The sequence below is a fragment of the Melanerpes formicivorus genome, unplaced genomic scaffold (genome assembly GCF_026170545.1).
Source record: "Melanerpes formicivorus ecotype bairdi unplaced genomic scaffold, bMelFor1.0.p_v2 SCAF_71, whole genome shotgun sequence".
NCBI lineage: Eukaryota > Metazoa > Chordata > Aves > Piciformes > Picidae > Melanerpes > Melanerpes formicivorus.
In genome coordinates this window covers 1,099,299-1,168,587 of record NW_027142423.1, presented here as the reverse complement: position 1 = coordinate 1,168,587, position 69,289 = coordinate 1,099,299, and the positions used below count along the sequence as shown (strand labels likewise).

Genomic DNA, 69,289 nt, shown 5'->3' with positions numbered 1-69,289 from the left:
ACAAGAAGGCTTCCTGGAGCCTCCTCCTCTCCAGGTTGAACAATTCCAATTTGCTCAGCCTGTCCTCGCAGCAGAGGGCTTCCAGCCCTTGCATCAGTTATGTGGCCTCCTTTGGCCCTGCTCCAACAGGTCCAGATCTCTCCTGTCCTGAGGACTCCAAAGCTGAATCTAGTACTCTAGGTGAGGTCTCACCTGTGAAGAGCAGAGGGGTAGAATCACTTCCCTTGACCTGCTGGTCACAAGCTACTTTGTGTGGGCATGCAGCAAAATATTCCTGCTTTGTGTGGTCAGGGGGTTAACTCAAATGTGTCTTCCCCTTTTATACTCAAAAAGATCTTAAGAAAGGATGTATGATGCATAGGCAAAGACACTTCAGATGACTTAAAGAGGATGTGAAAGTGTGTGGAGAGGAACCCACTGGTCTGTCTCCCTACAAGAACTACTGGGTTAGGAGGAGCCAGATTGGACAGAAACCACAAGAGCTTCATGCTGCAAGTGAAGCTCTCCAAGAGCACACTGGAGATGCCAGATATTTAAATGGATTCAAGGGAGACTCCATTCAGTATCCAGAGGGAAGATCCCTTGAGGGTTACTAAAGGAACAAATCACATCAGTGTTAAGAATCTGAGCCTGAAGTTCTTTGGGTGCAGAAGAGTCACTGGGGCCAAATTTCACACACCTAGGAGGCTGCCTACTGGGCTTGACAGACCCTTCATACAGACCAACAGCAGCAGTTTTATGCTCCTCTGGATATTTCTAGGGGTGACTGATAGGCCTCTTGTGCTTCTTTTGCAGCTTTCTCCCTTACCTGCTTCACGTGCAAAGATGCAACTTCCAACATCCACTGCCTGAATCCCACCACGTGTGGTGAGAACGAGAAGTACTGCCTCACAAGCTATTCCACCACAGGATATGGTAAGTGTGAAGCTTTCCTAAAGCTCTGATGACACAATGGCGTTTGGGTTAGGCTGACTGCAGAGCCTACTCACACCGTGAGGTGTGGTGGAAGAATTAATGAGGATCATAACACGCAGAGAGCAAAGCTTGCAGCAGGTGGGAACTCACCACCACCCCTCTCTGTTGCAATATGTTGGGACAATACTGCTAATTAAAGACACTCAGGGAAGGGAGGCATTTGGAGAGGGAATATTTCTCTGCACAAATCCCTTGTCTCATCTCCAAGCTCTTGTATATCCTCACGAGGTGGAAAGGGCTGGTATTCTGCAAAGAGCAATGTCAACACATAGTGACAGTGATGTCTTGCAGATCTTGCACTGTATGAATCACAGAATCACGGGATCCCAGAATAGTGGGGGTTGGAGGGCACCTCTAGAGATCTTCTAGTCCAACCCTCCTGCTAAAGCAGGGCTGCCCACAGCAAGGTTCACAGGAATGTGTCCAAATTCCCTGGAATCTCTCAAAAGAAGGAGACTCTACAACCTCTCTGATCAGCCTGCTCCAGGGCACCATCATTCTCACAGCAAATAAGATTATTTTTATGTTCACCTGGAACCTCTTGGGTTCCCCCTTGTGCCCATTGCCCCTTGTCCTGTTGCTGGGCACCACTAAAAAGGGTCTGGCCCCATCCTCTTGACCCCTGCCCTTTAGCTGTTGCTGAGCATTGATCAGATCTCCCCTCAGGCTGCTCTTCTCTAGGCTAAACAGCCCCAGAGCTCTCAGCCTTTCCTCCTCAGAGATGCTCAGCAGCTTTGAAGCCTCCACTGGATGACCTCTAGCAGTTCCCTGTCTCTCTTGAACTGGGGAGCCCAGAACTGGACCCAGGACTCTAGATATGGCCTCACTAGGGCAGGGTAGAGGAGAAGGAAAACCTCACTCAACCTGTGGTCACACGCTTTTTCATGCACCCCTAGAGAACATTTGCCTTCTTGGCCATGAGGACACATTGCTGGCTCCTGCTGAACTTGTCCACCAGCAATCCCAGGTTCTTCTACACCCAGATGCTTTCTAGCTCTTCTCATCTGTGCTAGCACAGAGGGTTATTCCTCCTTGGGTGCAAGACTCTACATTTACCCTTGTTAACTTCAATGCCTTAGATGCCACAATTCCTGCCCTAGGTTGCACTCAGCTGGTCCAGAAAACAGTAGAGGAGTTGTAAGGCCTGGAGATGGTTTCCATAGGTCACATACAGAATCAAAGAATTGACTAGGTTGGAAGGGACCTTTAAAGGTCATCTAGTCCAACCTCCCTGCAGTCAGCAAGGGACCTCTGCCACTAGATCAGATTGCTCAGAGCCCCAAAGAACCAGGCCTTGATTGTCTCCAGGGACAGGGCACCTACCACCTCTCTGGACAACCTGTTCCAATGTTCCACCACCTTCATGTAGAAAAGTAATGATGCAATCTAATGAATCCCAAGGGAAAAACCAACAGTACAAACCAATGTATTCCACACTGAATATTGCACAGCCAGTCCATCATTGAAGTCTGTAAAAAGGGCTTGAGAGCAGCCCTGAAGAAAAGGACTTGGGGGTGCTGGTGGATGGGAAGCTCAACATGAGCCAGCAGTGTGCACTTGCAACCCAGAAAGCAAGTCACACCCTGGGCTGCATCAGGAGAAGTGTGGCCAGCAGGTCCAGGGAGGTGACTCTCCTCCTCTACTCTGCTCTGGTGAGACCCCACCTGGAGCACTGTGTCCAGTTCTGGAGCCCCTATTACAGGAAGGATTTGGAGGTGCTGGAATGTCTCCAGAGAAGGACCACAAGGATGATCAGAGGGCTGGAGCTCCTCTCTTATGAGAACAGACTGAAGGAGTTGGGGCTGTTCAGTCTGGAGAAGAGAAGGCTCTCAGGAGACCTAATTGTGGCCTTCCAGTGTCTGAAGGGGGCTACAGGAATGCTGGGGAGGGACTTTTTAGGGTGTCAGGGAGTGATAGGACTAGGGGGAATATAACAAAAATAGAAATGGGTAGATTCAGATTGGATGTTAGGAAGAAGTTCTTCCCCATGAGGGCGGTGAGACACTGGAAGGGGTTGCCCAGGGAAGTGATGGAAGCTTCATCGCTGGAGGTTTTTAAGGCCAGGCTGGATGTGGCTCTGAGCAACCTGATCTAGTGTGAGGTGTCCCTGCCCATGGGAGGGGGGTTGGATCTAGATGATACTTCCAACCCTAACAAGTCTATGATTCTATGATTTTGTGTAAGATACAGAACTTGACCTTTTTTCCCCTCCTTTTTTTCCCCTCTCCCACTGCAGGCAACAACCACAACCAGCGCATTACCAAGAAATGCTCTGCCTATTGCCCAACAATTGACCTGAACATTGGCATAGCTGGAATTGCTACCAGCTGCTGTGAGAGCAACTTGTGCAACATCAGCGGTGCCACCAGCGTGAAGACCAGCTACACCGTGATAGCTCTGGGGGTCTTGGCCAGCCTCGCCTGCATCTTCCGAATGGGTTTTTAAAGGGTGCTGGGTGGCAAGGAGCTGCTTGACCTTGTCTTGCAAGGGATCAAGCTCCCCTCTGTACAGTCTGATTGCTGCCCTGTTTCTCCTACCTTGGCAGGTCACATCCCATCAGCAAATATTTTGGCTCTTCCCATGCCCAAGAGCGTAGCCCTACCTCAAAAGGGTTTTTGGAAGAGGAAGGTATGCTGTGGAGACCTGCACATGCAGAAGGGCCCCATGTAGTCACCACCTCTCCTAATACCGGCCTCAATAACTCCATGCACTTTTGTGCCCCTTGGTTTTAGCCCTGTAATCTTCCCCCTCATATCATTTTCTGCCCTGTATCATTTTTGCTCTGAGAAAGCCTCTAATATTAGAGTTATTAAGCAGAAGCCAGGCACAATAAAAGTGTTGTTTTATTCAGTGGTGTGACTGTGTGCTGCAGGACGCTGGGTGTGGTGGCCAGATGCATCTAAGGTAGCAGCCACAAAAGCAGAGGAGTTCAGTCTCTAAGCCAGATTGAAATAACAACACTGGATATTTGTAATTGCTTTGCATTCGCTTCACAGACTGGTGGGGGTTACAAGGGACCTCTGGAAATCATCCAGTCCAACTCTCCTGCTAAAGCAGGGTCACCCACAGCAGGGTGCCCAGGATCACAATGTTCAGGTGGGTTTGGAATCTACCATCTCTCTGGGCAACCTGCCCCAGGGCTCCAGCACCCCCATGGCAAAAGTTTTTCCTTATATTTAGGTGGAACCTCCTGAGTTCCAGTTTGTGCCCATTGCCTCTTGTTTTCTCACTGGGCACCACTGACAAGAGGCTTGCCCCATCCTCTTGACTCTCACCCTTTCACTCTTGCTGAGCATTGAGAAGATCCCCTCTCAGGCTCTCTTCTCCAGCATAAACAGTCCCAGGTCTCAGCCTTTCCTCCTGTCAGAGATGCTCCAAGCCCCTCAGCATCTTGATAGCCTCTGGACTCTTCCCCATAGTTTCCTGTCTCTCTTGATCTGGGCTTCCCAGATCAAGACCCAGCACTCAAGATGTGGCATTACTGGGGCAAAGTAGGGGGAGAGAAGAACCTCCCTTGACCTGCTGGTCACACTTTTAATACACCCCAGGAGACCACTGGCCTTGTCAGCCACAAGATCACATTGTAGGCTCGTGGTGAATTTGCTGTTGACTTGCACTCCAAGGTCCTTCTTTGGGAAGCTTCTCCCTCCACTTAATTTTTGTTATGGATTTCCAGAAGTGTGACTCCATTTCAGAATAAACTCTCTCCTCTTCAACTAGCTTTTAATTTCTCTCCTGGGTTGGTTGCCTGATAGCAAATGGCTGTTAAGCTCTCTAGGAGCAAACAGAGGGGACAAGGCAAGAGCCAACGTGAAGGGATCTTGAGCATTAAGTTTTCTTTAAGCTGATTTAAGGCCTTCCAGTGGAAATTGTTTTAGAAGCATTATGGATTATTTTGAAAGGGGAGAAGAGTATCTTGCTTAAAGGAAAACCACCAGAAAAGTCAGGGAGGTTCTACCGTGTGTCGGCTGGAGTTTGGAAATTTCAGCTCCCTCTCTGAGAAAATGTTGGCTTCACAAAGAAATATTTATGCTTGCTACTCAAGCATTGCACCAGGGACATACTGAAAGGAATCATTCCCCAGCACTGACCTTCCTTGAGGATTATCTTAGCTGGGAGGGAGACATTTGCTCACTCATACCCTTCCCCGGTATCACAGTATCACCAAGGTTGGAAGAAACCTCAAAGATCATCGAGTCCAACCTGTCGCCACAGACCTCATGACTAGACCATGGCACCAAGTGCCACATCCAATCCCCTCTTGAACACCTCCAGGGATGGTGACTCCACCACCTCCCTGGGCAGCACATTCCAATGGCGAATGACTCTCTCGGTGAGGAACTTTCTCCTCACCTCCAGCCTAAACTTTCCCTGGTGCAGCTTGAGACTGTGTCCTCTCGTTCTGGTGCTGGTTGCCTGAGAGAAGAGACTAACTCCCTCCTGGCTACAACCCCCCTTCAGGTAGCTGTAGACAGCAATGAGGTCTCCCCTGACCCTCCTCCTCTCCAGGCTAAACAATCCCAGCTCACTCAGCCTCTCCTCGTAGGGCTTGTGCTCAAGGCCCCTCCCCAGCCTCATTGCTCACAGGAGGCTGAAATGCTTTCTCCTGAGCTGCAGAAGCTTTCCACCAGGATGACTCCAGTGAAGATCTCCCAGGGTAATTAGCTGGGTGCAGCTCACTCAGCTGGTTTTCTCTCCAGAGTCCCATTGCACAAGGAGAGCAGCTCCACGCTTTGCTCACCCTGTTGGGTATTTGCTGGGAGCAAAAGAACACCACCACCTGGAAACAACCAGATCTTTATAACAGGTTTGCAAAGAGAATGTGGTCTTATTGTTCCAGCTCAACCCCACCTGCTTTCATCTCTTCTTTTCCAGCCTTTTTCCTATTCACATTCTACACTTCACTGGTTGATTCCTCTGCCAGACTTCCTTGTCATAATGTGGGATTTACCTCCACTCTCTATTTTCTTGATAGATCCTCAGCTCCTTGAAGTAAATGAAATTTTGGCCAAGGATACACCATCTTTAGCCAGGAGACTCTTTGTTGTCCTCATGCTTTCTATTATACTGCCTTACCCTAGATCAAAGAATCAAAGTATCATAGAATTATTTTGGTTGGAAGAGACCGTTAAGGTCATTGAGTACAACTCTCAACCCAGCACTGCCAAGCCACCATTAAACCATGTCCTTCAGCACCACATCTAAAGGTCTTTTAAATACCTCCATGGACAATGACTCTGCCAATGTCCTGGGTAGCCTGGTCTGGGGCTTGACAACCCTCTTGGTGAAGAAATTTTTCCAGTGTTCAACCTAAATCTCCCCTGACACCACCTGAGGTCATTTCTTCTTGTCCTATTGCTTGTCACTAGGGAGAAGAGACCAACCTCCACCTGGCTTTGACTCCTTTCAGGGAGTTGTAGAGAGCCAGAAGGTCTCCCCTCAGCCTCCTTTTCTCCCGGCTGAACAACCCTAGTTCCCTCAGCTGCTCCTCACAAGACTTGTGCTCTATATGTGCTGGCTCCATTCCTCTGTTCAATCTCCCCTCCTCATCTTTCTTCTCCTGCCAAATTCAGAGGTATTCAAGTGACACACATGTGAACACCTTGAATGAGCCAGGAACTCTTCTGTGGTCTTGGATGACCATTCTCTGTCCCACACCCAGATCACAGGGTGGTAAAAATTGCCCTATTTGAAGTAGTCTTCAACATTTTCTATTGACAGGTTTAGGATTCCTTAGGGATGATGCTGGAAGGCACAGACAAATGTCAAGCTGGGGCTAGTACTGCCCCAGGTCTTATCCTGCTGAGCTTGTGAATACAGAACTACTCTTGGCAGCCAGATTTAATATAATAGTCCTGTCTTGTGCTACCTGAACTTGGCAGGTGCCACAGTTTTGGGCTGGGAGGGAACGTGGCTATATGTGGGCAAAGAGGGCGAAGGCACATGGTAGAGTCTGCCTCTGCCCTGGAGAGTTTCGTGGTCTGCTTATGGCTGTTGCATGGAGAAGTTATGAACAGCACTGGGAAGCCAGGAGTCCCATCCCTAAGGGAGCAGCTCCATCCATTGGCTTCACTTTGCTTCCCTCTTTCCTGGTTTCTCTCTGATCCCATAGTTTTTGCATTCCCTACTGCCCATCAACATGTGAGCCAAACATTGTCTCCTATCTCAAGTTGCATAAAAAGGTCCTCATCTGGAGGTGAGAGCAGCAACTCCTCTAAGGCACAGGACGTCCTAAAACCATGAAAGCTCCTTTAGTGAACTCTGCTCTGGCAAGCAGTGTTGTGTAAGAGGAGGCTCTTATCTGCTAGACTCCCTGAGAAATCATGATACGACATCTCCCACGAAGATATTGCTGCCTAATTCCACATCTCTCCACCCAGGCTTTATTACTTCTTGGCTCTCATGGCTTCATACTCCTTGGATTAGAGTGGTGAGCTGCCCTGCAGAGACATCTGGGATGCCTGGAGGGCTCTTAGGAAGATGAGTGTCTCACTCAAACTGCTGGGATTGCTCCTGTGGGTAGCTGGCTCTCAATGCCTGGATTATCTAAGAGCTCATTTTTTTGGTGCTCTGAGTCACTGCACCAGGACCTGAATCAGCCAAGGGGGCCCTGCCCTGCCTAAATAGGCAGCTGGAGGAGGTGGTTTAACTTTGACCCTTCTTTTCCCTCACTCAAAGCTCTATCACCACGGATTCTGAAGGATCTATGTTGCTTTGTGCTCACCTCAAATAGTTTGTTTTTTCCCTGGCATGACATTTCTTGCCTTTCTCTCTGCTTATTGCCCAGATGTGATTAACTCCCAGTGAACAAATGACAAAGCGAGAGATAAGATGTAGGCAAAAGGTCGAAGCAAGGTTTTCATGGGGTCTAAAAAGCTTCTGGAAGTCTTGGGAAGTGACCAAAGCATGCCTTCTTCAAAATGAACTGCTGCTCTTTTGTCTTATAGCCAACTCCAGGCTTCGTTTTCATAGAATCATCAATGTTTGGGGTTGGAAGGGACCTTTAAAGGTCATCTAGTCCAACCCCAATTTTAAGGTCCATTCTGGGTTTTGTGAGCAGGAGATATTACTCTACAGAAGTGACTCAACTTCCTGGCATTTTTCCTGCAGTCTTCCTCAATCATACTTCCCACTTGGTGTCCCTGGCTTACCTGTTCCAGGCTCGCCTCTAGGCTGAAGGTTATGATGCTGGGCAGCAGGAAACACCCTCCCCACACTGGCTGCTGAAGTCTTTGCCTATGATCCCACTGAGTTTCATAATCTGTCCTCTTGAGGAAGAAGGAATCACTGCAATCCAGTCACTGTGCTGCAAAATTCCTGTTCTCCACACACTGAGAAGAGGACATGTTCCAGCACCACAGTATAACAAAGAGGTCAGTGTTCCGGTGACAGCTCCTAGATAACTGCTTGATGCAGGAGAGCTTGTTTCCTGCTCAAATTCTCCTTCTTACTACAGGTTTGTTGGCAGTCCTGGGGATGTTTCAGCTTCACCACTCTCTTCCAAAGCTTGCATGAAGCCAGCATCTTGAGAGTGAGAGCACACCTTCAGTTGTGGAGGAAGGGAAAAAAAGGAATGTATAAAATCAGAGAAACACAGAATCATAGAACAGTTTCAGTTGGAAAAATCCTCTAAGGTCATCTAGTCCAACCATCAGCCTAACATCACCTTGGTCATTAAACCATGTCCTGAAGCACCGTGTCCTGAAGCACCATGTCTAGACATTTTTTTTACCACCTCCAGGGACAACAACCCAAACACCTCCCTGGGCAGCCTGTTCCAACGCCTGACCACCCTTTCAGTAAAGAAATTGTTCCTAATATCCAATAGAAACCTCTCCTGAAGTCAATGAGATAATTAATAGCATCAAAAAAAAAAAAAGAGAGGAAAAAATTAGTGACTCCTTTTACCCTCATTGCAAAACACCACTGAGAGGATCCACCCACTAATTACTGTTTATAACACACTTGGGCGGTAAACAAAATTGCCCTCTGCAAAGCGGAAGGTTTGATTTGATCATCACCAGCATGTCCCCTGCTGACCTCGTGAACAGCAGCAAGGATGTCTGTTCTGACACTGGGGTTGAACAACTCTGGAATTCACCACCTGATGATGTCATGCTAGGAGCAGCTTGAGGAGGGTCAGAAGAGGCATCAGAAACTCATGTGGATAAGGAAATCGTCCAGTGTGGGAATGATTCATATTAGAAATGGCCAAAACCACCTTACTGATAGCTACTTCGAGCTAACCACCTCTTAATCACAGAATCCCAGCATGGTGGGGGTTGGAAGGGACCTCTGGAGGTCATTCAGTCCACTCCCTTACTAAAGCAAGGTCACCCACAGCAGGTTGTTGAGGATCACAATGTCCAGGTGGGTTCAGAAGCTCCCCAGAGAAGGAGACTTACAACCTCTCTGGGTGGACTGGTCCAGTGCTCTGGCACCCTCACAGGAAAGAAGTTCTTTATTACATTTAGGTAGAATTTCCCGGGTTCCAGTTTGTGCCAGTTTCCCTTTGTGCTGTCACTGGGCACCACTGAAAAGAGTCTGCCCTCATTCTCTTGTCCCATGCCCTTTAGCTACTGATTCATATTGAGAAGATTCCTTCTCAGGCTGCTTTTCTCCAGGCTAAACAGCCCCAGGGCTCTTAGCCTTTCCTCCTCACAGAGATGCTCCAGGCCCCTCAGTATCTTCATAGCCTCATTGGACTCTCTCCAGTAGTTCCTCTTTCCCATTTAACTGGAAAATCTAGAACTGGACACAGCATTCCAGCTGTGTCCTCACTAGGGCAGAGTAGAGGGGGAGAACTTCCTTTGACCTGCTTGTCACACTATTCTTAATGCACTCCAGGAGACCACTGGCCTTCTTGGCCACAAGAGCACATTTCTGGCTCAAGGTGAACTTCTTGTCCACCAGCACTCCCAGGTCTTTCCCCAGAAAGCTACTTTCCAGCAGGTCACCCCTCACCTGTCCAGGTCTCACTGAATGGCAGCACAACCTGATGGGGTGTCAGCCACTCCTCCCAGTCCTGTATCACTATAAAACCTGCTGAAGGTACACTCTGTTCCTTCATCCTGGTCATTGATGAAGGTGTTGAACAAGAATGAATGCAGCACTGACTCCTGAGGAACAATATGATATAGAGGCCTTCAACTTGCCCCTGTGCTACTGGAACAGATTGGTTCCAGAACTGCCAGCAAAAGCAGGGTTTGGCTATTTTTCCCTTCTGCCTATTCTGCTGCCTGGTGTCCAGGACTAATCTTCATTCTGGAAGAAGCTCTGCTGAGATGGCAGCTTGAGCTCTTCCAAGATGCATCTTGTATTGGTGTCTATTCCCCCAAATGTCAGAAAGAGATTTAAAGAAATCTGGAGAAGAGCAACACAGAGGAATAGAAGAAAAAGGATTGATTGAAGAGGAGAGATTGAAAAAGAGACAGTTTGAGAGAGGACTTGTTTCAAAGTAGAGCAGCAATTCCAGGATGTCAGTTTGTGGTGGTGTGAAAGGAGGTCTGATTTCCAGATACTGTTGGGTATGGAGAAAAGCAGACCCTCAAAAAAACCCTGAAAGAGAAGCAAAACTTGTTGAAATAAAATGTGCATAAAGTATTTGAGGATAATAGAACAGAACCACAGAGTCATTAAGTTTGGAAAAGACCTCTAAGGTCACCAAGCTTAACCATCAACTCAATACCACCATGCCCACTAAACCATGTCCTGAAGTCACAGTCAAGAGAGGAGAGGATTAACTACAGGTAATAGAAAACTGATAGAGACATAAAGGCTGACATGAAAATCTGAGGGAAATTAGTTTAATTAATAATTAGCTAATTTAATTTAGTGCAAAATACACTGATGATTTTTTTTTTTTCTCTTTAGATAACCCAGTGTAGGGTAGTTGAGAATCTGACCTTCTGCTTCTATGGAGCAGTTAAAGAAAATGAATGATATGAACCATGCCTGACTATCCAAAGGGATCAAACGCTCTGCTGCGAGCATCTCCTCATGCCTCCAGGCTCTGCCATTTCATCAGTTCAGCTGCTCCTTCTGCTAGGAGGAAGGAAAGGAAGAAGCTTAGAGCAGATGAGAGCAGGTCCTCCTTCCCCATCACTCATATGACCGGAAGAGCAAGAAGTGTGTTGCTAAAAGGACTTTCCCCCCAGGTGCCAGCCCGTTCCTTGGGCTCCAGCAATGGAGAACTCCCACATGTACATTACACACCCTTGGGTTGCTTTCATGTCCACCCGCGAGCCAGCTGGAACCTGTAAAACTGCTGTCACACAAAAGGTATATAACCTGTCCTGCAAACATCTCCCCAGTCCAGTGGAGAGCACCTGGAGGAGATGAAGACTACCCTTGTCACCTTGTTGGCTGCTGTTCTTTGTGTGGAGCAAGGTGAGCCTCTAATGTTGCTAAGTAGTTATGATAAGGCTTATAGAGGAGAGGAGGAAAACTTGTCTTGTGGACAAGATTTCCAAGGCTGTCCCCAGTTTTGCAGGATTCCAACGCTGCAGCTGTGCTGCAACCAACTTCCTTTTGCACCTTGATTAAGGATTTGATGCTGAAATCAGAGCCTGATAAATAGATTCTTCTTGCCCGGGGCAGTACTGAGTGACAGAGCTCTAACTCTATGGTGACCAATGTCAGGTTAATTCCATGCAGTGGTCTATGGAATTGCCTCCAGTAAGGCAAGTTGGAAGTGCCAGAAAGTGTAACAAAATGTGGGTGTGTGTTATGTTACAGACTTTTCTGTACTCCTGCTTCCTCCATTGTAGCAAGCCACGTGCTTCCACAGTCACAGAATGGTGGGGGTTGGAAGGAACCTCTTGAGATCACCCAGTCCAACCTTCCTGCTAAAGCAGGTTCACCTAGAACAGGTTGCATAGGAACATGGTTTGGAATCTCTCCAGAGAAGGAGACTCCACGATCTCTCTGGGAAACCTGTTCAAAGGCTCCAGCACCCTCAAAGTCAAGGTGTTTTCCTTAAGCGATACCTCCTGTGTTCTAGTCTGTGCTTGTTGTCCCTTTTCCTGCAGCCACACACCACTGAAAAGAGCCCAGCTTCATCCTCATGGCCTCTACCCTTTAGATATTTATATGCATTGATCAGATCCCCTCTCAGGCTGTTGTTCTCAGGTTAAACAGCCCCAAGGCTCTCAGCCTTTCCTCTTTACAGAGATGCTCCAGGCCTCTCAGCTGATTTGTAGCCTCTGCTGAATTCTCTCCAGTAGCTCCCTGCCTTTCTTGAACTGGAGAGCCCAGAACTGGATTCAGATGTGGCCTCACTAGGGCACAGTGGAAGGGCAGGAGAACCTTCCTCCATCTGCTGGCCACATTCTTTTTCACACACCCCACGAGACCATTTGCCTTCTTGGCCATGAAGGCACATTGCTGGCTCATGGGCAACTTGCTCCCCACCAGCACTCCCAGGTCCTTCTCTACAGAGCTGCTTTCCAGCAGGTCACCCCCTCACCTGCACTGGTGCTGGGGGTTATTCTCTTCCCATGTGTCCTCCTTCCTAGGAGATGCAGTAAGGAGAATTCCTGTAGATGAAATTGGAGGCAAAGTGAAAGAGCTTTTCTGTGCACATGTCATGCTAAAGGCATCCTTCTCCCAAGGGGAAGTCTGAAGGATGTGTGTCCTCCTTCTGGGGCTGATACGTGTGTGTTACCCCATCGCTATTTGCTCGTAGTAGTAATGACCAGATTGCCAATATTTCCCCCACACCTGGTGGTTTCCCAGAAACTATGATACTTATCTAGAGGGGTTGAGAAAGAGGCATGTGATTAATTTGTGCTCTCTGATTTATCAACCCCTGACTTTGGTGTTTGTTGGGCAGATGGCTCTGCAGCACTGCCGGAAGGTCAGAAGCTTCAGCAAGTTTTGGGGTGGGGTAAGGGCCCTTCAAAGGCAGCAACACAACCCAGATAGAGGAGAGCAATTCCCAAAGACAACATGCTCAGTGTTACCTGGGATGAAGAGGAAAGCTGATAGAGATCCAAGATTCTGGAAGTACACATTCATGGTGGGATAATTTATTGTCATGGTAGGCTGATGACATTTTATGTTGGGTTCAGTTTCCAAATGGGCTTAAGGACAAGTTTTTATGCAGCGCCTTTGAAGGCCCTAATGAGCAACTTCTGATCAAGCTGTTGATCTCTTAGCCCACTGAAGAGGGTCTTGCTGCCACTTGCATCCCTGCACTCACCATTACAGATATATTATCTCCCAAACAAATCTTAAAAGGTCATGATCCATTTCCCTGATCCAATATTGGACCAAACCAGACAGATGTTCATCTAATATGTCCTTCAAAGTTTTCAACAGAGAAGATCCCACAGCCTGGAACTGCTCAGATGCTCATACTTGTACAAAGTCAGTCTTAATATCCCTTAACACCTCTTTTTGTGCAGTTCTCCTGTGGTTTTGCCATAGGATGTGTACAGACCAGTTTATTAATTTCTTCTCTGCAACTCCTTCTTGCTTCTACAAAGAAGATTTCTGTGCCTTTCCTCATCACTTTTAATAAACAACCTTGATGCTTCCAACCTTTTTTTCACAAGGTCATATATATTTTCAAGACCTCTGACCATTTCTCCTCCACCTCCTCTGGTCTCTCTCCAAATGCTTTGCATACTTTTTGAAGTGCCGCATACAGATTTGATCATCAGTGTTCCAGCTGAGGTCTTGCCAGAGTGGAAAGGCCACTTAGCATATCTTGCACATGACATTGCTGCCTGTGCTCCCTTGGGTGACGTTTGTTTCCATCGCTGCCATGTGACACGGTTGACTCCTGCTGCTAACACTGTGCTCCTTCACTGAAACTCGACCACTTCTTCCTCACCCCATGTTTTACAGAATCCCAGCATGGTGAGGGTTCAGAGGGACCTCTGGAGATCATCTGGTCCAATCCTTCTGCTAAAGTAGGGCCATCAAGAGCAGGTTGCCCAGGGTTATAATGTCCAGATGGGCTTTTCTTTATATTCAGGTAGAACCTCCTGGGTTCTAGCATGTGCCCATTGCTCTTTGTGCTGCCACTGGGCACTGAAAAGAGTCTGGCCCTATACTCTTGACCCTCATCTTTTAGATACTGATCAGCACTGAGATCTCAGTCTTTTCCAGGCTAAAGTGCCTGGAAGAGAGGAGGTTCCATCTGAATATGAGGAAAAATTTCTTTGCTGTGAAGGTGCTGGAGCCCTGCAGCAGGCTGCCCAGAGAGGTTGTGGAGCCTCCTTCTGTGCAGAGATTCCAGACCCACCTGGACATTGCAACCCCAGGCACCCTGCTGTGAGTAACCCTGCTTTAGCAGGGGGATTGGACTGGATGATCCCTAGAGGCCTCTTCCAACCTCCATCACACTGTTTTCCTTCCCTTCCTCTTCTATCAGGATCTTCTCATGTAATGGTCTCTCTGACCTACAACTGCCCTTCTGCTTTCTTGCTGCCAGCTTCTTATCAGGAAAACCTGCAGTCACATGCCCATGTGGTCTGGTTGCCTTCAGCACTTTCCACACTAACAGACTGTCCTCAGGACAGCAACTTAGGAAGTGTTCTGCACTCTGTTTGCTTCCCTCTCCAAAACTGTTTTTAAAGCAACTCCTCTCCCTCTTACACACAAACTCACATTCTCTGGCTGATTTCACAAGCTCAGAACAAAACCACCACCATAAAACCTAGAAATCAATTAATCTGCCTTGCTGGGGAATGTTCTGATGAGGTTTTGGTGTGGTTTCTCATCCAGATTGTGTTTTGGCCCTTCTTCATTTTCATCATCACTTTAAATAGGGTCTTCAGGGGTTTGTCCTAACAGTTTCTGGATTTGAGGTCAAGCATGTCCATTTCTGACAGATAAGACAGCTCATCACAGGTTGTCCTTCCTGCTAGTCACCTTTGTCTGTCTTACACATATCCCAACAAACCTCCACTCATCACTTAAAACATACTTTTGGTTAAGACTTCTCATTTATTCTCTGCCTTACAGTAGAATGCAGAAGTTCAACAGAACATCTGACTACTCTTGCCAGACTTCCTAGGACTGAGGTTAGGTCAGTTCAGTTATTTGCATTTGACCACATGAAAGGATATGTGACAGCAGTTGCTGAGCCAGATGAAAGACAAGTAGGACACTGAGCATTGTCCACCTCCTCAAAATGCTCCAGGCATCCTCAAGTTCTCCCTGGGAAGCCTTGCTTGGGTTTCGCCGGGAGAAACAACTGAGCAGTAATTGGCAGTTCATGTGGCAGAGCTCTCAGGACAGAGAAGCTATTGCTCAGTAATAATCTCCATCATAAAAGACCCCAAATCCTTGCATTCCACTCACATCTCCTGCTGCTGGAGATTGCAAACAGATCAATAACACTTTGCTGTCTGAGATGCAGAAGACAGAGAAGGATTTACCATCGCTGCCATGGGTCAAGGGATAGAGAATGTCACTGGTCATTCACACACAAGCATTCACCAGGCTGCAGCTAAGAAGAAGACACCTGGACTGTAGATATCATGGCTCCCAAACCATATGGGTCACAACAACCCCATGAATGCTCCAGGCTGGGAAAACAGTGGCTGAAAAGTTGCCTGCTAGAAAAGGACCTGGGGGCACTGGTTGACAGCCAGTTTAACATGAGCCAGAAATGTACCCAGGTGGCCAAGAGGGCCAACAGCATCCTGGCCTGGATCAGGAATGCTGTGGCCAGGAGGATTAGAGAAGTGATTATTTCCCTCTACTGGGCACTGGTGAGGCCACATATTGAATATTGTTTTCAGTTTTGGGTGCTCACTATAAGAAAGGCACTCAGGTGCTGCAGTGTGTCCAGAGACGGGCAAAGAAGCTGGTAAAGGGTCTGGTGAGGAGCAGCTGTGGGAACTGGGGTTGTTTAGTCTGAAGAAAAGGAGGCTGAGGACAGACCTCATTGTTCTGCACAACTCCTTGAAAGGAGGTTGTAGTGAAGTGGAGATGGTCTCTTCTTCCTAGGAGAGGAAATGTTCTCAAGTTGCACCAGGGGAGGTTTAGGTTGGATATAAGGAAAAATTTCTTAACTGAAAGAGTGGTCAGGCATTGGAACAGGCTGCCCAGGGAGGTAATAGAGTCACTGTCCCTGCAGGTGTTCAAGAAATGTGTGGACATGGCACTTTGGGTCATTATTTAATGGCCATGGGAGTCTTAGGCTGATGGTTGGACTCAATGATCTTAGAGGTCTCTTCCAAATGAAACGATTCCATGATTCTGTATAATGTACTTTTCTTTTTTTCCCCTCCAGCTTACCCATTTATGTGCTATGTGTGCCAAGAAGAAGAGTCCAACAAGGACTGTTTGACCATTTCCATGTGTGAAAAGGAAGACAAATACTGTATGACCATTCTCAAGCACATCGAAACAAGTACGTTTGGGAACATCACCTCAATTCTGCTGCAGAAGAGCAGGCCCCAGGACTGGGCTTTCATCCCAGATGTGACCACCCATGGCAAAATTAATCCCCCATCACCAGCTGTGAGGAGCCACTGACCTTGTGGTTGTAGGATCATAGAATCATGGAATGGTTTGGGTTGGAAAGGGCCTTTAAAGGGTCATCTAGTCCAACCCCTCCTTGCAGTATGCAGAGACGTCCCCCAATAGATCAGGTTTCTCAGAGCCCCATCAAGCCTGATCTGGAATGTCTCCAGCCATGGGGCCTCTACCACCTCCCTAGGCAGCCTGTTCCAGTGTCTCACCACCCCCACAGTAAAGAACTTCCTCCTAATGTCCAATCTAAATCTAGTCTGCTCTCGTTTAAAACCATTGTCCCTTGTCTAAGTGCTACCTGTCCTTGTAAACAGTCCCTCTCCAGCTTTCTTGTAGGCCCCTTTCAGGTACTGGTAGGCTGCTATAAGATCTTCCCAGAGCCTTCTCTTCTCCAGGCTGAACAACCCTAACGCTCTCAGCCTGTCCTCCTGAGAGAGGTGCTTCAGCCTTCTGACCATTTTTGTGTCCCTCCTCTGGACCATCTCCATCAAGTCCATGTCTTTCTTGTTTTGAGGACTCTAGAGCTGGACACATTATTCCAGGTGAGGTCTCACCAGAGCAGCGTAGAGGATGGAAATCACCTTTCTTAACCTGCTGACCATGCCTCTTTAGATGCAGCCCAGGATCAGATTGGCCTTTTGGGCTGCAAGTGCATATTGTTGGCTCATGTCCAGCTTTTCATCCACCAGTACCCCCAGGTCCTTATCCACAGGGGCTGCTCTCTATCATCTCCCAGCCTATACTGACAATGAAGATTGCCCCAACTCAGGATCTTGGAGTCCCAGATCATTATCACTACTAGGATTCGGGGAACTGCTCAAGGTACATAAGGGACTGAAAGAAAGTGACCTCAAGCCTGGTGCTGTGTGCATGGCTTCATGAGAAGTTCCCCTCACCTTTCTGCTGACCACTCCACCCAGTTCCTGCTATGGAAATATTCACTTCCAAAGTTGCTTTCAAAAATATTTGTCCACAATTGCCCCATGAGCTGACTCCCTCTTGTCCTTGGGGCTCTGCAACCTCAAGCACTTCCATGGGAGTCCTTACAGAAGCCTTCCAGTACTTCAAGAGGGCCTACATGAAAGTTGGAGAGGGACTCTTGATCAGGGAGTACAGTGATAAGACAAGGGGTGATGGCTTTAAACTGAAAGAGGGAAGATTTAGGTTAGATATTAGGAAGACATTCTTCACTGTGACCACCCTTCCCAAGTTTGCCTGGAGAAGCTGGGGATGCCCTGTCATTGGAAGTGTTCAAAGCTAGGTTAGATGGGGCTTTGAGCAACCTGTTCTACTGGAAGGTTTCCCTGTATATGACAGCAGGGTTAGACTAGATGACCTTTAAGATCCCTTCTGACCCAAACCATCCTACATTTCTGTGTGCTCTCAGACCAAATCTGAGGTTATACAACACATCCTCCCTGGTTTTATGCTGTAGGGAAACCACCCTGGTGGGCATTGACTCAACCTGAGCGTAACTTCAGGCAGCTTGCGCTGAAAGGCACCCATACATGCTAAGTCCACTTTAGGGACAGATAAAACATGAAGGCCAGAGAAGATCAGCACCATATTCTGCTAGTGTAGGCATGCCCAAAGTGTTGCCAGTCATGAGCAGAAAACATATTTGTGCTGAGAAGTACTACCTGGCCTTCTTTTATTCACTGGTGCAGATTCAGCCATGGGAACATTTTAACAATGATTCTTACATTCTACTCTTTTTTCTTTCCCCCTCCCACTTCTGCTTTAGAACCCAACAAGACTAAATATGTCATTTCTAAGATGTGTTCTCCAACATGTCCAGCAAAAAATCAGCAACAAAACCAAACCTACCCGAGGGTTTCATGCTGTGAGAAGCCATTATGCAATGTGAATGGAGTCAGCAGCAAGCAAAGCAGCTATGGAGTGCCATTCCTGGGTGTCCTAGCCAGTATCTCTTACATCTTTGCATGTGGACTCTGATGGGTTAGGAAAAGCTCCCCGTGTTGGCATTGTTGGTTGAAATAAAAGGGTGTTGCTCTGGGATAATTGCTGCTTTCAAAGAGTCATGCTTTGTGGCTGAGCTTCTCCTGAGAATTTCAAGAGAGTCTAAATAAGTTAGGTGCTGAACTCTCATCGATTTCCTAAGCCTACTTGAATCCTAAGTGTCCCCAGACATTCAAGTCACCTAAGAAAACACATAAAAGAAAACCCTTCTGATATGTTCAGGCTTCAGCTCATTACAACTCTGAAGAGATCCTTGAAGACATAGTTTTGTCTGAGAGTTTCAAAGTGTTGTGAGAAATAACAAGCCACCCTGCCTGAAGCACAGGTAGCAGCTCCATAGTTAGGTCAGCACGGAGGAGAATCTTCAGTGTCTTCTGTTCACAGCAAATTAGTTAGCACACATAAGCCATAAACATGTAGGCAGAGGCAAAGCTAATTTTGAGCAGTATTTTGGATGTTCCTCCTGCCTCAGTGAGGAAAAACTTCTGATCAACCCTCTACTACATTTGTTGGCCAGATGGTTCTGCAGCACCACTGGAAGATCAGAAGCTTCAGCAAGCTTTGGGGTGGGAAAAGGGATCTTCAACTGCTATTCAAAGGATTTTTGTGCCCATAAATCCTGAATGCAGTGACACAACACCGACAGAGGAGGGCAATTCTCAAAGGCAACATCCTCAGTGTGCACCTGGGATGAAGAGAAAAGCTGACACAGATCCAAGATTCTGGAAGTACACATTCATGGTGAGGTAACTTATTGTTGCAGTAGGCTGATGGCATGTTATGTTGGCTGCAGCTTTCAAGTGGACTTAAAGACGATCTTTTATGCAGCACCTTTCAAGACCCTAATGAGCAGCATTTGATCAAACCATTGATCTCCCAACCCACCAACGAGGGGGTTGCCATTTGCATCCCTAAACTCACTGTTACAGATGTGTTGTGTCCCAAACAAATCTTAAAAGGCCATGATCAAATTTCCTGCTCCAGTATTGCTTCAGTGTTGCACCAAACCAGACAGATTTGTGTCTAATACACCCCTCCGGTGAGGGGTTTGGAACACAAGCCCTATGAGGAAAGACTGAGGGAGCTGGGATTGCTCAGCCTGGAAAAGAGGAGACTCAGGGGTGACCTTATCACTCTCTACAACTACCTGAAGGGAGGTTGTAGACAGGCAGATGTTGGTCTCTTCTCCCAGGCAGCCAGTACCAGAACAAGAGGACACAGTCTCAGGCTGCACCAGGGGAGGTTCAGGTTGGATGTTAGGAAGAAGTTCTATACAGAAAGAGTGATTGCCCATTGGAATGGGCTGCCCAAGGAGGTGGTGAAGTCGCCATCATTGGAGGTGTTCAGGAGGAGACTTGATGGGGTGCTTGGTGCCATGGGTTAGCTGTTTGGGTGGGTTGGATTGGTTGATGGGTTGGACACGATGATCTTGAAGGTCTCTTCCAACCTGGTTTGGTTTATTCTAAATAAAGGTTTATTCTCTGGCTCTTTGAATACCACATTTTGAAATGAACATCCTTGCCCAGAGAAGCTGTGGATACTCCATCACTGGAAGTGTTCAAAGCCAGGTGGGATGGGGCTTTGAACATCATAGTCCAGTGGAAGATGTCTCTGCCCACGGCAGGAAGTGTGGAACTAGATGGTGTTTAAGGTCCCTTCCAACTGAAACCATTCCATGACTATTGCCCAGCTCTGGCTGAGCTTGGGGAAAAGGTGTCATCTTCAAATGCCTTTTCTAAACCCAAGTGATTCTATGATTCCAGACTATGAAAAGGAAGAGAGGAGCAAGTATGGCTGAGAGAGGAAAGGCAGCAGCAGGGAAGCACTGGGGAGACATCAAGGAGAAGGCAAGAGGGGACAGCATGGTGAGTACTGTGCTAGGAATTGCCCACACATTACCTCCTCATGGACCTGGTCCAGCTGGAAAAGATGTCCTCATATCTATTTCCCCCTTTTCTCTCTCTTTTTTTTTTCTTTTTCTTCCCAGGACCCACATAGCTGCTGCCAACCCCAGTCACTTAGAGATTGTGAGATGGCTTCTACAAAACCACCTCCTTGGCAAAGAAACGATGGATTGTGCTGAGCTTTGCTTGGCTTTGCACTCCAAGCTCTCTGCTCGCTCCTCTCCCCACAAGAGCTGCAGCTGAGGGGGGACAGAAAAGCTCTGTAGGAGGCTTGGGGTTGTCTACACAGAGGAAGAAAGCCAGGCAGCCAGAGACAAACACAAACAGCCCCAAGCTTCTTGGTCACAGCCCCTGAAAAAATAGAAAGGAAGAGTTGGCAGCATCACCAGCTCAGCTGTGTTCTGAGGGAAACCAGAGCTCATCCAAACAATTCAAGGGTTGTTGAGCTCTTGGTTTGTTTCGTTAATTCTTTTTGTTGTTGTTGCTGTTGTTGGATGAGATGTTGTATTTGATGGCCCAATGAAATCTTCAGTTTGTCTGAAGCATTGCCCTGGAAGTGTTTGCTGTGTTTTGTTTGCACATGTGGAAGGATGAATGCTTTTGAGATGTTTTACTCTGCCTGGATCACAAAGTGACCGGTTTCCAAAGAAGACAATCAGTCAAAGATGACTCACCAGCTTCAGATATTTTACTGTGAACTCTGAAGCCCAGTGTCTGGCTTTAAACATTTTAAACAGTAGAGATAAGAAGAGGCTGATACTCATTGATCTAAGTATACTGGCAAGCTATGCCCAAGGCTGACTGATGTTTCCAGGGATGGGGTATCTACTGCCTCTCTGGGCACCCTGGGCCAATGTCTCATCACCCTCAGTGTCAAAATGTTCCCCCTTCTCTCTAGTTTAAATCTCCTTCTACTAGTTTCAAACAATCACCCCTTTGTCCTGTCACAGCATGTGACACAACATAAAAAGCCTATCCTTGTCTCTCCTATGGACCCCCTTAAGTAGTAAAAGGCCATCAGAAGGTCTCCTTGGAGCCTTCTCTTCTCCAGGCTGAAAAACACAACCTCTCTCAGCCTGACCTCCCAGCAGAGGGCTTCCAGCCCTCCCAGCATTGTTGTGGCCTCCTCTGGCCTCACTTCAGCAGGTCTATGTCTCCGCTGTGCAGAGACTCCAGAGCTGGCCCCAGCACTGCAGGTGAGGTCTCAGCAGAGTGCAACAGAAGGGCAGAATCCCCTCCCTCCACCTACTGCCCACACTGCTGGGGATCAGCCCAGGACAGGGCTGGCTCTGGGCTGGCAGCACATAGTGCTGGTTCATGTCCAGCTTTTCACCCACCGTCAGTCCCAGGTCCTTCTCCACAGGGCTGCTCTCCAGCCCTTCATCTGCAGCCTGTGTTGATACTGGAGGTTGCCCCAACCCAACCTTGCACTTGGCCTTCACTAAGCTCATGAAGTTCATGTGGGCTCACTTCTCATCTTGTCCAGGTCTCTCTGGATGGATCCTACTCCCCTGATGTGTGAACCACACCACATGCTGCTTGGTGTTCTCTGCAAACTTGCTGAAGGTGCACTCATTCTCACTATCTATAACACTGAGGAAGATATCAAAGAACATATTGATTAAGATATTAAACAGCACACACTGTTAGTTTTGTCTCTCCAAAGGCAAGCACAAGGAAGAAAAACCATGATGGAGGAGAAGGGAAACATTTTTAAACCAAGGGAAAGGAAAAGACCTTCCAGCTGCTAAAGGCAGGGGCTGGCAGCATCAGTCAGGTCTGGGGTGGGTGTGCTGCATCCTGCTTTTCTGAACACATGCTCCATGAATACCCTGCACAGAAGGAAGACAATTCATTGAGTGCTTTCAAACAACTCCAGGACAGTTGGGCTGCAGGAAAAACCTATCACTATCCTTACCACCAGGCAAGCTGGCACAAGAAGTGAAGGAAGGAGTAATTTATCAGTTTCACTGAATGTGAGAGGGCAAAAACCTGGTAGCTGAGACAAGCTATCAGAGAGAAAACAAGTCAAGGGTTGGGACAAGCTGAGGCTGGTGGCATGGAGGGGATGGCAATGGGTAGAGCGAAGGAGGGAGAGTAACTCTCATCCAGATCTTATTTCAGAGCAGTAGAGCTGCCCCTCTTGGTTGGGGTGAAAATAAGTTATCTGTCAGTCTGCTCATTGGGCCCCTCACTCCAAGAAGGACATTGAGGTGCTGGTGTGTGTCCAGAAAAGAGCAGTAAAGTTAGTCAAAGGTCTGGAGAGAAAGCCTTGTGAGGAGCAGCTGAGGAAATTGGGGTTGTTCAGCCTTGTGAAAAGTAGGCTGAAGGGAGACCAGTTTTCTCTCTACAACTACCTGAAAGGAGGTGGTAGTGAGGTGGGGACTGGTCTCTTCTCCCAAGGAACAAGTGATATGGTGAGAAGAAATGGCCTCAAGTTGTCATAGGGGAGGTTTAGGTTGGATATTAGGAAAACTTTCTTCAATGAAAGAGTGGTCAGGCATTGGAGCAGGCTGCCCAAGGAGACAGTGGAGTCACCATCACTGGAGGTGTTTAAAAAGTACGTAGACAGTTCAAGACATGGTTTAGTGGGCATGGTGGTGTTGGGTTGATGGCTGGAACTGATGATCTTAGAGGTCTTTTCCAACCTCAAGGATTCCAAGATTCTGTAAGGTCATATCTCTCTTTCCACACTGGTACCTGTCTTTCCTGGGCTGGAGGAAGAAGATCAGGGCTCCTGTAGTCCAGGAATTTAGGCACAGACAGCCGAGTCTTCTCTCCTCCACCATGGGAAGAATCAGTCACTTTTGCCTTTTCAAATGAAGCTTCAGTGTGACATTGGATGATGGTGCTCTCCAGGCTTAGCTGTGCTCGCTGGGAGAAGACATCCAGGTGATGCTTAGAGGTGCCACTTCAGTGCAGAGGTTGTTTTATAAATCTTATTGTGGGCAATGACTTTGAGTTCCACATCCAGAGTCAGGAGGTGTGGTTTTGCTCCCATCCTGCAGTATGTGGAGAGTCAAAGGGAAGGTGGGTGTGGAGACACTAACCACATCTAACACAAGGGTAAAGGAGCCAGTTTGCTGTTGCTGCAGATGTTCATGAGATTATCACAGATTTGGCAATTTACACATCAAAAGCAAGAACATTAAAATGAAGCAGGACACAGGTCCAAGGTGATGTTTTGATTATGGATATGCACATCAGTGAGGGACATCATCTGGTCGCCAGGCTCAGAGGAACTTGTGAAAGAAATCTTTGGCATCCATCCCAGCTACCAAACTCAGTCTGTTTCACCTGTTCCTGTTTCTTCACAATAGGATATTTCAGAAGACTGGATACCACCAACTGCAGCCTCCATCATCATGAAGGGGATGGAGAAGACTGTGGGGACATACAGAGCAGTCAACCTAGACTCCAGTCTTGAGGGGCAAAAAAGAAGAAATAAACCATAGAATCATTTAGGTTGGAAAAGACCTTTAAGATCATTAAGTCCAACTATTAACCAAGCACTGCCAAGTCCACCACTAAAACATATCTCTCAGCACCATAGCTACATGGCTTTGAAACTCCTCCAGGGATGGGGACTTCACCACTGCCCTGGACAGCTTATTCCAGGGCTTGACAACCCTGTTGGGCATGAAACTGTTCCTGATTTCAAACCTAAATCTCCACTGGTGCACCTTGCAACCATTTCCTCTTGTCATAGAATTACAGAATGGTTTGGGTTGGAAGGGACTTGAAAGATCATCTACTTCCCCCCCCCCCCCCCCCCCCTGCCACATGCAGGCACACCTTCCAGGTTGCTCAAGGCCCCATCCAACCTGGCCATCCTGTCTCTTGTTACCTGGGAGAAGAGATCGTCCCTCACCCCTCTCCAACCTCCTTTCAAGGAACTGTAAAGCGATAGGTCTTCCCTCAACCTCCTTTTCTCTGGGCTGAACAATCCCAGTTCCCCCAGCTGCTCCCCACCAGACTTGTTCTCTAGACCCTTCCCCAGCTTCATTGCTCTGCTTTGGACACACTCCAGCACCCCAATGTCCTTCCTGGAGTGAGAGGCCCAAACCTGAACCCAGGATGCCAGGTGTGACCTCACCAATGTCCTTCTTGTAGTCATCAAACAATTTGTAGGGGCTATCACGGAGATGAGGATGAAGAGCAAGAGCTTTGTAATCAGTAGGTGCTATTTCCACCTGTGACAAGGAGGGAAAATCTGCAGTTAGGGTAAAAGTGGCAGCTGTCACATAGCTGTGTGTTAATGACATTTTTGACACTGTGTCACAGTCAGTCTCATAAGCAAAAGCAAGAAAACACAGTCTAGCTAAAAGCACGAGCAGGTAACTGTCACCAGTTTGCTGTCAAACTGGAATGATCTATTAAACAGGGTCCTCTGTGGTTTTCCTGGCTCTGGGATGATGCAGTGTGATAATTACTGGTTTGAAGGACAGATTAGAGAAGTTGCTCATTGAGCTTGCAGGTGACACACTGAAAGAACCTGCAAATAGGAGAACTCTGGATGACTGATAAATCAAAGCCATAGTCTGAGAAAGAGGTTGTCATTTAGGAAGGTCAACCACAAAGCTCTACAATTGGAGTGGACTCATTATCTGCACAAATCTCCCTTGCAACAGTCTGGTAGAAAACAGAAGCTGTGGTGGGATCTTCTAACACGTGTCAAACCGAGAGTAAAAGTCATAGAAAAGAAGGAGGCCTTGTTGGATCTTCACAATCCGTTGGCAAGTTTTGCAAGTTGCACTGGAAAGCATAAAATGGCGTGTGATGGGATGAGATCCAGTCATCTCTTCCCCAAAACAAAGGCTGCTCACTATTTGCTTTAAGTGAGAGCAGCAAAGGAGCTTTTATGTAGGGTTAGGAAGGTTTCTTAGCATCTACTGTCTAGTGGTGAGGTGGAGAACTGCCTCCAGCATCACCAGCTTGAGCATCACAATCAAGATGCATGAAAGCATGAGAGAAAAATATTGTCTTTAGTATCTCATTGGTGTCTCCATAGGGCTGAAGAATGAACTCAGTTGCCTCTCCTGACTCTCTCCATCTGCTCTCTGTCATTCCCATGTACTTGTTGAGAGTGCTGGTTTGCTTCAGTAAAGCAGAGTTGTTGTGGTCAGGCTTGACTGGAGGTGTTGGACTAGATCACCTTTAAAGATCCCTTCCAACCCAAAATATTCTATGAATTTATGACTTTGCTTTATCACAGAATCAAATGATGGTTTGGCTTGGAAGGGAGGACCTTAATAAAGATCAATTACTTTCAACACTCCTGTCATGGGCAGAAAAACCTTCTACTAGGCCAAGTTGCTCCAAGACAAATATATAACAATGTCTAGCAGCAAAGGTGCCCTTCCACTGACACCATGTAGGAACTTTATCCAATGAATGTTCAACCCCTAGAACACTTCCAGAGTTCCCAGGATCTCAGTCAACAGTAAAAGGAATAGAACTGCTGAGGCTGTGGGTGGAAAGAAAGCTCTGTGTAACATGGATGACGTGTGGTCAGGCATTGGAACAGGCTGCCCAGGGCAAGTGGTGGAGTCACCATCCCTGGAGATGTTAAAAAACCATGTAGACATGGTATTTTGGGACATGGCTCAGTGGGCATGGTGGTGTTTGCCATGGTAATTTGGGAGATGGTTTAGTGGACACGGTGATCCTGGACTAATGGTTGTACTTGATGATCTTAGAGGTCTTTCCCAACCTTAATGATTCTATTATTTTCTCCTTTTTCAGGTGATTTCTCACCTAGGCAAATCCCTAAGCACCACAGAATGTGTTGTCATCATGCATGGGGGATGACAGGACTTCATTCTCCCTTGACTGGGAAACAGGGCACTGGCTGTGTGCCCAATATTCACAACAGCTCACCTGGGATCTGCCTCCAGCTCCAGGGCCTGCTCCAGCTTTAGATGTTAATCAGCAATTAGATAACGTGCAGACATTGCTCCTGGGAACAAGAAAATCCCTTCTACAGGAAATTAGTGTAGTAAAACTTACTGCAACATCTTCGGGGAGAAGAAAGCAATTTTACCATACCAAATCTCTAACAAAGTTGATTTTTGCCCTCTCCTGCTTGTCCTGACAAATTTAGCGTGATCCGTGTCTCACAGGCCCCAGATGATCTAGCCAACAGATCACAGGGTCGTTTCAGTTGCAAAAGACCTCGAAGACCATCAAGTCCAACCATCAATCCAACATCACCGTGGCCATTAAACCTAGTCCCAAAGTGCCATATCCTCAAGCTTTTTGAACACCTCCAGGTGACTCCAGCACCTCCCTGGGCAGCCTGTTACAATACCTGAACAGTCTTTCAGGAAAGAACCATTTGCTACTATCCAACCAAAACCTCCCCAGATGTAACTTGTATTTCTATGCCACAGGTAGCCAAGAGCTGAAAGGTATGCACTTCTCATGCCTCCAACACTCTTGGCAGAGCACAACGAAACTGTTTTGGACTTGCCTTTTACAACCTTCAGAGAGAAGATGCTGCTTTGGTTCCCGTTCTCTTTCATGTCACCCCTCTGTGGGGAAATTCCTGCATCTCTAGGTTCTTTTCTTTCCTTTATCTGTGTTTTTAATGGCTCCCACCCTGTTCTTTGTTCTCTGGAGACTCTTATCTAGGGTCACTTTGTTCCTTGACTTCATTTGAATGGAGTCAGACACAGGGTGCTCTAGAGCAGGCAACACATGCCTTTCCTCTTAACTCTTGCTCTGCTATTTCTTCCAGGTGCCCTCACACACTTGCACGTTCCCACTTATGTATCTTTTATATCGAGCTTAACATTCCTACTGCATATCTCCACAAGCCCAGAACCTTGTCTATAGCTTCCGCACACTTTCTGCAGCCTCCCTGGAGCCTGGTGAGTTCCTTGTTTACAGAGAAACACATTTTTGGTGGAAGGAATGGGGAAGAGCCTGAAAAGTTTCTTCCCTGTCCAAAACAATCAGACAATGAAGTTTCTGCTGTGGGAAAGGAGATGGACCCAATCACAGAAACTTTGCAGGACGCTGAAGAACCCCTTTGATGCTTTCCAAGAGACCAGGACTGGAAACAAGGCTAAAATGTGGGTCAAAAGTTCAACCAGGAGATGGAGATAGGATACATAGGTATGAGAACGTGGGTTTCTCCAATATCCACTGAGCATGTGTCATCCAAACAGTGACCTTCACCTTTATGGGACTGGGACAGAAGGGAACGGAAACGATGACACCACCCAGAAATGAAAGTTCATCTATCTGGCAGTGTGAATGTGGCAGAAGGTTGTGCCTTAACTAAGAAGATCAAAGTCCTGTTCCAGCAACAAAAGTAGGCCAAAGATGCACTGGGTTATGCAGGCAGAGTTTCACAAACCTCAGTAGCCAGCAAGGTTTGTTAGGATGAGAGGAAACCGTCTCAAGTTGCACCAGGGGAGGTTTAGGCTGGATATTAGGAAGAATTTCTTTGCTGAGAGAGTGGTCAGGCAGTGGAACAGGCTGCCCATGGAGGCAGTGGAGTCACTGCTCCTGAAGGTGTTCAGAAATCCTGCAGACATGGCACTTCAGGACATGGTTTTAATGGGCATGGTGGTATTGAAAATAAAGACATTTGTCACCTTCCTGTGGCATCTATGCAAGGTGGTTTTAGCAGGTTTGAACAGGTTTTTGCAGTTTGAACATGTCCAGAGAAGGGCAACAAGGCTGGTGAGAGGCCTTGAGCACAAGCCCTACAAGGAGAGGCTGAGGGAGCTGGGGCTGCTTAGCCTGCAGAAGAGGAGGCTCAGGGGAGACCTTATTGGTCTCTACAACTACCTGAAGGGATGTTGTGGCCAGGAGGGGGTTAGTCTCTTCTCCCAGGCAACCAGCACCAGAGCAAGAGGACACAGTCTCAAGCTGTGCCAGGGGAAGTTTAGGCTGGGGCTGAGGAGAAAGTTCTTTACTAAGAGAGTCGTTTGCCATTGGAATGTGCTGTCCAGGGAGGTGGTGGAGTCACTATCCCTGGAGGTGTTCAAGAGGGGATTGGATGTGGCACTTGGTGCCATGGTTTAGTGAGCATGGAGTCTTGAGTGACAGGCTGGACTTGATGGTCTTTGAGGTCATTTCCAACATTATTGATTCTATGACTCTATGCTCTGCAAAACAATTCTGTTCTACTAACTGGGGAAAAAAACAAAACTGATTTACAAATTCAGCTGGGGTTTGGTGCCTCACTGAGACCCGTGTGCACTGCCCCATCCAGGCTCAGGAAGTCTCACTCAAGCCATGAAACAAAGATGTTGCAGTGAAGGAAACTTTCTGCATGCCACCTGGCTCCACTGAAGCTGAGCAAGCTTTTAGTGGGCTCACACTTAATGCTCAAGCTTTTTAAGTGCAGGTTGTGCTATGTGGAGCCAGGAGTTGGCCTTGATCCTCATAGGTCCATTTCAGCTCAGGACATTCTCCAGCCAGCCATTAGACAGCCCTGCCATTAGAGTCCCTGTGTTGAGCTTTCCAGTCACAGAATCACGGGATGACAGAATGGTGGGGGTTGGAAAGGATACCTAAGGATCATCTAATTCAATTTCCCTGCTAAAGCAGGTTGTCATAAAAACAGGTTGCTCAGGATTGTGTCCAGGCAGGTTTGGAATCTCTCCAGAGAAGGAGACTCCACAGCCTCTCTGGGAAGCCTGCTCCAGGGCTCCAGCATGCTCAAAGCTGTTCTATATGTTTAGGTAAAGCTGTTTTTATGTTTAGGTGGAACTTCTCGTGTTCCAGTTTGTGCCTGTCCAGTCACTGGCCACCACTGAAAAGCGCACAGCCCCATCTTCTCAATCCCTACCCATTAGATACTGATAAGATCCCCTGTCAGGCTGCTCATCACTAGACAAAACCCCACCAGGTTTCTCAGCCTTTCCTCCTCACAGAGGTGCTCCAGGCCCTTCAGCATATTTGAGGTGACCACTGGACTCTCTGCAGTTGTTCCCTGTTTCTCTTGAACTGGGAGTCCCAGAACTGGATGCAATACTCCAAGTGTGGCCTCATCAGGGCAGAGTAGAGGGGTGGAAGAATCTCCCTCATCCTGCCAACCACACTCTTCTTAATGCACCCCAGGCCTTCTTGACTACCAGAGCATACTGCTGGCTCTTGTGAACTTGTTCTGGAATCTGCTGTCCCACACTGTAACCCTAGTAAAGAAGTGGGAGACACAGGTTTACACCAGGAACTTTTCAGAGGGGCTTCCTTATCTAGTGGGTGTTCCACCATAGCAAATTGGTCCTCTGTTGCTCTGCCCACCTCTTCTGTTTGCATCACACTGTAATTAGAGCTCTCTCCACCCTGCCATTGCAGCAGTATTGGGATGAGTCCAGATCCGGTGATAAGTTGTGTCCTGAGTGATTCTTAGGTCCTCTCTCTTCCCCTCCAGCAGCAGACGTCCTCTACAGGAAACTAAGGAGCTGAGAAAACTAGGAAGCTGTTGGCTCTTATGTACTTCTTGTGGGGATGAAGGAAGTGCACAAGACGTTGAATCATAGACTAATTCTGGTCGGAAAAGTTATCTAAGATCATCAAGTCCAACTGTCAACACCACTGTGCCCACTAAACCATGTCCCAAAATGCCATGTCTGGTGTTTTTTTTAACATCTCCTGCTACTGTGCCTCCACCACCTACCTCCCTGGGCAGCTTGCTACCATGCCTGACCACTCTTTGAATAAAGAAATCTTTCCTAATATCCAACCTAAACTATCCTTGCTACAACTTGAGGCTGTTTCCTCACTTCAGGTAGCCATGAAAGCCAACAGCATCCTGTTACTTGAGAGAAGAGACCAAACCCCACCTCACTACAACCTTCACTCAGGGTAGAAGGTGAGAAGTCCTCCCCTCAGCCTCCTTTTCTCCAGAATGAACAACTCAAATTTCCTCATCTGCTCCTCATGAGACTCATTCTCTAGACCCTTCACCAGCTTTGTTGCCTTTTTCTGGACATGCTCCAGCACCTCAATGTCCTTGAGGGAGTGAGGGGCTGAAACCCGAACTCAGGATTCAAGGTGTGGTCTCACCACTGCACACAACAGGGAGACTATATGTGGTGGTTTAGGCTGGGTGCTGGCCCGGATGCCACTGCATAGACCACACCTGGGAGGTCCCAAGGTGTGGGCCCAGCCCAGGGGGTGGTCACAGGCAGGTATTTCAATCCCATAATGCCCTGCTCCCCTATAAAATGCCCATGCAGGGTCTTCACTTCCTCTTTCGTCCCCAGCTGCTGCCTAGGTAAAATGGCGTGAGCCGCCTCCCTTGAGCCTGCCCAGGCCCAAGGTTGGGTTGGGGGTGGGGAGGAAAGAGTCCTGGGGGTTTGGGTGTACCCCCAGGTGGGGATGGGATGTTCTTGGGTATGTTCTGGGATCTCTCTGTCATGGTGCTTGTGGTTCTCTGTAAAGCTTTCATTGGTGTTTGTTTCTAAATTGTTTTTCTATTTAAACTTTCCATCACTTTAGCAATCTGTTTGTCTGAGTCGTTGTTTCTGCCTGTGGTGGGGAGGGGGCTTGCCCCAACCCATTACACTATAATTTCCCTTCTCCTGCTGGCCACACTTGCTGATCCAAGCCAGGATGCTTTTGGCCTCCTTGGCTGCCTGGGCAGATACTGGCCTATGCTCAGCCAGCTGTCAACCAGCAGACCCCAGGTCCTTCTGCTTTGCAACTTTCTACCCACGCATCCCCAAGCCTGTGGCATCCCCTGCCTGTGGCATTGCATGAGAAGGAACAGGAGAGCCGAAGGAACATGCCTTCACGGTACCAAGAGTTTAGAATCTCAGTTGTTGCACCTCATAGCTGAGGTGAGCTTTGAGATTGCTCACATGTCGGCTACAAAAAGTCAGACCAACTCTTACAGAACCTGAACTCGGTGTGTGTGAGCCAGGAGTTTTGTGAGTGAGCTCAGGCCACCGCAAAGCTGGAAGTTCCCATTTTATTTTAGTGCTTGCTTTGTAAAGCAGCGAATGCAACAGCCCCAGCAGCCCTTCCCAGAGCAGGCTCTCAGACCGCAGACATGTACCGCTCACTGTCAGCTCCTGCTAGAATAACTGGCAATGATAAACAAAAACGAGCCCCAGGAGACAAAGAGGAAGTGGGGGGTTTGCAGGCATAGGTTTGTTTTCCAAAGAGAGGACTCTGCAGTTTGACAAGATAGGAACGGGAATTTCTTCTGACAGATGCACTTGCCAGAAAATGCTGATTCTGCAGAATTAAACTCATCTCTGGCATACAGAATGTGTCAGAACTGATTTTTTTCTTGCTGGTTCACAGCCTCCCTCACTTCCAGGCATCCTTGACAGCCAGCTTCAAAGGGTCCCTCCCCTAGTGCCCTCCTTGAAGCTGGTTTCTCAGCTAAAATTATTTCTGTGGGACATACTGAATCTGTGCCACTATAACAAACCTTTCTGGTGGACCTGACTCGGCTCTCAAGACCCAGCCAAGCGGCCCAAGCTGTCCTGTGTCACCCCAGCTGCTGGGCCCTCCTACTTTCAAGCTTCTCCACCTTTTGTATCTAGTCCCACTTAGGCTCTGGTAAACGGTTTAGGAAACTGTTTCTTATGTGCTTGCTTGTGTGGGTCTCTCATGGGGGCTGTGAATGCATAACAGTACTATATATAGAGAGGGTGCCATGCATGCAGGGGGCATTACATTCATGGGGTGTTGCATGCAGGAGATCTATGCACGAAGGGTGTCAGGGTTTTGCAGGTGCAGGGCATATGTGTATAGGGGGTGGCTGTGAACATCTTGGGGGGAGCACGAGTCCTCAGGGGATCTGTGGGTGAAGATGTAGAGAAGGGGAGAGAGAGGCATAAACAGCAGATCCTCGAGGTTGCACTTGAAAAGGGTTGCGCATGAGCGGCGTCCGGCTTGCAGGGAGTCATACGATCATGGAACCGTTTCAGCTGGCAAAGACCTTTCAGATCATCGACTCCAACCGTTATCTAACTCCCAAGTCTGACGCTAAACCTCCTCCTCCTCACTCTTCCCTCAAAGAAATGGAAAGGGCTCGCGAAGGGGAAGGAAAAACCCACGGGGCAGTGGCAGGGGAGAGTTGCTGTGCTGGGCTCTAACCCCACCTCCCCGCTAATCGCAAACCGAAAGGCCATGAGGTGACTATCGCTCCTTTACCCCGAACGCGGCTCCGGCCCGGGGAAACGAAACAGGGCGGAGAGGGCGTCGGGGGAGGCGGTGCGGGGCTGTCCCGCTGGGCGGAGCCGGTGGCCTCTCCCCACCCCCGGCACCCGGCCCAGCCGCCAGCCCTGCGCGCCGCCAGCCTCTTTTGCGCATCTCGCTTGGACCCCGCCGCCGCGCCGCACCATGAAGGTTCTTCTGTTCGCTGTGCTGGCTGCCGTGCTGTGCGTGGAGAGAGGTAAGGGGAAAGGAGGGGGGAGATGCAAGCATCACCCATCCACACCACCTCTCCCCAAGGTCTCCCAGCCCTGGATTTAGGAGCAAATTGGGGGGGGGGGGGGAATGATGGAGGGATGGGGGGGGGGGGGCTATGCTGAATCTTGCAGAGTGGGCTCTGGAAGTTGGAGGTTTGCCGGCGTAAGGGGGTCAGGGATGCAAAGCAGCTAGCGGGGGGGACGACACAGAGATGAGCTGTGCCGGGTGGGTGGAGGGGTGTCTTTCCGAGCCTTGCTTCGCAGCAGTGTCCCCTCTTGAAGCAGGAACTTCAGGGTTTCCTTGCGTCTATGTAGAGGTGTGCATCTCCAGCTGTTCCTGGAGCTCTTCCCAGTTGCAGCTCGAACAAAGCCCAGGGCAGGCTCCAGTCCCCCTTTTTGGGTGCAACGATCCGGGATAACGGCGCTGAAATGGACTGAGATGCAGCCAAGGGAAAGGGGAAGGGGGGAGGGGGAAGGGGGAGATATGGAGCCTAGCTCTGGCAATGGATGATGGAGCAAAGTGTGGGCAGAACCACTCGTGATTCTGGCTTCTGCTACCCCCACTCCCATCAGCATCCCTTGGGGATCCGACCTGTCATGGCCAATGTGTGAGGCAGTGACCCCCCAAGGGATCATGTCCTTGTAGAGCGTATCATGGGGCTGGCACTGAAGGTGCAGAAAATGTGTTTCTTGTTGCTGGGCGTTAAACTGCAAGTTGTCCAAGTGGCAGGGTCTGCAATCTCCGCCTTCCCATCGACTCCATTTCTGCCTATCCAAAAAAACTCCACGGAGCAAAACCCCATATTGTTTCCATATGTCAGTGCTTGGAGAAGCCAAACAAAGAGCAAACGGGAGTTCTGGGCTCTCTGAGCCCCTGCTCAGGAAACAAGGACTCTTCTTGTCTCTTGAAGATACCGCTGAGGAGAAACTAGTTATTCGCTGCCCATCCCGTGCCCCCCCACCCAGTGAGATCGGGTAGGAATTGGCAATTCAAGTGCTGAGTTTCCCGTCAGAGCCCAGTTGGCATCTGTTCAATTCCAGCTGGGAGGATGGGCAGTCCAGGCCAAGGGGTTTCATTCCAACCCTGCCTCCCCCCAAAAAAACAAGAACAACAAACAGAACACATTCAGCTTTAAAGTAAGTTCTTAGTCAGGCAGAAGGGTCTGTTGCAGGTAGCTTTATCCCCGAATGCTTCAAGCACATCCAGGGAATCTGCAGAAAAGCTTTACCAAGTGCCCTGAGGATCGTCTTAAGAGCAATGGAAAAGGAAAGAGCGTTCGGTGTGGGAACAGAATGGAAAAGCTGCTGAAGCAACAGCATTTTTCACCATTTTTCACCACTGAAGTAAGCTTTTAGAGGCATTCTTTTTTTCCCCCTCTTGCTCTTTGCAAGAATGGATTCAATCTCTTATCTTAGGAATTCCCCCCAAATGATCTACTCTGTTCTGGGAGCTCTTTGTTCCTCCAAGGAGCTAAGCAGCAAACAAATAAACACATAAATTCTTCTGCTGTGTTTCCCCCCTGCATTGTTCAGGGTTTCTTGTTTCAGTCTTTTTTCCCCCCTCATTTTATTTCTTTCATAGCTTTCAGCTTCAACTCTTTGCTGTGTCTCCAGCCCCATGAAATAATTCTGCCACCCTTCTTGTGCCTATTGTCTAAGACATTCAGCCTCCTTGTTCTCTTAACTCTGCAGTTATTTAGTGATTCTATGATTTAGAATCTAGTGATCTAGTGATCTAGATCTAGTGATTCTATGATTTAGAATCATAGAATCATTTAAGGTTGCAAAAGACCTCTAAGATCATGAAGTCCAACCATCAACCCAGTACCACTATGCCCACAGAACCATTTTCTGGGGCACAAAGTGGCACCTACCTCTCTGTACATTTTCTGCCTTAAACTACATTGAGACCTTTCCTGGAAAGATTTTGGTCTATATTAAAGAACAGGGGTACTAGGTAGGTGTGACACATTAGAAACATGGGGACAGGTAGGAGATGCTGTGGTAGGAGCATAGATGTTGTCACATGGTGAAGAATTTCATACCTAAAGGCATTTTGATGTGCATGGATAAATATTTTTGGATGTGTTTGTATCTGGAGCCTCTAAGGCTTAAAGACCAGCACTGCACCACTCAACTCATGCATTCAGTGTTGTGAGCCAAATACATATGGGGACATACGGTCCTGCCATAATACCCACAGGAATCCTGTAATCCTCTTCATTCCTGGTGCCTGTGAAATGGGATGAGTCAATTTTCCTCCTCAGTTTGCCCTCAGAGTGTTTGCAAGGTGAAGAAAGGTTTGGTACAGGTCGCCTGAGACTTGATGATTGGACTTGATGATCCTAGAGGCCTTTTCCAACCTTAATGATTCTGTGATTGAGAGCAGAAACATGCTGGGGACAAGGGAACAGGAAGGAAGTTGCCTTCACTGTCAGGTGTCCCAGAATCACAGAATGGTAGGGGTTGGAAGGGACCTCTGGAGATCACTGAGTTCAACACCCTTGATAAGGCAGGTTCACCTAAAGAAGGTCACACAGGAACATGTCCAGGTGGATTTTGAATGTCTCCAGAGGTGGACACTCCACTACCATTCTGGGCAGCCTTTTCCATTGTTCTGTCACCCTTAAATTGAAGAAGTTAGGTGGAACTTCAAGTTTGTGCCTATTACCCCTTGTCCAGTCACTAGGCACCACTGAAAAAAGTCTGGTCCCATCCCCAAGACAGTTTTGGCCAATGAGATCCAAAACACCACTCATGAAAATGCTCAGCACGGGACAATGATGGCCTTAGAGTCAATAGCTGGCTTTGTCCTCCCCCTCTCCTAGATCCTGAGGCAAGGTCCACCTAGGAATCTCTCCTGGGGCCTTTGACTCAACTGGTGGGCCTGTAATCCTGGGTTCTGGGTGTAGGTTGTGACTACATGCTGGGGTAACACAGTTTTGGTGCAAGGATCATTGGCAAAGTGATTGTTGTTGGGAGGATGTATGAGTCAGTCTGGGAAATTCTTGCTTAGGGGGCTGTGGGGTTTGCTTTGTCTCCAGAGCACAGTCCTTTGGTTGCCCTCGTGTGACATTCCAGTTCTCCCACTAACCCACTTTAATCTGTTTCACTGAGATTTATGTTCTTATTTTCTTTTGACTGCCTTGACCGTGGCTGCTCAAAAGGCATCCCTCCCAGAACAATTGTTACTTTTTTGCCATTTTTTTTTTTTCATTTTTAATAAAAACCTTTCCTTGAGAGAAACAGAACTGGGAAGAGCCTCAAGAGGTCATGCAGTCCCATGGCAGAGCGGAACAGCTGCTGACTGCGATTTGTCCATCTTATCATAGAATGGTTTGGCTTGGAAAGGAATTTTAAAGGTCATCTAGTCCAACCACCCCGCTGTCAGCAGGGACATCTGCAACTAGAGCAGGTTGCTCAGAGCCCCAAACCACCTGACCTGGAATGGCTTCAGGGTTGGGGCTTCTACAGCTCCTCTGGGCAACCCGGGCCGGGGTCTCACCACCTTCAGCATGAAAAAAAATCTTCTTTATCTCTCATCTAAATCCCCTCTTTTAGTTTCAAACCATTGCCCCTTGTCCTGTCACAACAGGCCCTGCTCAAAAGTCTGTCCCCATCTTTCTGATAGGCCCCCTTTAAATACTGAAAGTTTACAGGGATGTCTCCCCAGAGTCTTCTCCTCTCTGAGCTGAAAAAAACCTCATCTCTCTCAGCCTGTCCTCACAGCAGATCATTTTTGTGGCCTCCTCTGGCTCCACTCCAACAGGTCCATGTCTCTGCTGTGCTGAGGACTCCAGAGCTGGACACAGTGCTCCAGGTGAGGTCTCACCAGAGCAGAGTACAGCAGCAAATTCTTATTCTTCATAATATTCCATGACAGGGACTCTGAACCTCAACAGGCTTTCCCAGAGCTTCACCCACTTCACCTCCTTAGGATAATCTGTAGTGGGGTCGAAAGAGGTGGGATCAGGAATTGTGCTGGTGTGCACTTCCCATCCTAAATCAACTCCCTCTCTGTTTGGCATCCTGTAAACACAGGAGGTGAAGTTACTGCCTCATTGAAGGACTTGCCATCCAAGGGCTGAAAAAGCAAAGGCCATGAAACATCAGGAGCAGACCTGATCTGTCTGCCTGTGTTGGTCAACAGTGTGGATGTAATGTTGTTGTATGTAAAAGGCATGGAAGATCATGTGTCCACCACAAGTGCACATGTCCTGCTGAGTTCCCAGTCCAGGCTCTTTCTGCAGCCATGTCCCACCACTGAATGCTGTTTTCTAGTCTTCCGCCTTTCTTGGGCAGATCTGAAGGATGAGGGGTGGGAGCCATCTGGTGTTGTCCATCCTGCTGATGTAGGATAAAGCATTTTAGGGGACCTGTCATGGAGGAAGGTGTGATGTTTTTTGGTGTCCCCTGACTACAAATTAACAAAGGTTGGTGGCACGTGCTGTCTTCCTAGTGCTATGACTCTTCTGGGAAGAGGGGACAGTGCAAGTCCTTGCAGATCTTGCTGCAGTTCTGGGCTTGCTCTGACTGAAAAATTGTTTCCACCACATGTGCTAGCTCAAGCATAGCCTGAGCTTTGTGCCCTGCTGCCAAAGGCATGTCACAGAAAGCTTCAACCCATGGTCATGCTTGGAGTGTTTCCCATCAATGTCCATGGTAGCTGAGCTGAATAAGTCCAAACCTCTGGCTCCAGTTTGCAGGCCTGAACTTGTGTTGGTTTCGTTTCATTTGCTCTTAGAGGTCTTTTCTAACCTTAATGATTCTATGATTCTATTCAGGACATGGTTTAGTCAACATGGTGGTGTAGGGTTGACAGTTGGACTTGGGCTTAGAGGTATTTTCCAACCATAATGATTCTATTTCAAGCTGGCAACTGGAGCTTGAACCCACTCTTGGTGCAAAACAGGAGCATGCCATAAAGTACCAGGTTGGCCTATGGTTGTATTGAGGTTTTAGCTGATGGTTGATCCTGCCAAGAGCTCAAAATGATGTATCCCTTATGCCTAAACCCTTCACTTGGCCCATTATTTTGGGGGGAAAAAACCTCTTGCAGGTTGTTAAAACTGAAATGCTGAGGGGCTTGGAGCATATCTCTGAGGAGGAAAGGCTGAGAGCTCTGGGGCTGTTTAGCCTGGAGCAGCCTGAGAGGGGATCTGATCAATGCTCAGCAAGAGCTGAAGGCTGGGGATCATGATGTGGCTGGGCATTTTTCAGTGGTGCCCAGTGACAGGACGAGGGGGTACAAACAGGTTTGGACTCAGGTGGTTTCACTTGAACTTAAAGAAAGAATTCTTTCCTTTGAGGGTGATGGAGCACTGGAGCAGGCTGCCCAGAATGGTTGTGGAGTCTCCTTTTCTGAAGAGATTCCAAACCCACCTGGGCATATGTCTGGGCAGCCTGCTTCAGGCAAACCCTTTTCTTACAGTGGATGAACTCCAGAGTTCCCTTCCAGCCCCCCCAGTGCTGTGGTTCTATGAAATAGCAAGCATGTCTGTGGCCAGAAGTGGTACATGCCATGTGTCAGAGGTGAGGACCACCCAGTGAGGACATCTTCCCACCAACCCCTAACTGTGATGTGCCTTTCCCTTGCAGCCCACACGCTCATCTGCTTTTCCTGCTCGGATGCATCCTCCAACTGGGCCTGCCTGAAGCCTGTCAAGTGCGGGGAGAATGAAAACCACTGTGTGACAACTTACGTCGGAGTGGGAATCGGTGAGTGCTGACAGGGCTGCCTTCTTTGCCCCTCCTGGCTGCTCTCCTGGGTCACCTGCTGAGCTGCAGGAAGGCAGCTTCCTTCCTTTGGCTGGAGAAAAAAAAAGGAAAAGGAAAAGTTCTGCTTAGCAGCTGAGTGTCAGACCATCCCAAGGGATTTTTAGGAGGGATGTGCCTCCAGCTGGAGTCACGTTAAAGCCCACGTGCCTGCACCAGTTCCGGGAATCTGAGGGGAATTTTGGAGTGGGGGTGGGGAGGTTGCTGATGAATAAGTGAAAGTGTGGAGGATGCTGCAGGGCTTCCTCTGCAGGAAGCTCCAGGCTTGCCCTTCCCGCTTTTACCCTCTGTTTGGGTTGTCCATCTCTGAGTCCCACCTGTGCTTCCTCTGCGGGCAAGGTGGGGTTGCTAGGAAGGGGAGATTTGCAGGTTTCCTCCTTATGTGCCAGGAAGGATCTGGGGGTGGGGGGTGTCTGTGCTTTCTGGCTGCTTCTCCTAAGAGAAGTGCTGCTCTGGCAGGTCTCCTGGTGCTCTCCCTCGCAGAAGGGAATGCTGTTGGATGTCTGACTTGCAGGGTCTGCATCGTGGGTGGGTTGTGCATGCAGGAACCGAGGGTGGGAGCTTCATAAACCTGTCATCTTAGCACAGTGCTAATGGTTTCCTCTTTCCTGCTGCTAAATGTGTGCTGCACTTCCAAATGCAGGCTCTGTCTCCCCACTGCTCTGTGCTCCCCATGCTCCTTGTCTCACTTGAGGAGTCTCTGGGTCAAGCTCAAGTGGGATTTTTGAGATTCTTCACTGCTGTAGCCAAACTTTGGCCAACAAACTTTGACCAACAAGCTGTCCCTAGGGTGTTGCATGGTCTCTAGGCTCTGTGTGGGAGGTTATCATGGGGTGTTGCTTGAAACGTGTGGGCTGGCTGAGATTACTGTTGTGGCCTCATATCAAGAAGCACGTCATCCAGACCCCTCCTGGAGTACTGCATCTGGTTCTGGTGCCCCCAATACAAGAAGGACATCGAACTGCTGAAGTGGGTCCAGAGGAAAACCAGGAAGATAATCAGAGAGCTGGAGAACCTCCCCTATAGGGATAGGCTACGAGAGTCAGGGCTGTTCAGCCTGGAGATGAGAAGGCTCTGTGGAGACCTTCTTGTGGCCTTTCAGTACCTGAAGGGGGCCTACAAGAAAGCTAGGGAGGGACTTTTTACAGGGACTTGTAGTGATAGCATGAGGGGGAATTGATTGAAGCTGGAAGAGAGAGTATTTAGACTGGATGTTAGAAAGAAATTCTTTACAGTGAGTGTAGTGAGACACTGGAACAGGCTGTTCAGGGAGGTCATGGATGTCCCCTCCCTGAAGGTGTTCAAGGCCAGGTTGGGTGAGGCCTCAAGCAGTCTGGTCTAGTGGGGGTTGAAACTAGATGATCTTTAAGGTCCCTGCCAACCCAAATCATTCTATGAATCCCCTCCATGTCACCTCTGATGCTTTGACTATTTCAGTGCTGTTATTTCCTTTGCAGAACAGCTGATCAGCAAGCTGAGAAACATTCTAAACCCATCTTGTTTTCCTTTTCTTCCCTTTCCCCCCCAACCCCCCCTGTCTAAATTCAGGCAGCAAGTCTGGCCAGTCCATCTCCAAGGGATGCTCTCCCATTTGTCCCAGCGCTGGGATCAACCTTGGCATAGCAGCTGCATCCGTTTACTGCTGTGACTCCTTCCTCTGCAACATCAGCGGCTCCAGCAGCGTCAAAGCCAGCTACAGCCTCCTGGCCTTGGCTGTCCTCGTCAGCTTCCTCTACGTCCTCAGGGCTCGCGAGTGATGGGGCTGGCCGAGGAAGAGCTGTCTTCCGCAGGCCGTCACAGGTCTCATTAGCCAATATCTTCTCTGTTGCTGTCTGCAAGGAGATTCTCTGCTTCTCAGCAGGCTTCCAAGGTGGTTGTTTCCCAGACTTTTCTACTCTTCCAATATTGGAGACCTGGGCGGTTTGGCCGAGCTGTTCTTCTCCTTCTGTGGACATACCCCAGTGCACTCTTCACACCTGCTTGGCAAAGGTGGATCGTTTTGGAAGGGTTTCTGCTTTTATAACTAATATTTCCCCCCCCCCCCCCCCCGCCCTGACTCGTTTCTAAGGTTGGTTCAAACAAGGCTGGGACTTGCCATGAAACCATTTCTAACCCCAGACACCGCCCGGTCAAGCATTCAGACATTCCCGCCTCTCACCTCCATGGAGGTGCCTGGCACCAGCGTGCTCCACCACATGGCTGATCCTGGCACTGAGAATCCGTGACCCAAAGGGAGATGCATTCCTGGCCTCTTGCAGCTGCAGTCTCTGTTTTTTATAAAATCATTTCATTTCTTCTGCTCCTGGGCTGACTTTTCTGGAAAACGAATGAGCTGTTACCTTGCCCTTCTGAGCTTTGTAAGTGCCAGACCTGAATAAACATGCTCCTCTTGTTCCCTCAGATGGGACACGTGCTCTGTGTGTTTCCTTGCTCCAGATAACTGTTATGGAAAACCCAAATATTGTGTCCAGCACGAGGGCCTCCTAACTTCTTGAGCAGCTTTTGAGTGCTTCCATCTCAGCATTCCATCCAGTTCACCTCTGAGCAGCAAATCCATCTCCTCCCTGTTGCTGTCCTTTCTTGATTAAACACCCTAGACCGACTGGTTTCACCTCTCCTGAGAACTGCCTTTTCCAGGTGTGTTTCAGTGGAAAAAGCCAGTTTTGGGGGTTTGAGTCAACCTCATTACTCCTAACAGAGCAAACACCCTGGAAATGGGGCCTCTTAAAATTAGTCTCCATGCCACAAAGACTTGGTGCCTCAGTTTCCCCACTTTTGGATGTGTGGTGGTGAGAGACAATAACATTGTAACCTAAACGACCCAGGGCAACAGGTCTGCTTGAAAAATGTAGTGAAGTCAAAGGCAAAGATCTCAAAAGTCAGATCTTTAGGTTCAACCTACAATCCCTGGCTGGTGGGCTGATGGTGCATACGGACCGCAGAAGGTGACTTCACCACCAATCCTGCCACTTCTGCTGCCTCTCGAATCCCAGGATCTTCCAAGTCTTTTGACAGCATTGTTTCTGGAAGTTCTCAGCCCTCTGATGGGAAATGTGTCCTGCCATCTCTCTGTTGTGCTGGTTTCTCACCTGCTCTACCTGCCTGTGGACTTGCTGGACATAAACCAGACAAAAACTGAGAGCCTTAAAACACCAGGCAAAAGCTTGCTGTCACTTCCACTGATTGATCAGAGGTGGACTGGGCTTTTTGTCCTCTTCTAGAAAGAAATACTAGGTGTAGAGGTGACACTCTTTGGCCATTTCCCTCCTTAGACATGGTTCTCTTGGGTCAGAAGACAACAGTCTCTCATGCTGTCCAATTAGACCTCTGTCCCCTCTGTCTGGGTGGTAAACATGAGAGGTGGTGTGCAGATGCATAGAAATATTTGCAACAAAAGTGGTTAGATGAGTTGTTTTTTTCACCCTCCTCCTCACTTGGTAATTAAAATGACACAGATGCTAATGACACCCTTCTACAACAGGAGGACCTGCCATGGTGATGTGACCCATAATTAGGTGATGAGTTTGGAAGGAATGCATAGCTTGTCTCCTTGCTCCTCAGATGTGTCTTCCTCTGGTTAATGCATCCTCTTTCACCTGCTGAAACCACAGAGTTTGAAGTGCTCCACAAACCTCTGCTATGCACGTGTAGCACAGGGAAAATTGGGGAGAAAATAACCAGAAATGGTGTTAATAATCCCAAGCTTCCCTGTGTCTGAGCCTTCCTTCCAAAAGGGTTAAAACATTCCTTGCAGGGTTAATTTGGTCAGCTGATTGCTGCTGGTAGGTAGCTGGCTGAAGATGAGCCAGCAGTGTGCCCATGTGGCCAAGAAGGACAACAGCATCCTGGCTTGGATCAGCAAGAGTGTGGCCAGCAGGACCAGGGCATTGATTGTCCCCCTGTACTTGGCATTGGTGAGGTCACACCTTGAATCCCGCGTTCAGTTTTGGGCCCCTCACTCCATCAAGGACATTGAGGTGCTGGAGGATGTCCAGAGAAGGGCAACAAAGCTGGGAAGGGTCTGGAGAACTTGTGAGGAGCAGCTGAGGGAACTGGGGTTGTTTAGCCTTGAGAAAAGAAGGCTGAGAGATGATCTCACTGCTCTTTACAGTTTGCTGAAAGGAGGCTGAAGTGAAGTAGGGGTTGTTCTCTTCTCCCATGTCACAAGTGATAGTGTTGTGCTAAGTTGGACATTAGGAAAAAATTCTTCACTAAGGGGGTTGTCAAGCCCTGGAACAAGCTGTCTAGGGAAGTGATGGAGTTGCCCTCATGGAGTGGGTACATGTGGTACTGAGTGACATAGTTACTGGTGACCTGTCAGTGCTGAGTTAACAGTTGGACTTCATGACTTCAAAGATCTCTTCCAACCAGAATGATTCTATGCTGCCTTACTGAGACCAAGGCAGCACCCAGAAGCAGTCTAACTTGCACGTAGTGGAGCTTTAACTCTTTTCTAGCCACCAGGTAGAAGGTATCTTGGGTTTGGACTGAATCATACTCACAACACCTCTGCTGTGAGCAAAGAGCTAAAAATTAAAAGCCACCAGCATAGCTGTGTCCTAATGCCTGATCATTCCTTCACCAGGCTTTTGAGGCTGCCACACTGGGCAACCCCAGCCATCAGCAGAGATAGGAGGCATGGTTGCCCCCTCCAATGACCGTTTCCCTCCTATCTTGCTGTTTCAGAGTTTGCTCATGCCCAGGACTTGGTGATGCAAGGGAGGGAATACCGGTGGGCAGAGCATACAGCAGGCTAGTTATCCTATACAAATAACAAGTTATATTAATATTGTTGCCAGGGGACACACGTGAAGGTCACATTATACATGTTCTTGAGCCTATGGATGGTGAATAGAAAGCATATGGAGATATTTTTTTCCTCTCTTCACTCTCTTTGTTCTTTCTTTCCTCCTGTGCTATATTCCTATACACTTAGTAGATGGAAGAAGAGATACTGACTTTTCCTTTTTTTCCCCTTCTAAACACACATGGGCAAAGATCTCTTTGATAGATTTATGGAGATTTAAGAGAGAGGGAAACTATGACAGCTTGTCAAATGCAGAAGATGTTATTCAGCAGCTTAACCCTAACCACCATATGATCAGTTCTGCCAACTCTCCTGATTTCTGGTCCTACTCTACGTGTTTCTTTTTACCCCCAGCACAGGAAATCATGTGAGAACCTCAGCTCTTGTAAAGCCCAGGAGTGAAAAGCTTGAGAATGTGCAGCTATAGTAATGAAAACCATTAATAATAAGAAGAAAAGACATAGCAATACCGAGTCCAGCATTTATAGAGCATTAAAACTGGTGGCTTAAAAGAAACACCTTGATTTGGAAGTTGAGGGCCACTGTGGGACAGCCTTGCAGTGCTTTGAATGTGTTTGCTTGGACTGTGGAATGAGAAAACTCAAATCTTCAGCTTTTCTGACAAGATGAGAGGTTACAAGGGGAGGGAGAGGCAGCTTTGCTCAGTAAAAAAAAAACAACAAAAAAATATCCCCAAATGGTTTGCTCTGGGGGAAGATAAGAACTTTAGTCAAATACTGGCCCGTTTTGGAGAGTGCTTGTAAGAAAATGGTTTCTGTGCTTCCATCCTGGCGATGGCTGCGTTTCAGTGGCAGCTCCTGCCATCTACCATGGCACCAACTTGCCCAAAAGCCCTCAAACCACCCAAAACACAAAACCAACCAAACAAAAAGAACAGAATTCTTCCAACTGCTTTTGAGAATTATGAATTTCTGGGTTTGTTTTTGCTTTGCTTTGGTTTGTTTGTTTTGTCTTGTTTTACCCAAGGAGTAAAATTTCTTCTCTGGGAAGAAACGTAAACCTGATATGACTTCCTTCTACAAACAGCCAGAACAAATAAGTGCAGCTGCTTAATCATTACTGAAGGGATCTACATCATTGCTCAAAGAATGTCCTTGCTTGGTGTTGATTTACTCAGTTCTGGTTTATGGGAAATCACTTGCCTTCCAGGAACCCTAAATAGACCCAGAGACTGGTCCCACCACCATCCTTGGTCATGACTATGGGGAGCCTGGTGGCTTTTTGATCTGAGTGTCTATGCCTCCAGGCTTGAATGACATATAGGTATCTATGCTCTCCTGTCTCTGGAAAGGCAGATGTGGTGCACATCTGGATACTTAGAAGTTTAAGGCCCTATCACAAACCCTTTGTTCCTCTGATCCCAGTGCTTTTGCACCCTGAAGCTGGGCTGTGCTTTCACTGTCACCCTTAGTGGTGAGGTGCTGGGGGTCTCAGCTGTTTTGGATGAAGATGGCTCTGGCTCTTTCCTGGAGGAGTTATCTCGCCCCTGGAAAGCTTCTCTCTGATGCAATCAATTTGGAATGGGGGTAGACACTCCCAAAATTGTATTTTGGGGAGCGTCCGTGGTGCACAGGGAAGCAAAGCCCTGGGTCTGTCCTGCCATCTACTGGCTTTTGCCAGACTTGGTTGAGACGCTTTGAAGCTCAGAACTCGCTAGTCAAGGAGGAGCTGTTAAAAAATGGAATGGAGAATAGGGAGCCAGGGGTGAGCTACCTTTAATTGCAGAGAATCAGGGGCATCAGAGAAAGACTGGGTGTTTTCATTTGCTCTGATAGTATAACTTGAGAAATTCAAGGCTTAACACGCTTCCTAGTCCGTCGTTTTCTGAGGGAACACTTTTTTTCCAGCCCAAATGATACCATTTCATCAAAATAAAAAAATACTTCATGAAAATATAAGAAGCCAATCAAACATTGCAGGAAACCATATTGGCACATTTTCTTTCAGCTGTGTTGGCTGATCTCATTTTGCTGAGGTGGTTCCACCAAAATGTTGATTTTACTAATACCTAGGTGTGAGGTTTGTAACTGTGCACTACCTTTGTTGTAACAGAATAAAGAAACCTTGGTTCCTTTGACTAGATTTGGTGTAAACTCAGTGTATGTTACTCATTGTTTCTCATGCCCTAATAAAAAATACATGGAATTAATAAAAAAGGTTACACTTGGAACAAAATCTTTGGCTGGTGCTGCAGGTATTCCAGATATTGCCTCTTTGCTTTGTGTGAAAAGAAAGTGCTTGGGTTGGATTCAAAGCTCACGGCGGTTGCAGGCTGGTCAAAAGGACAGAAGGCTGACTACAGGAAGGGATAAATCCATACGTGCCATCTCAAGGCCATGGGAGTCTCCCCCTGATGATGGATGGAGAACAGGGATTGTTTTTGCCTTCAATAGGCGAGCTCATAAATATCGTTGACTTGCCCATGACCCTACTTGGAATGGCGATGAGATTTGGCCTTTGAGCCTCTGCTCTTTCTTGTTGGAGAGAGTGGCTATTTTGGGCACATAATAGTCCTTGTGTGGGTGTCTGGGCAGCTGCTCCTCCTCTTCCCAAGCTCCCAGGGTGCCACTATGGCCCCTCTCCTGCCTGTGGATGGATGCACATGTGGACACCCAGACTTGGAGCTTGTTGCTCTGGAGATGCCCCTCTGCACTCCTAAACCAAGGAGATTTCATTGTGCTTTGCAGAGATGTGTCATTCTAATTTTTGTGGCAAGCTTTATTATTTTGGGGGAGCCCAGCTGGATCCCATGGGAGAAGGAGATGATTGTTCCCTGGGGAATTTAAGACCAATGCAGAATAACAGCAAGGAACTTCTTAGGAACAGCTACCAACTGTTGCAACAAAGACATGTCTTTTCTTTGGAGAACTCTAGACTAGACTATCTTCTTCCTGGGAAAGGATCTTCTCCACTGCTCTCCCTTCTTTTAACCCTTCTTTTGAAGCCTTGTTTACAAGTGGCTTTGGGGGTGGGAGGGCACCAGTGGTGACACAGCCAATTTTGGGGACTGGAGGGCACTGCACAGCCGAGGGTCACAAAAGAAAGCTGTCTCCAAGTGGCTATACCTCTCTCTGCCTGGTGTTCCCATCCTTTCTTGGAGTCATGGAATTGTTTTGGTTGGAAAAGATGTTTAAGATCAAGTCTTTAACCATATAGCAACCCAGCACTGACAGTTCACCACTAAAACATGCCCCTCAGAAACCCAGCAATATGATTTCTTCTTACATTGCCACCCATGTTCCCACTCCTGCTGCTGTGTGGGCACCTGTCTGTCTCTACACAGGGCCAGGATGAGCTCTCCCACATTTCAGGTGTTCAGAAAGTTCAGGGAAATGGTGCCAAACCTAAGAAGGGATACCATGGATGTTTTGGCACAGCGCTGATAGAGCTGCTTTCTACATCAAGGTCCATCTTTCCATGTGAGCCTTGTTGAGAGATATAGGAATACCACATGCCTGAAAGTATTTCTGGAAAGTAAACAGCAGGAGCTGCTGCCAGTGTTTCTGTTTCAGTTGGCTCTGCAGAAGTTTCTCACTGTGATCCAAAGGTCATGCTGATCATCTCAGGGTATGAGACACCATGACTAGAAAGTTCCTGCCCCTCCATCCCTGCCCTTTACTGTCCCTTTACTGGGCATCCTTTCACTCCAGCCATGGCAAACACATGTTTTGGAGGAAGAAATAGCTCTGGGGCTGGAGGACAGTCTCCAGAAACCAGGTTAATTTGCTGGGAGGAGAGCCTCCAGAAACCAGGTTAATTTGCTAGGCTTGATGTGGAGGAGTCAAGGAAAGTGCGGAGGCAGATGATTTGCAAGTGAAAATTCTGAAGGAGGAAAAATAATAACTGAATCAAGAGCTCCACCTTCCTGCCAGTGCTCACCATCTCCACTTTCTTTCCTCCTGGTTCCTTTCCTCCCCAGTTCATGGGTACATGAGTCCACATGAGAGGCTATGGGGAGCAAGGGGGGAGATGGCACCTCCAGGTTGCTGCAGTATTGACCTGGGATGGGAGTAGGCTAAAAAGGTAGGTGGAGCTTTGCATGGCTGTGGGAACACAGGTTCGTAGATTCATTGAATGCTTTGAATTGGAAGGGACCTTAATGATTACCTAGTCAAACCCCCCTGCAGGACACTTTCCACTCAAGGCCTCATCCAGCCTGGCCTTGAACAGCTCCAGGGGTGGTGGTGGGGAAACATGTTCCCATTTTCTTGCTTATCAGGCACCCAAGTCAAAGAGATTTCCAATGATGTATACTGTACCAGGACCTCCTTTGGTTTGGTAATCTGGTCCTTCCTGGGACACTTGCCCACTGAAGCTGTCATTAAGTTGATAATTGTTGTTCTTCATGTAGAAGGGGTTAAGCTTGCACAACTTAAATGTACCAGCATCAAACCCGTGGAGGAAGAGTTGTGAGTGGCTGCCTTGCTCTCCTTCTCCACACCAATTAACACAAACAACAGCTGGGTGTATTTTATTTCACACGGATTCTTGCCATACCGAGAGCAGTGGCACGTTGTTGTCCCCAGGCACCAGGTGCTCCTGGCTCTGGTCCTGTCTTCTCATCACTACACTTGTGGAGATACAGTTACCTCTTCTCACCTGAGAGTCTTGAGTTTCGAACTGGGATTTAGGACAAGGGGCAACAAGCACAAACTAGAACACAGGAACTTCCACCTAAGCATAAGGATAAAATGCATCCTGAGCTGTATCAGAAGATGAGTGGCCAGCAGTTCAAGGGAGGTGATTCTGCCCCTCTATTCTACTCTGGTGAGAGCCCACCCAGGGTACTGCATCTACCTCTGGAGCCCCCAACACAAGAAGGACCTGTTTGGGAGGGTCCAGAGGGGGGCCACAAAGACGATCAGAGGTCTGGAGCACCTCCTCTATGAGGACAGGCTGAAAGGTCATAGAATCAATAAGGTTGGAAAAGACCTCAAAGATCATCAAGTCCAACCTGTCACCCAAGACCTCATGGCTACTAAACCATGGCACCAAGTGCCATGTCCAATCCCCTCTTGAACACCTCCAGGGATGGTGACTCCATCACTTCCATGGGCAGCACATTCCAACGGCTAACAACTCTCTCTGTGAAGAACTTGCCCCTCACCTCCAGCCTTAACTTCCCCTGTAGGCTCAAGGTGAGGTTCTGGGGTTGTTCAGCCTGGAGAAGGGAAGGATCCAGCAAGAGCTAATAGCAGCCTTCCAGTTCCTGAAGGGGGCTACAGGAAAGCTGGGGAGGGATCTTTTATCAGAGCTTGTTGTGATAGGACAAGGGGCAATAGTTTTAAACTAGAGCATGGCAGATTTAGAAGTTCTTTACTATGAGGGTGGTGGGACACTGGAACAGGTTGCCCAGAGATGCTGTGGACACCTCATCCCTGGAAATGCTTAAGACCAGTCTGGGTGAGGCTTTAAGCAACCTGGTCTAATGGGAGGTGTCCCTGCCCATGGGAGGAGGGTTGGATCTGGATGACCTTTAAAATCCCTTCCAACTCAAGCCATTCTGTGGTTCTTCCATTCGAGCTGAACATGCACTGGACCAGGCTGCTCAGAGAGGTTGTGGAATCTCAGGAGACATTCCAATACCACTTTGACACTTTTCCTGTGTAATCTGCTGTGGGTGACCCTTCTTTAGGAGAGGGTTTGGACTAAATGATCTCCAGAGGTCCTTTCCAATCCCCACCATTCTGTGACCCCTTTCTGGGCTCGAACTGGTCAAGCCTGCTAGTTCCAGAAACATTTGGTATCATGGTCCAGACTATTAGAGGAGAGATGACAAAAACCAAACACAAGCACTCAACAGCTATGAGGAAGTTGTGTCTTGGATGTGAAGGCTTTGCAGTGCTCAGGTTCTTTCTAAGAGTGTAGCTCTACTCATGTTGGAATTCCACTCATGGTTTGTTCAAGATGATTTAGGTAGACTGAATTTTTCTCCCCTTTTTATTTTCACATGGAGGTTTCTCATCCTAAAGCTGGCTGGAGCAAAATGATTATGAAACCTACATTTTGGAAACAGTGGAATGAAAAACCAATCAAAATAATCCTCAAAATTCCTCCTTTCCTTCCTTGGGAAATGAGCTAGGACCAGGTATTTGCATTTTTTTCTCCTGTCAGAAGGTGGCAGTGGCAGGTCCCAGATGTCCCGGTGCAGTCTCAGTAGGGCCTCCTGTTATTGTGTTGTACCAGGACCACAAACCCCTTCTATAAGGGAACCTGATGCAGAAAGGTCTTCCTCTGTAGCCTGGAGGTGAGGAAGAACTGTGCCAGCTCAGCATGCTCTTCACTACATCCCAAGCACAGAGACACCAGAACCTTCCTGGTCTCCTGTTCCAGGTTCTGAACACATCAAAGAGGAGTCCAACTCAGCCTTCTCTTTGACCCTTTGTTTTTTCCTTGCAGTCAGATGCTGTTAGAGCCCCTCAACTCTCTCTTATCAGCCTGCTTTTCAGGATGATCAAACCCAGATGTCCCATAAGTCCTCCAACTCCCTGACCAAAACACTTGAAATCTTGGGATCACAAAGGCATGGTGGGATAGCTCATTATGGAGTGCTACTGTGGCTGGATACAAGGCATTAGGGAAGGGCAGGCCAGGTAGGTGAGGAAGAGGAGCTGCTTTTTATGTGAGACAGCAGCTGAGGTCTGTGGATCTCTGCCTAGGGATGGGGGATGAATCAGCCAAGGGGTAAGGGATCAGGATGACCAGGCAGATCAGCATAGGTGTTGTAGTGGGTCTCCTGATATGGGAAGAAACAGATAAGGTCTTCTTCAGACAGCTGGAATAAGCCTCCCATTTGAAAGTACTCACCCTCATGCTGGGCTTTCACCACCCCAAGATCTGCTAGAGGAGCAATGGCAGTAGCAGCCCACAAGGTTTCTGGTGTACAATGGTGACCTCTATCATGGTGTTGAGTTCTGGGCTCCTCTCTACAAGAAGGACACTGAGGTGCTGGAGTGTGTCCACAGAAGAGCAATAAGGCTTGTGAATGGCATGGAGCACATGGCCTACAAAGAGCAGCTGAAGGAGCTGGAATTGTTGAGCCTGGAGAAGAGGAGGCAGAGGGGAGACCTCATTGATCTCTACAATTACCTGAAGAGAGGTTGGAGCGAGGAGGGGGCAGCCTCTTCTTGGTGGCAAGTGATAGAACCAGAGGAAATGGTTTCAAGCAGTGCCAGGGGAGGTTCTGGTTGGATGCCAGGAAATATTTCTTCACTGAAAGGATTCTCAAACATTGGAATGGTCTGCCCAGGGCAGTGGTGGGGTCACCATCCCTGGAGGTGTTTGAGCAGCTGGCACTTAGGGACATGGTTTAATGTTGACCCTTCAGTGCTGGGTGGAGGGTGGGACTGGATGATCTTTGACATCTCTTCCAAATGGATGCATTCTGTGATTCTGTGTAAATGGAGTTTCCATCTTTAATGATATTCAAACTCAAATGGACACATCCCTGTTGAATTTGCTGTTGTGACGCTGATCAGAAGGGTTGGACTAGAACACCTCCAGAGGTGCCAAGCTCAATCATTTCAAGGTTTGTATGAATTCTGCCGGTGGCACAGGTAGGGGGATTTGTGCTTTTCTGTTTTGTGACAAGTGCCCATGAACTGGCCTTGTCAACCATAGACCTTCCATTGTCTGTTTGCAAGGACCGTCATGGCCTCATTTTCATTGAATCATAGAATCTATAAGGTTGGAAAAGACCTCAAAGATCATCAAGTCCAACCTGTCACCCAAGACCTGTCACCCAAGACTAGTAAACCATGGCACCAAGTGCCACGTCCAATCCCCTCTTGAACACCTCCAGGGATGGGGACTCCACCACCTCCCTGGGCAGCACATTCCAATGGCTAACAACTCTCTCTGTGAAGAACTTTCTCCTCACCTCAAGCCTAAACTTCCCCTGACACAGCTTGAGACTGTGTCCTCTTGTTCTGGTGCTGATTGCCTGGGTGAAGAGACCAACCCCCTCCTGGCTACAACCTCCCTTCAGGTACTTGTAGAGAGCAATAAGGTCTCCCCTGAGCCTCCTCTTCTGCAGGCTAAGCAACCCCAGCTCCCTCAGCCTCTCCTCACAGGGCTGTGCTCAAGGCCTCTCCCCAGCCTTGTTGCCCTTCTCTAGACACGTTCAAGTGTCTCGATGTCCTTAAATTGAAGGGCCCAGAACTGGACACAGTACTCAAGGTGTGGCCTAACCAGTGCTGAGTACAGGGCAGAATGACTTCCCTGCTCCTGCTGGCCACATTATTCCTGATGCAGGCCAGGATGCCATTGGGCTTCTTGGCCACCTGGGCACACTGCAGGCTCATGTTCAGCTAGCTGTCAATCAGTATCCCCAGGTCCCTTTCTGCCTGGCTGCTCTCCAGCCACTCTGACCTCAGCCTGCAGCACTGCATGGGGTTGTTGTGGCCAAAGTGCAGCACCTGGCACTTGGACTTGTTGAATGTCATCATGTTGGACTCTAGCCATCTGTCCAGCCTGTCAAGGTCCCTCTGGACAGCCCTCCTACCCTCTAACTTATCAACATCTACTCCCAACTTTGTGTCATCCACAAATTTACTGATGACTGACTCAGTCCCCTCATCCAGATCGTCAATAAAGATATTGAACAGAAGGGAGGGAGGTTTAGGTTGAATATTAAGGACAATTTCACTACTGAAAGACTGGTCAGGTATTGGAACAGATTGACCAGGGAGGTGGTGGAGTCAGCATGCCTGGAGGTGTTAAAAAAATGTATAGACTTGCTACTTCAGGTTTAATGGTTTAATGGTTTAATGGCCATGGAGATGTTAAGTTGGTGGTTGGACATGATGGTCTTAGAGGTCTTTTCCAACCAAAACAATTCTGTGATTCTATCAGACAGGCTGAGTTGCTCACCTGTCTGGGAAACATCACCACAGGGCTGCTTCACTCACCTCAGTGCTCTAGGAGCCAGAAGCTTTTGGGGCAGATGCATCTTCTTGAAATTTTCAAGCACTTGGAGGCCAAACCTGGGATATTTCTTGCAGCAGATGGGAGACACTGCCCACTACCACCTGTGTAGAGGGGATACCTTCAAGACACATAGGTTTTCTGGCTGGTTTGGGCATACTGAACCCGAGAACACGCTCCTACCAGTCCTCAGCCAAACCCACATGGATCTTTCCAGCTTTAATGCTAAGCACTGCAGCATTAGAGGGAGATGAAAGGGGCCTGGAGGCAAAGCTCCTTCCTTTCAGTCAGGTCATTTAATGTTTTACATGTGTTACCCTTGTTCTTCCCTTGTGGGTCAATGAGAAGTGACTCAGATAGGAAAGTATCTCTTGAGCCTTGGATTAAGACTTGAAGGGATGTAGGGGATAATTAAAGCAGGTGACAGCTAAAGCTGAGCAAGTGATTTACGTTCCTGCATTGTTAAGAGTGCCCTGGAAAGCTGGACGGAGAAAATAATCTTGAAACAAGTGATTGCTGCCTCTGAGAGTCAGGGCTGATGGTAAGGGGAAAGATTCTGCCTTGAGAGCAAGAAGAAAAGAAAAATAATAAAGAGAAACTAGAAAAATATTTGATAGGAAGGAAGAGAGATTCCCAGTGGTTATAAATATATGATCAAGCTTTTCTGTGCACATCATGAACAGAGAAGGAGAGCACACTTCAGTATTTATTAACTCCAGTATGATTCTCCCATGGGACCATAGTAGCTAGTGAGGCAATGAGAGGAAATGGCCTGAAATTGTGCCAGGGGAGGTTTAGGTTGGATATTAGGAAAAATGACTTTCCTGAAAGAGTTTTCAGGCATTGGAACAGGCTGCCCAGGGAGGTGGTGGAGTCATTGTCCCTGGAGGTGTTCAAAAAACATGGGGACATGGCACTTTGGGACATGGTTTGATGCTCTTAGGTTGACGTTGAACTCAGTGATCTTAGAGGGCTTTTCCAACCTTCTTGATTCTGTGAGTCTGTGACCACTGTATCCACTTGGAGAATTAGGGAATTGTTTCAGCTGAAAAGACTTGTAAGATCAACCATCACCCTAAGACCACCATGGCTATTAAAACCTGTCCCAAAGTGCCATGTCCACACATTTCTTGAACACCTCTAAGGATGGTGACTCCACCACCTCCCTGGGCAGCCTGTTCCAATGCCTGACCACTCTTTCAGGAAAGACTTTTTCCCTAATCTCCAACTTAAACCTCCCCTGACACAATTTCAGGCCACTTCCTCTCATTCTCTCACCTGATACGAGCAATAAGAGCCCAGACTCTCACCTCACTACAAACTTTCATGGAGTTGTAGAGAGCCAGAAGGTGTCCCCTCAACCTCGTCTTCTCCAGACTAAACAACTCCAGTTCCCTCAGCAGCTCCTCATAAGATTTGCTCTCTAGGCCCTTCACCAGCATTTTTGGCCACTGGCTAGGAAGGTGATAAACATGAAGGTCCCACCCAGAAAGAGTTAAGTGCCACACAGAGGTTAGTCCAAATAATAATCTGGAGATAGGAGGGAACTGCAGGGAATTTAAAGTGAAAAAAAAGAGGTTGGAAAAATAAGGCAGGTGAATCATTACACACAGAGCAGAGGACTCAGACAAATAAATCATATTTTCCTGACCTTGCTCTCCTGGTGAGTATACAAACCATCACTAATTCTCTGGCAGAGCACAGAACACATGCATGAGGAAGAAGGGAATAGCTACAGTGAGGTCTGGTGGGAATATGGGAAGAGCAGAAGAGTTAAGGAAACCCTTTGCAGTTGCAATCTGATCTGATCTGTTTGTTTCAGGTCCTGCATTAAAACCAGCATCTGTAGGGGAAGACTACAGCAAGCATCCCTTGTCCTGGTCCAGTACCAAAGTGGAAACCAGTGTGAAAAGAGCTGGCAAGCTTTCTGAGGCTCCAATTCATAGCAGACTGACCTGCTATGATGTGTGAAAGCCACAATTCACTGCTCAGCAGGATGCTTTGACCCTACAACTTGTCCAGTTGAGGGAACACATTGCTTTTCTCCAAGAGCACCTTCCAACAACCCCATTCCAGGAATCACTCAACCTTTTGAGGTTCAATAGGCTTGAGGGAGGCTGAAGTGTCTTGTAAAGCTGTGACAGTGTAATGATTTAAAGCCAGGCAGAGATATGTTGGATCTTGGCCATACATTGTAGGGAGCTGTACTAAAATCAATTAGTAGGAATAAGGCTGCTGTGACTAATGAGCTAATGAGTGATGCCTGAGTGGAAACAACTCTAAGAGAGCTGCAAGGTTGGATTCCTGACACATTATTCACGGGGATAGGCCAGATTCAGGCTTGGCACTGTTTATTTTTCCCTTTGCTTTTCCAGGTTTCCCCTTCACTTTTAAGGACACTCCTTATCAGTGGAGAAAAGGGAGGTAACAGTGCCTGTTGAATCCCTCTCTTCTAGGTGCAAAGCAGCTCTGCAGAACCGTGGTTTCTATCAGAGATAGACAGGGGACATGATGCATCAGAGGTGAAGTTCAAGGCAATTTAATCCCTTGGCACTCTGCACACCAGCAGATTTGCTGATTAGACTCACCCACCTTTGCCTCTGGCTTCCTTAAGCGGCTTTCACCATCACCACAGACATTATTTTGAAGCTACTGGGAGGAAAAATGTGATTTGTTTGGACAAATCTCATGTCTAATACAGAGCTTATATTGTAATTAAGAGCAACTCCACAACATGCATTAATTTATGGAATCAGAGAATCATTTGGGTCGGAAGAGACTTTTAAGATCATCAAGTCGAACCCTTAACCCAACCCTGCCAGGTGAGCGCTGAGCCGTGTCCCTCAGCACCATGTCTACATCCCCATTAACCTCTACAGTGTGGAAAGAGGGTAATTTTACAATGTCAGCTAGCAAATCATTGACAGAGCTTAGAAGAAATCTCTAAGTGTATGGCTTTCAGGTCACCTCTCACTCCTGTTGCTTCTAGTAGCTCATGCACCTCTTGCCAAGATTGCACAAAAATAGCAGAAGAAGCCCTGATGAAAAAGGAGCATTAACTGGTGGTTAAACCATGTGGAATACAATGCTGCCTCTGTTTCTGGAGTCACTGATATCTTGCTCCATGAGCCTAATTAACCTTTTTGCATCCCAGCTTCTTTATATCTGATTGGGAAATAATATTTACTCATCTTACCTGGAGTGTTTTGGGATGTAACCTACTTAGAATCATAAAATCACAGAATTGTTTTGGCTGGAAGAGACCTTTTGGATCATTAAGTCCAACCATTAACCCAACACTGCCAAATCCATCATTAAACCATGTCCTTCAGCACCACATCTACATGGCTTTAAAATCCCTCCAGGAATGGTGACTTTGCTGTTTCCCTGGGCATCCTGTTCCAGGGCTTGACAACCCTCTCAGTGAAGTATTGTTCCAACCTAAACCTCCCTTGGTGCAAATTAAAGCTCTTTCCTATTGTGCTATCACTTCTCAGGAGTGACCAGTTCCCATCTTGCTCCAACCTCCTTTCAGGGATTTGTAGAGAGTGAGTTCTCCCCTTAGCCTTCTTTTCTGCAGGCTAAACAAGCCCAGCTCCCTCAGCTGCTCCTCACAAGACTTGTGCCCCAGACCCTTCACCAGCTTCATTGCTCTTCTTTGGACACTCTTCAGCACCTCAATATCCTTCTTGGAGTGAGGGGTAGATATGCACACTTGTAAGAGTGAAACAAAAGTTTAAGCACTAGTGTACAACACTCATGTCAGCAGCCTTCCACATCTACCTTTGGATTAAGTCATAACTTTTCCTGCTATATATGTCTGCTCTGAAAAGCTGTGGGATTCCTCTAGGAGATATCTACAGAACTGACAAGAGTCAAGAAAATGGAGAGTTTACAATGATCAAGTGAAGAAAGCTCTCAGCTGAATCCAGTGCCTGGACTTGTCTGTGTATATGCATAACTCATGGTCCATGAGGCTCTGCACTGGAAGTGGGTGGACATGTATCTTAGGACTTCCCAGCAGTTCCTCCTAAGCCTGGTACTTAAGCAGTTTGAACCCATCCATTACGAGGATATGGGATTTGGAGATTATTTCCAGCCTGGATGCGACTGTTGCAGGACTGCTCACATCAGATGAAGATGCCTCCACCCAGAGACTATCTCAGATGGACAGGTAGGACTGGAAAGGTGTTTGGGATAGGTTTCTGAGGCTGGGAGTAAACATCTGACTCAGAACTTTTGTTTATGGTAACAAACTCCTCTGAAATACAGAGAGTTCTTGTACTGGTTTGCCTCTGAACACCTCCATTAGAAATAGTTGTTTTTCTTTCTCTGATCAATCCTGGCATATCTTGGGGCAGATTCACAGAGCTTGTGTCTTCTCCTTTTTCTTATCTGTAGTTAATGGAAAATCTCCAACACAGGAGTTCAGCAAAGCACCAGGAGAGGTGAGGTGTTGACCTGCTGGAGAAGGATTTGGGAGTGCTGATGGACAGCAAGTTAAACATGAGCCAGCAAAGTGCCCTCATGGCCAAAAAGGCCAATGGTCTCCTGGGGTGAATGATGAGTGTGGCCAGGAGGTCACAGGAGGTTCTTCTCTCTCTCTACTCTGCCCTATTGAGGCCACATCTGGAGTTCTGGGTTCAGGACAGAGAGAGAAAACTACTGGAGAGTACGGTGGAAGCTGCAAAGATGCTGAGGGGCCTGGAGCATCTCTGTGAGGAGGAAAGTCTGAGAGACCTTGCACTGTTTAGCCTGGAGAAGAGCAGCCTGAGAGAGGATCTGATCAATGCTCAGCAAGTGCTAAAGGGTAAGGGACAAGAGGATGGGGAGGGCTCTTTTCAGTGGTGCCCAGTGATAAGACAAGGGGCAATGGGAACAAACTGAAGCCCAGGAGGTTCCACTGAAATAGAAGGAAAAAATTCTTAACTTTGAGGGTGCTGGAGCCCTGGAGCAAGCTGTCCAGAGAGGTTGTGAAGTCTCTTTCTCTGGAGAGAGACCAAACCTCCCTGGACATGATCCTGGATAACCTGCTGTAGGTAACCCTGCTTTAGCAGGGGCATTCAACTAGATGGTCTCCAGAGGCCCCTTCCAAACCCTACCATGCTGGCATTCTGTGAAAACACTTTGGATATTCCTCTTAGTTCTTGTTATCTTTGGTGACTTGCCAACAGCACAGGGCAATTGTACAGGGTGTGAATAAAGAGGAAACGTTTCAGGCCATGCTTAAAGATTCAGATAAGATCAACTGAAACTATAAACAAGTGAGGTATGTTGTCACTCCCCCCCAAGAAATCAATACTCCATGCTAGAAGGAGGACACAGGATTTAAGCAGGGTGTTGACACACGCTCTTCCATCCAGAGTCTTATAATGTAATGAACATCACATGTGCATCTGAAATCATCTAGGACATGTTGTTGGAGGCCACTTGATACCAGAAACCAGAAACCACACCCTTTTCCACCTGAAATTTGTTGGGTGCTTTTTTCTTCCTAAGAACAAAGCAAACATGATCAGCACAATCTTAATAGGCTTATAAAATCCTCTGCTGAACATGAGGAATGCCAAACCAGGACTCTCACAAAATGCCTTTCCCTGCGTAATTTTGGGCTGGAAAAACTGCTAAACTTTGATAGTCAACAATAATTCACTGCATTATGGAGGCAACCACAAAAACAATGGCTTTCAATTCCTGAGGGTGTAGATCACCCAGAAGTGATGCTTGTAAATGAAGCAGAACTTGCTAACATGATGAGGCCATCACTGGAGGCTTATGTTTGGAGAGATGATGGTTGGGTTGTTTATTTGGGAATAGCAGAAGACCTTTTCACACTAACCTTGAATAAAGTTCCTTTGTTGATGTGACAGATAGCAAAGGTAGTGGAAACATCTCTACGAGCATCTTTGTTTCAGCTTTCCCTCCTTGTTTCCTTACTAAAAGTGAGTGTTGGGTGGACACCTGGCATAACCATTGAAAGACTCTTCTTCACAAGTGTTTTGGAAGTTCATCACCAAACTTGCTCATCACACTTTGTAGGAGGATTTTACCAGCATGGGGTTGGCCTAAGGGACAGGAAAAGCAAGCAAATGCTCGGGGCAGCACAGTTTGGGGATGGGAAAGCCAAGGTGTTTAGCAAGCAGGGAAGTCATGGGCTTACCACCAGGCTTGGAGAGGGTTGGCTCAGAACAGAGGCACTTCTCCATGCACCATCCTCTCTGAACAACTTGGGATAGTGGCCTTGAGAGACTATTTTGGCCCTATTATCTTCCCAGTGCTCCCAACAACTCAGTCTGTGAAGGACAGGAAGAGCACATAGAGACAGGTTACTCCCACCCACAGTCCCTTGCAATCCTGTTCATAGCTTGGGAAGAGTTCCCAAACCCCAACCATGCTTTTTCCAGTGAGTAAAAGATTGCAAGTCAGCTTTCCTCTTCTCCTCATGGTGATAGGGACATAGTTTAGTGGTGACCTGGCAGTGCTGGTTGGACTTCATGATCTTAAAGGTCTCTTCCAACCAAAATTATACTTTGATTTCATAAACTCTGCTGAGGGTAAAAGCCCAGAGACCCTGTTGTGATAGGCCAAGGACTAATGGTTTTAAACTAAAAGAGGGGAGATTTACAGGGGATAGAAGGGAGATATTATTTACAATAAGGGTGGTGAAACACTAGCCCAGGATGCCCAGAGAGATGGTAGAAGCTCCTTTCCTGGAGGCATTCAAGGTCAGGTTGGATGAGGTTCTGAGCAACCTGCTCTAGTCAAAGACGTTCCTACTTCCTGCAGGTGGGTTGGACTAGTTGAACTTTATAGGTGCTTTCCAACCCAAACCAGCCTATGATTCTATAAAAGCATATGAGCTACAAAGCTTTGCTGTTCAGAGCTGCAGATGTTTGTTTGCTTGTTTTTGTTGTTGCTTGTTTGTTTATTTTTTCCACCAGGATCTGTGGAAACCACCCAGGTCTCCCTAACCACTACAGAGAAGAACAAATGACACCAAGGTGTCAGGTCAAACACAAGCACTGGGATTATTTAACACCCCTGGGTTGACACATCATGCCCAGACACAAAGCACCCACATTAAGTAATCTTTATTGTCCACCATGCAAAACTTCATTTTCTTCTCCAAAGAACATGAAAAGACATGACCACAGGGCGGGAGGTGGGGCCTGCTTTGTAGCTTATTCAATTCATTTATATCTCCTTCAAACTCGTTTTTCTAGTAGAATTGGATCTGAGCTCAGAATTAGTACACTGAAAGCCAGCAGGAGGTGTACCATTAAAGACAGCTGTGAAGAACAGTGGTTGCCTTGTGGCCAGGTCTGTGCAAGATGAAGGTGTTTCTGTCTCTTCTGTTGGTTGCCATCACTTGCATGGAGTTTGGTAAGTTTCTATTCTGATTTATCCAAACTTCTGCAGGAGATTCTGTGATGGGGTGGTGGTGCATGCTGTTCCCTCCAAACACCATGTCTCCTACCTTTGAGCAGTTTTCTGCAAAACAACCTGGTTTGGGAATATTTCCAACCTGTCAGATGTTGAGGACCATCATGGTCTTGTTGAGGTTGTTAGTTCAGGCTCTTTATGAAGTGTCACAAGACAAGGTGTCATTATATGGTGTCACTTCTTTAATGCAGACTCCAGCTCTCACTTTTTACATGTTCGTGCTCAATCTCACCCTAGTTTCTGTATTTGTGTATTTCACTTTCTATTCTTCTTTAGATATTTAACCCTGAAAACATCTAGGCAGGTTAATGTAGTGTTTGTGATTGCTCTCTCCAATCATATATTGCATTAGAAGCTACCAGAAGTGGGAAAGCTGGGCTGGGACACAAAGCTGGTGGCCCAGAAACTGCGAGGCTGATTTTCTCCAGCTCTATTTAATGGTGGTTTGCATGGAGTGTTATCAAAGACTGGAACAAGCTACCCAGGGAAATGATTGAACCATCATCCCTGGATGTATTTAAAAGCCATCTAGAAATGGTGCTCAAAGATATGGTGTAGTAGTGGCCCTGGTAGAGTTGGATTTGATCTTGGTAGGAAATGCCAATTCTGTCTTGTTTTGGTTTATATAAAATATAGTGTGGCCAGTAGGACTAAGAAAGAGATTGTCCTCTTGCACTGAGCACTGGTGAGGCCACACTTTGAATACTGGGTTCACTGTTGGGCCTCTCACTCCAAGAAAGACATTGAGGTGTTTGAGCCTGTCCAGAGAAGGGCAACCTTTAAGCTGGTCAAGGGTTTGGAGAACAGGTCGTGTGGTGAGCAGCTGAGGGAACCGGGGTTGTTCATTCTGGAGAAAAGGAGGCTGAGGGGAGATCACCTCACTTCCTCCAACTCCCTCAAGGAGATTGGAGCTAAGTGGATGCCAGTCTGTCAGAAAAGCAGATGCAATGCAAAGTAAGAAGAGAGCTGAGGAAAACCAACTACAAGGTCTTTCATGTATTATGTGATCTTCTGTGTGTCTGACTGTCTTGCCTGACTTGTTACAAGGGGTCTGAACCCACCTCTGCTTTGACCACCAACCTAGTGTATTTCTTATCTCCATTGGTACAAATATCTTTTGGTGCAAACATCTTTTACTATCCCATCCCTGTTCCCAGTATGAGTATTTTGGAAAGATCCCTTCCCCAGTGATTCCTAGAGGGGCACGGACAGGATCTTGTGGTCTACATAAAGGCCAACCTCATATTCTTCCTCCTTGCAGTATACTCCTTGAAATGTTACAGTTGCCATGAACCCACCACTTCTGATAAGTGCATGAAGATTCAGACCTGCAAGAAGAATGAAACCATTTGCAAGACTACCATGTATTCCTTGGAGGATGGTAAGGACAATTGCTTCTTTTTAGACATTTGTCAGTGTTTCTACAGTGAAGATTGCTGCTGTGGGGAACAGACCTCATGTGAGTGAGTACTTGGTGAATCCAATTTCATAGCTGAATGCTCCATGTTGAGTATGGTCAGAAAAAAAATGCCTGAGACAAAGAGCTAAAGATTTCTGCCTCTCCAGGAAATTTGCATAACTTGACCAATGGGAGTAGTTTAAACAGTGCTCTCCTGACTCAAGAAGTGGTTATGAAAGCTGGTTGATGTGGAGAGGCCTCTAAAATCACAGAAGCATAGAATTGTTTTGGTTGGAAGATATCTTTAAGATCAATGAATCCAACCATTATAACCCAACACTTCCAGGTTGCCACTAAACAATGTCCCTCAGCACCACATCTACATAGCTCTGAAGGCCCTGCAGGGATGTGAACTCCACCACTGCCCTGGGCAGCCTGTTTCTGGGGTTGACAACCCTCTTGGTGAAGAAATTTTTCCTAATGTCCAACCTAAACCTCACCTGGTGGAACCTGAGGCTGTTTCCTCTTTTCATTTTGCTTGTTCCTTGGGAGAACAGACCACCCCCAACCTGGATCCAAACTCCTTTCAGGAAGTTGTAGTGAGCCAGAAGGTCTGTCCTCAGCTTCCTTTTCTCCAGACTGAACAATCCCAGTTCCCTCAGCTGCTCCTCATGAGACTTGTTCTCTACATCCTTCACCAACTTTGTTGCCCATTTCTGAATACTCTCCAGCACATCAATGTCCTTCTTGGAATGAAGGGCCTGAAACTGAACCCAGAATTTGAGGTGTGGCCTCACCAGTGACCAATACAGAAGAATAATCACTTCTCTAGCAAAGACAACCCAAATTCAATAAGGTAGGGACATCAGTTTCTGGTCATCTGGAGGCAAACCAGAAATGCCCTTGAATTTTCTGGAGCTTTTGGGAATGCAGCCTCAGCCTGACCGGTGTGTTTGAACTGGTGCTAAGACTTTGGTGGTGAAGGCACCTCATAGTTCATGAGGGACATGAAGAATCCTCCATTCCTCCCATTCCTAAACTGTTTCTTCTTTCTTTCTTTCTTTGCTGCAGTTTATCCCTTCATGGGAATCTCAACAGTCACCAAGATGTGCTCTTCCATCTGCCTCCCATCTGACGTGGACGGGATTGGCATGACACGCCCTGTCTCCTGCTGCTACTCTAACTTGTGCAACGTTGATAGTGACGGTGCAGCTAGTCTGAGGACCAGCTTTGTGCCAGTTGGGATACTAGCAAGCTCCATTTGTGCCTTTTTCTGGACAAGACTCTGAGAAGCTGATGGAGGAGGTCTTTCATGCTGAAGAACTGGAAGAAAAAGAGAATAATCCTCTACCAGCCCAACATTGTGTTCGGATGCCTCACAGACAACCCTCAACAGCTCCTAGAAATTGCTGGTTTAGTTGCTGCCCTATTTCCACAACCAAGAGAGAAGCACAACTCAAGAAGTCCCAACACAAGTTTTTGAACTGACTTCTCACAGCTCCCTCAAACCTTGCTATGGAGTCTGTTTGCTCTGCTGGTCTGGTTGGCTTGAATCAAAAAGTAATACACTGTAAAAAGTGTATTTGAAGAAGCAGAACTTTGTATTAGATGTCTTCCATAGTCCTTGGAGCATTTTTTCCCACAGGGGTTAGCCAGCAGAAGAGCTGAATGGGTTGGTCTTCTGTTATGTGGCACGTCTTCTCCACCCTACATTTTTGTGCTGGTTCTTTGTTCTATCTAGATCTCCTTTTTGTCAGCAAGAAGTTCTGTGTCCAAACTGTGAGGCAGGAGATTCAACTTCATATGCCAGTGATCTGATCCAAGGAGGAGAAAATATCTTGTTTCCTGTACCTTTTTGAGCAAAATAAAAAGATTATTGTGTAAAAAACGTGTAGTTATAGCTGAAGTCCTGTATAGACAGAATAGAATAGAATTAACCAGGTTGGAAGAGACCTTTGAGATCATCAAGTCCAACCTCTCATCCAACAGCATCTAATCAACTAAACCATGGCACCAAGCACCCCATCCACTCTCTTCCTAAACACCTCCAGGGATGGTGACTCCACCACCTCCCTGGGCAGCACATTCCAATGGCCAATCACTCTCTCTGGGAAGAACTTCTTCCTAACATCCAGCCTAAACCTCCCCTGGCACAGCTTGAGCCTGTGTCCTCTTCTTCTGGTGCTGATTGCCTGGGAGAAGAGACCAACCCCCACCTGGCTACAAGCTCCCTTCAGGTAGTTGTAGAGAGCAATAAGGTCTGCCCTGAGCCTCCTCTTCTCCAGGCTAAGCAACCCCAGCTCCTTCAGCCTCTCCTCACAGGGCTGTGCTCCAAACCCCTCCCCAGCTTTGTTGTCCTTCTCTGGACATGTTCCAGCAACTCAACATCTTTCCTAAACTTTTTTCTTTTAACAACTTGAAGAAAGTGAAGTTTCCCTGAAAGCAAAGTTGGAGGCCAGATATCTGGATAATCTTCCATGGACAAGTGTTTACAGGCACTTGTGACTAACTCTAGTTTAGCTTTATTCTCCAAATAAAGCTGAAGAAAGCCCCATTTGTTTTGCATTGTTACAAAAAAAAGAGGATTTATGGGGATGTGGCCAAAATACCCATCTACTCACTCATTTTTGAGGGACAGGAAAAAAAAATGAGACATTTTCCTATTCACCATCCAGGACTGTACTCAGTTGGTAGCGCATAAGACCCTTAATGGGAAGGTCATGAGTTCAAGCCTGCAGTGGGCAGTAGTGTCCTCCCTACTCTAGTCATGAGGTCTGTGGTGACAGGTTGGACTCGATGATCTTTGAGGTCTCTTCCAACCTTACTGATACTGAATACTGAAACTTCTGCACAAGAAACCAACATTGATTATGTGCTCAGAAAACTCAGGCAGAAACGCAAATGTCACAGATTTTTCACTGCTCAGCACTGCTCTTTCTCACAGGGGAGTTACTTGGCTCGGACTATGCTGTCCTCACCTTGTACTGTTTGATAAGCAGAGTGGTAGTGGCCCAGAACATCACAGGATTGTGATGTTTAAGAGCATTTCAAAACAAATACATCAGGAGGCAGATTTTTATAAGAGCGTAGAACAGTTTCGGTTGGAAAAGCCCTCTAAGATCATCAAGCCCAACCATCAACCTAACACCACCAGGACCATTGAATCATAGAATCAATAAGGTTGGAAAAGACCTCAAGGATAATCAATGTCCCAGAGTGCCATGTGCACACATTTCTTGAACACCTCCAGGGACAGTGACTCCACCACCTCCCTGGGCAGCCTGATCCAATGCCTGACCACTCTTTCAGGGAAGAAATTTTACCTTATCTCCAACCTAAACCTCCCCTTCTGCAGTTTCAAGCCATTTCCTCTTGTTCTATCACCTGATAAAAGGGAGAAGGTAGCAAACCCCACCTCACTCCAACTTCCTTTCAAGGAGTTGTAGAGATCAATGAGATCTCCCTTCGACCTCCTCTTCTCCAGTCTAAACAATCCCAGTTCTCTCAGCCATTTGTCATAAAACTTTTTCTCTAGACCCTTGACCAACTTCATCAGCTAGGAGAAGAGCATTGAAAATGCCACCAGAGTCAGGGAAACTGAGGTTATAAATCATGGGAAAAGATCCTGAAATACTTGAAAACAAACCATTGCTGGGCTTGAGAAGTTGTAGGGAGCACATCTGGCTGCTGGAGCTGAAGTTATGTCACCAAAAAGGTGCACAGAAAGACCATTGACTCCCAGCTGCTGGATGATCATAGAACTATAGAATGGTTTGGGTTGAAAGGGAACTTTTAAGGTCAACTAGTCCAACCCCCTGCAGTCAGCAGGGACATTTTTAACTGGAATTGGTTGCTCAGAGCCCCAGACAACCTGTCCGAGAATGTTTCTGTGGTTGGAGCTTCCACCACCTCTCTGGGCAATCTTAGGCCAGTGTTTCACCACCTTCGTCATAGTTGTGACAGCACAATGGGTGATGGTTTGAAACTGAAAGAGGGAGATTCAGACTAGAAAGACAGAAGACAATTTTCAAAATGAAGGTTGTGAGACCCTGGCCCAGATTACTCAGAGAGATGGTAGATGCCCTGTCCCTAGAATCATTGCAGGTTAAATTGCTTGGGGCTCTGAGCAACCTGCTCTAGCTGAAGATATCCCTGCTGACTGCAGAGGGGTTAGACCAAGTGACCATTAAAGTCCCTTCCAACACAAAATGTTTGATGATTCCATGAGAAAAGCAAACTGTGGCTTCAGAGCAATCCTTGGTGGGGATTTCTCCACCTACACAAAGGCCACAGAGGTCACAATGTAGGATGAGCACAGGAGGTGACACCTGAGAGAGAATCATAAAGTCCCAGCATCTCAACTGTCCTGTGATTTCATTAGAGGTGAGCAGTGAGAATTCTTCACACAGCTGCACGCTTCAGTCCTCCCTTTTACAATGTTCTTGAACCAAGGAGAGTTTTTGAGATCCCTACCAGCTAAGAAGCATTAGACACAGCTGATTGCAGACACTTCTGCTGAGCTGCTCATGCTCCATGACTTTAACTTGTGCTGTCATCACTTTGACAAGCCACGAGCAGAGGAGGCTAATCTTCTCCTCCCTTCATTGGCCATGGATACTTCACCTCTTTCATCTCTGGCCAGTTTGGCAGCATGTTTCCCGCAGTTCAGCTGTTAATGGTGTGGATCAGAGCTCCTGGATGAGATCTACTCTGAAAAGCATAAAATCCATATGGGTGAGGCATTGTGCTTTGTAGCTGCACCCCTGGACCACAACTGAGCTCTGAAACGTTGGGGCAGTGTTCTCTGGTGAAACCTGGACCTGAACCCCTCTGGCAAGGACCAGGTAGCATGGCACACAAAATTCTGCCGTGTTTTGCCCCATTTCCACTGACCTGGTAGAGAAGCTGTTTGCATCCAGGCTGTTTTGTTTGGGTTTATTTTCTTTCTTTTTTTTTCTTTTCTTTCTTTTTTTTTGTTTGTTTGTTTGTTTTGTTCATTTTTGCTAAAAAAGTAGTTCACAGAATCCCAGAATGGTGGGGGTTGGAAAAGACCTCTGGAGATCATCTAGTTAAGCCCCCCTGCCAAAGCAGGTTCAGCTAGAGCGGGTTGCCCACGAATATGTCCAGGTGGGTTTTTAAACTCTCTAGAGAAAGAGACTCCACAACCTCTTTGGGCAGCCTGCTCCACTGTTCCAACATCCTCAAAGGAAATAACCTTCTCCTTAAGTTCAAGTTAGACCTTCAAGGTTCCAGTTTGTGGCCTTTCCCCCTATCACTGGGCACCACTGAAAAGAGCCCAGCCCCATCCTCATGCCCTCCACTCTTTAGATATTGATATTAGCACTGAGAAGATCCTCTCTCAGTCTGCCCTTCTCCAGGCTTTAAAGAACCCCAGGTATCACTGTCTCTCCTCACAAGAGAAATGCTCCAGCCCCCTCATCATCTTTCATCAGTTGGAAAAGAAAACTAAACTAGCTTTAATGAAAATAATATCAATAACATGAAATAGATACAAAGAGATACAAACCCATTATTGAACCCAACCCCTAATGGCAATGATCTCATCACCAGCAGGAGCTGGTCAGGTCCCAGACTGGACTCAGCAGCAGATGGGAGCTGGATTTTGGAACTGGACTCAGGAACACCACATGGGTTGAGATCAAAGGCAGAATGGACAGAGTTCTCCTCAGATGCCAACTATGGAAGAAGCATGACCCTGGTGATCCCTCAGCTTCACCCTGAAGATGACATCCATGGGATGGAATCCCTTGTACATCAGTTTAAGGTCCCCTGTCCTGTCCACTCCTCCTCACAGGTGCCACCTCTGACTTACTGCACTCCAAGGTGGTGCACAAGATTTAGCAGTGCCCTTGGTATGCACAGGAGCAAGTCCAAGCCAGAGCCTTTCTGCAGCTCAGCCCTTGGCAGGAACTCTCCCAGTCAGTGTTCTCACTGCTAGAAGCAGCCACTGGCTGTGCAAACCTGCCCTGAACTTCAGAAATTGCCCTCACTGAGCAGAGACAGAGCTGAGAAGTGACATCACTGACCAGAATCACTTCTGGTCTATCTCAACCCAGGGCACCCTGCTTTATTGCCCTTCTGGAAGACCCCCTGGACACGTGTACCCATAATGAGTGTCACAGTTTGCAAGAAGAGTTGTGTGCATGTGTAGACAGGGAAGGAGTTAGGTAGATTTCTACAATCCAGGAAGATCTTGAAAACTTATTTTTCAAACAGATCTAGATCATATTTCAATCAAGGAAGAATAGCTATGCTTCTAAAATGAGAAGATTATATTTCACATAATGGCTATGTAAATATGATTCATGCCCTTGAAGGGAAGGCTGTGTCATGGCTAAGCCTTTACAAATCTGGACTTCCTATGGCAGCCTTACCTTCTTCTCTGCCAACAAACTCTAAAGGACTTGGTTATAGTCCCAGCGATGCTCTGTAAACTTTTGAAGAGGGAGAACTGTGTTTGCTGCTGACAACTGGGAAGATCTTAGAATCATTGAATCATCAAATGGTTTAGGTTGGAAGGAGCCTTGAAGATCATCTAGTCCAACCCCTTCCAGTCAGCAGGGACATTCTCCATCAGATTAGGTTGTTCAGAGCCCCAAACAACCTAACCTGGAATGATTCCAAGGATAGGACAACTACCACCTCTGTGGGCAACCTGGGCCAGAGTCTCAGCCCCCTCAGTGTAAAAAGTGTCCTCTGTCTCTCCAGTCTAAATCTCCTTCTTTTGGTTTCAAACTATCACCCCTTGTCTTACCCTGATAAAAATCTGTCCCCATTGGGGTCAGAGTGGCTGGAGAGCAGCCAGGCAGAGAGGGACTTGGGGGTACTGGTCGATGGCAGGCTGAACATGAGCCTGCAGTGTGCCCAGGTGGCCAAGAGGGCCAATGGCATCCTGGCCTGCATCAGGAACAGTGTGGCCAGCAGGAGCAGGGAGGTCATTCTGCCCCTGTACACTGCACTGGTTAGGCCACACCTCGAGTACTGTGTCCAGTTGTGGGCCCCTCAGTTTAGGAAGGATGTTGACTTGATGGAATGAGTCCAGAGAAGAGCAACAAAGTTGGTGAGGGGTTTGGAACACAAGCCCTATGAGGAAAGACTGAGGGAGCTGGGATTGCTCAGCCTGGAGAAGAGGAGACTCAGGGGTGACCTTATCACTCTCTACAACTACCTGAAGGGAGGTTGTAGACAGGCAGATGTTGGTCTCTTCTCCCAGGCAGCCAGTACCAGAACAAGAGGACACAGTCTCAGGCTGCACCAGGGGAGGTTCAGGTTGGATATTAGGAAGAAGTTCTATACAGAGAGAGTGATTGCCCATTGGAATGGGCTGCCTGGGGAGGTGGTGGAGTCGCTGTCCTTGGAGGTGTTCAGGAGGAGACTTGATGGGGTGCTTGGTGCCATGGGTTAGTTGTTTGGGTGGGTTGGATTGGTTGATGGGTTGGACGCGATGATCTTGAAGGTCTCTTCCAACCTGGTTTGGTTTATTCTAAATAAAGGTTTATTCATCTTTCCTGTAGGACTCTTTAAGTACTGAAAGGTCTCAGAAGGTCACCCTGGAACCTTCTCTTGTCCAGACTGAACAGTCCCAACTGTCTGATCCTGTTTCTCACAGCAGAGGGCTTCCAGCCCTCTGGTCATTTTTGTGGCCTTCTCTGGTCCCACTCCAGCAGGTCTATGTCTCTCCTATGCTGAGAGTTTGTGGTCTCAGCACAAAGGAGCAGAATGGCAGGATCCCCTCCCTCTTTCCTGGGCAGCCTGTTCCAGGGCTTGACAACCCTTTCTGGGAAGAAATTATTTTTCATATCCAACCTAAACCTCCCCATTTTTCGCTTATGGAAGAGTTTCTGTTTGTTGGGAAGTGTTTGTAACCTGCCCCTGATTTTCTTTGGAGCAACTAATCATTTTAAAGTGCTCACACACCACCCAGAGTCTTTGTTCTTTATTTTTCCAGAGGTCTTTGGTGCAGTGTCACATACAAAGGTGTGCAGGCTCAGAACATGACATCTCTGACTATAAAATGGGAAGAATATTTATCACCCAGCTTTGATTGTCAACTCCCAAATTCAGCTCCTGAAGCTCCTCAGAGGTAAAGCTGCTACAGAGCTTCAAAGCTTTGTTCCAATGATTTGTGAGCGTGGCAACAAGTCCTTAACAATGCTCCCAT

General features: G+C 47.5%; 4 protein-coding genes across 7 annotated transcripts in view; all 4 read left to right on the top strand.

Moving 5' to 3' along the window:
- LOC137453717 (lymphocyte antigen 6E-like) overlaps positions 1-3,825 on the top strand; it is a 9,262-nt gene extending 5,437 nt beyond the window's left edge. The window contains exons 2-3 of the mRNA XM_068163201.1: positions 796-915; positions 3,212-3,825. Of these exons, the coding sequence (XP_068019302.1) occupies positions 796-915; positions 3,212-3,420 (329 nt within the window). The 3' untranslated portion in view covers positions 3,421-3,825. The remainder of the gene's footprint in view (positions 1-795; positions 916-3,211) is intronic.
- A 7,326-nt stretch (positions 3,826-11,151) lies between these two features.
- On the top strand, positions 11,152-20,860 carry LOC137453707 (lymphocyte antigen 6E-like). 2 transcript variants are annotated; one of them, XM_068163180.1, is made up of 5 exons: positions 11,152-11,364; positions 16,226-16,345; positions 18,965-19,188; positions 20,211-20,312; positions 20,435-20,860. In XM_068163180.1, exons 1-5 carry the CDS (start codon positions 11,313-11,315, stop codon positions 20,528-20,530), a joined length of 594 nt encoding a protein of 197 aa, XP_068019281.1. In that variant the 5' UTR covers positions 11,152-11,312; the 3' UTR covers positions 20,531-20,860. The 2 variants fall into 2 exon arrangements, with proteins under 2 accessions (XP_068019281.1, XP_068019282.1); XM_068163181.1 differs by lacking the exons at positions 18,965-19,188; positions 20,211-20,312; positions 20,435-20,860 and adding an exon at positions 18,212-18,603.
- Positions 20,861-32,587: 11,727 nt separating this feature from the next.
- On the top strand, positions 32,588-40,912 carry LOC137453716 (lymphocyte antigen 6E). Its single transcript, XM_068163199.1, has 3 exons — positions 32,588-32,721; positions 38,336-38,455; positions 40,061-40,912. Exons 1-3 carry the CDS (start codon positions 32,670-32,672, stop codon positions 40,267-40,269), a joined length of 381 nt encoding a protein of 126 aa, XP_068019300.1. The 5' UTR covers positions 32,588-32,669; the 3' UTR covers positions 40,270-40,912.
- A 15,148-nt stretch (positions 40,913-56,060) lies between these two features.
- LOC137453715 (ly6/PLAUR domain-containing protein 2-like) lies at positions 56,061-62,995 on the top strand. 3 transcript variants are annotated; one of them, XM_068163198.1, is made up of 6 exons: positions 56,061-56,439; positions 56,667-56,713; positions 56,888-57,075; positions 59,489-59,648; positions 60,970-61,089; positions 62,179-62,995. In XM_068163198.1, exons 4-6 carry the CDS (start codon positions 59,597-59,599, stop codon positions 62,394-62,396), a joined length of 390 nt encoding a protein of 129 aa, XP_068019299.1. In that variant the 5' UTR covers positions 56,061-56,439; positions 56,667-56,713; positions 56,888-57,075; positions 59,489-59,596; the 3' UTR covers positions 62,397-62,995. The 3 variants fall into 3 exon arrangements, with proteins under 3 accessions (XP_068019299.1, XP_068019298.1, XP_068019297.1); XM_068163197.1 differs by having other exon boundaries at positions 56,667-57,075; positions 59,492-59,648; XM_068163196.1 differs by having other exon boundaries at positions 56,667-57,075.
- Positions 62,996-69,289: the final 6,294 nt, after the last annotated feature.

Bases quoted from the DNA above. Each gene is read 5' to 3' on its own strand.
- LOC137453716 (XM_068163199.1), top strand. From the start codon at position 32,670: ATGAAGGTTCTTCTGTTCGCTGTGCTGGCTGCCGTGCTGTGCGTGGAG. The intron at 32,722-38,335 runs GTAAGGGGAAAG...TTTCCCTTGCAG, and splicing joins CGTGCTGTGCGTGGAGAGAG to CCCACACGCTCATCTGCTTT. The intron at 38,456-40,060 runs GTGAGTGCTGAC...GTCTAAATTCAG, and splicing joins TTACGTCGGAGTGGGAATCG to GCAGCAAGTCTGGCCAGTCC.
- LOC137453707 (XM_068163180.1), top strand. From the start codon at position 11,313: ATGAAGACTACCCTTGTCACCTTGTTGGCTGCTGTTCTTTGTGTGGAG. The intron at 19,189-20,210 runs GTGAGGTAACTT...CTATGATTCCAG, and splicing joins TCTGGAAGTACACATTCATG to ACTATGAAAAGGAAGAGAGG. The intron at 20,313-20,434 runs GTGAGTACTGTG...TTTTCTTCCCAG, and splicing joins AGGCAAGAGGGGACAGCATG to GACCCACATAGCTGCTGCCA.
- LOC137453715 (XM_068163198.1), top strand. From the start codon at position 59,597: ATGAAGGTGTTTCTGTCTCTTCTGTTGGTTGCCATCACTTGCATGGAG. The intron at 59,649-60,969 runs GTAAGTTTCTAT...TCCTCCTTGCAG, and splicing joins CATCACTTGCATGGAGTTTG to TATACTCCTTGAAATGTTAC. The intron at 61,090-62,178 runs GTAAGGACAATT...TCTTTGCTGCAG, and splicing joins CATGTATTCCTTGGAGGATG to TTTATCCCTTCATGGGAATC.